The 63302-nt window shown below is 57.6% G+C and overlaps 3 protein-coding genes across 3 annotated transcripts in view; 2 read left to right on the top strand and 1 right to left on the bottom strand.

Annotated features, from left to right (window-relative positions):
- Positions 1–10123: 10123 nt before the first annotated feature.
- Positions 10124–34063, top strand: ADORA1 (adenosine A1 receptor). Its single transcript, XM_068995751.1, has 3 exons — positions 10124–10195; positions 10626–11008; positions 33114–34063. The coding sequence occupies exons 2-3, from the start codon at positions 10668–10670 to the stop codon at positions 33748–33750; spliced, it is 978 nt and encodes a 325-aa protein (XP_068851852.1). The 5' UTR covers positions 10124–10195; positions 10626–10667; the 3' UTR covers positions 33751–34063.
- Positions 34064–37306: 3243 nt separating this feature from the next.
- On the bottom strand, positions 37307–48290 carry MYBPH (myosin binding protein H). Its single transcript, XM_068995763.1, has 11 exons — positions 47868–48290; positions 47506–47640; positions 45539–45706; positions 43052–43140; positions 41904–42099; positions 41430–41569; positions 41126–41285; positions 40231–40367; positions 39623–39809; positions 37942–37983; positions 37307–37646 (listed from the first exon to the last, which is right to left on the bottom strand). Exons 1-10 carry the CDS (start codon positions 48181–48183, stop codon positions 37973–37975), a joined length of 1539 nt encoding a protein of 512 aa, XP_068851864.1. The 5' UTR covers positions 48184–48290; the 3' UTR covers positions 37307–37646; positions 37942–37972.
- Positions 48291–62414: 14124 nt separating this feature from the next.
- The window catches only part of DENND2D (DENN domain containing 2D), a 12251-nt gene continuing 11363 nt past the window's right edge, over positions 62415–63302 (top strand). The window contains exon 1 of the mRNA XM_068995835.1: positions 62415–62585. Coding sequence (XP_068851936.1) covers positions 62531–62585 — 55 coding nt within the window. The 5' untranslated portion in view covers positions 62415–62530. The remainder of the gene's footprint in view (positions 62586–63302) is intronic.

Genomic DNA, 63302 nt, shown 5'->3' with positions numbered 1-63302 from the left:
ACGCACGGGTTGCACATCCCTGCCCGGGGCATGGAGCTGCGCCGCGCCCACGCTGGACGGGCGATGGTGGCCAGCCTGCTCCCACTGGGAAGGGCAGAAAAATCTGGGTTTAGGGGCTGGTGAAGAGATTTAGGTACCCAAAGCAGCATCTACACCCCGGGGTGCCAGGAGCTTCCCACTGATGGGGAGAAGGTGGGGAAAGCTAGGGCCCAGCAGAGATCATCCCGCTGGGATTTCAGCACAGGAAAGGCTTCTCACCAAAATGCCACTTCCAGTCGGACTCACCCTCCCACCCCCACCGGGCACCCCACAGTCCCACATCCCCTCTCACTTTCCAGGCTCACCGACATCCCTTCCTGCCGCCGTGACAAGTCGTAACATATTTGGGAGCAGCTGCAGGCTGCGGGGAGATGCCTGGCCCTGTCCCCGCTCTCGGCCAAGGAATGCGGAGCAGACCTCTCCTCCGACACCCGGGATTTCCGACGTGCCTGCTCGCCGGAGATTTGGGACGGCGACAGCTGCTCGGCCGGGATGGGGCTCAGCAGAGCCTCCCCGTTCAGCCCCAGCCCGAGGCTTTGCACATCCACGTCTTGTCCTGCTGAGGGTTCGGGGTTAGTTTGGGGTGCAGCCCGTGGGGAGCGATGGGGGATAATGTCCTGCTGTCTGTGCCGGCAGGGATGGGAGCAGCAGTGACAGCACCAGCAGACAACCCCTTGCTCACCCATAAATGCCAACTCGTCCAGTCTGGGTTCCCTGGTGAGCTGGGAGGGAGGTGGGACAGGGCTGCTCCTGCAGCTCTTGTGTCCCCATGGGCCTCGACACCTTTGGTGCCCCCTCACTCCCATCCAGGTGCCCCAGTTTCCCCATCAGAAAATCAGGGATCATGATGGAGGTCTAAAATCTGTCTGGAGAACAGTTTTATTTTTGTTAACTGTCATTGCAGGTTTGACCCGGGAGGGAGGTGAGGGATCAACAGAGAGGTGCTGGTGGCTGAGCAGCCCCCAGTCCAACTGGATCCCAGTTTGGGGACAATACTGGGTGCCTGAACATACCAACCCACTGGACCCCATCTGGGAATTCTTGTGGGTGCCCTGCTGCAGTCACCCTGTGTGCTCTGACCCACCAGGATCCCCGTTTGGGGACCAAACTGGGTACCCTGACCCACAAGTCTGCTGGTTCCCAGCCCAGGGGCACACTGGGTGCCCCGACCTCCCTCCTTGCCCAACTGATGAGGGGATGCTTTGCCCCACTGCAGCACTAAACCTCCTGTGTTTCTGCCCCTCCATGGCCTCCCTTGCTCCATAACCCCATGGCCTGGACATGACCCTTCCCCTTCCACTCCCTAGCCCCAAACTACAGCTGGAGGAGGGATTCACCCAGTAGGACCCCCACTAATGAACCCCACAGTGGGGTTTCCCGTCTGGACCTCCCTCACCCCCCCATGCCAGGGGCGTCCCCAGCTGCTCCATCCCTGGTGGTGGCTCCGGCCGGGCTGTCCCCACATGTGTCACCCAGGGAGCGGGGGGGACTCGGGTTGTCAACAAGGGGTTATTTTGCCCGGAGTGGGACAGTGTGGTGGGAGTGAGCTGTAGGACAGGTGGGTGTTTGGAGGAAGACCCATGAATGTGAGGGATTCAGTAGTGACATGTGGCTGCTGTTTGACCCCGAGAGGGGACAGCTGTCCAGGCAGGAGAGGGCGTGATGCCCGGGGATGGGACCTGGGGACAGCAGTGTCCCTCAGCAGGGCCAGCAGAGTCCCTCGGCAGGGACAGCCCTGACACGGGATGCCTGGAACCAGCAGGGAGGGCTGGGAGGGACGTGGCTTGCTGCCAGCCAGGTGTCCTGGGGGGGTGACCATCAGCTTGTCCCCATGGTGGACATGTTCCACTCCCTCCATGGCCTGACTGGGGCTGATGCTGCAGGACCAGGGTCTGGTGAATAGAAGAAAAAGGAGCTTGTGATGTTCGTGTCAAGCTTTCAGGACATGAACCGGTGACTCCTGTATTTTTCTGCTCCCACCCCAAGTGACAACGAATTTTGGCACAAGGAGTTGTGACACCCACCCTCCTCTCCCTGCATGGAGGGCACCCCGTGTTAACTCAGAGAGACAGGGAGGGAGGGTTGTGACGATTTTGTGGCTTCAGCATGGGATTCCCGGGGGGACAAGGGACAGCGGACTCCCCCCCTGGACATGCCAGCAGTGATGCCGGACGCGCCGGTCCCCAGGGAGGGGCCCCCAGCCCTTCCGGAGGGGCCCCACCCTGCAAATTCCCCTGGCAGGGGCAGAGCCTTTCGGTCCCTTCCCTCCACCCCGGTTCCCCCTGTCCGAGGAGCCGAGCCCCAGCAAACCCCGACCCCCACTCGCATTCCCAGCTGTCGCCGCTCCGGCACCGCTCCAGGGGCTGGAGGAGAATCCCGGCCCGGGGCCGGGCAGAGCTGCACCCCATGGGGGTCCCCGGGCCAGCCCCGCCCGGGGATGTCCTGCTGCCAAAGAGCCGATGGAGCTGGAGCACAGGCAGGGGAGAGGAGAGCCAGGAGGATGAGGAGGGGCTGGGAAGGGTGAGAAGGCCTCGGGGGTTTTGCTGTAGGGAACGGAAAGGGGGTAGGTGTTTCTGGGGTGCTCCTGTGCCGCATTTCAGGGGGTCAAGCTCCTCCCAGCCCATCTCAGCCACTGAGGAAATGCAACCCCTGGCTGCCCGAGAGGAAAAATGCCTTAAAGGCAAATTTGTGGAGCCATGAGGTTGTGACCGAGGATAAACCCTCCATTCCTTGGTCAGATCACCCGAGGATCCCATGGGACCAGGGAGGGTCAAGGTCTCTGGCTCCGCGCAGGAGGAAGGGCAGAGGGAGGCAGGAGGGATGCAGGAGGGATGGCAGGAGGGATGGCAGGAGGGATGCAGGAGGGATGCAGGAGGGGTGCAGGAGGGATGCAGGAGGGATGCAGGAGGGGTGCAGGAGGGATGCAGGAGGGATGCAGGAGGGATGGCAGGAGGGATGCAGGAGGGATGGCAGGAGGGATGCAGGAGGCAGGAGGGATGGTAGGAGGGATGGCAGGAGGGGTCCGGGAAGGATGGCAGGAGGGATGGCAGGAGGGATGGCAGGAGGGATGGCAGGAGGGATGGCAGGAGCCATCAGCCACCGCAGCTGGACGGGAGAGGGCACCAGCAGCCCGGTTATCCACAGCCGAGTCCGGATTCGGTGACCGCGAGTCAGAGCCCAAAGTCATTTCAGACCCCTTTGAATTCCCCTTTTTTAGGGGGAATCCGCCCTTCTCCCCGCAGGATCCAGGGTGGGGCCCCAGCCCTTTGCCTGGGGGCTGACAGTGGGGATCAGGATCTGGAAACCCGTTTCCTTTGTGTCCAGCTTCAGCTCTCCAGCAGGGATGATCCCAGCCGCTTGTTTCTGACCCCCATAAGGGAGAAAATCTCGAGGTTTGTTTTTTCCCCGGTGTAATGACCCCAACAGGTGTTTTTCCTGCCCAACGGCCGAAAATAGCTCCCAGGGTTTGGCTTCCTGCGGTTCCTGCCCCAGTCCCAGTTCCCTCGTTCATCTTTTAGGCCAAAACATCCTAATCCGGGGAGGGGAGACTCCAGGGAACTGGGGAGATTTCCCGGAAACACTTTCCGTTGCGTTTTCCTGCTCATCTGGAGATGAAATTGTCCTGGAGAAGGAATTTTTGGCCTCAGCTGTAGCAGACACATTTGCCCTTAAATCTGTTTTGGGGAGCAGCCGGCTTTCATCCCATAGGGAGGGACAGGAATGTGATTTGAGACGTTCCCCTCTCTATTTCTTCTGCAGCAGAAATATAAAATAATATTAATAATATTAATAATGAACCATCGGTTATTACTTAATAATTATTCAATATAATATATAATATAACATTAATATAATATTATAATATATTAATTGTACAATATCATTTAATGTCATTATTTTTATTTCTTCTATTTATTCTCTTTCTCCTCTGTCCCTCACAGGATTCTCTTTCCCAGTGTCCATGTCCCAGCTGGTCCCTTTGGCCCCATGAATTTAATTGCTTTTGGGGAGTGTAATGGCTGGGGGAGGGGGGAACCCCTCAACCACTGGAGTTCACGTTGGTCTCTGCCTTTTCAAGAGCATTTATTTAGGCACGTGAAACTGGGAGTCCCAGTTGCCCCAGGGGATGGGCAGGTCCCTTGTCCCCAGGAGGGGACCCTGGGCTTCTTTCCCAGATTCCCAGTTTCCAGTGCCTGGGCACCTTTTAATCCCAGGGGATCCCTAGAGGTGCAACATCCGAGCTCCTGCCCCCCTACAGTATTTTGGGGAGGGTGAGCAGGTGTGAGTGTCATGGGGACACACTGGGGAGGCTCCTTCCCTGCCCCATCCCCGCGTGTCCGGCGTGGAGGAGACGGACATGGATGGCAAACGCTGCTCCAGCCAAGGCTTTTCGTGGAAAGGGCCGCTCCGGGTTGAGGAGAGGAAATTTGGGGCTACTGCCTTCACAACCCCTGTCTGGGTCTCTGCCCTTCAGCCTGGTGCTTTTCCCAGCATTTCCCAGCAAGGGAATGGGGTGCCTGCATTCCCCATCGCCCCCCACCCCCGCTCCCCCAGAGCTCGGAGACAATCTGGGGGGTGTCAGCCCCCCAAAACTGCAGCCGCCCAGCCGACACCCCCTGGCCTGTGCAGCACTGAGGGATCCCCCTTTTCCCTCCTCTCCAACCCCTGGAGCCGTGCGCGCCGCTCTGTGGCAGCAGGTCCGGGGGCATCACCGAGTCATATCCCGGGCACAGATTCCTCCGGAGCTCCGCGATGGGAGGCTGGATGACCCCACGCCAGGCCCTGCCCCCCAGATCCCCTAATCCATGGGAGGGGGGGTGCAAAGGAAGCAGGAGCCTCCGCGTCCAACGGAGCTGATGCGCCCCGAGCTCGTGGCGGGGACTTGTGGCCCCGCGTCCCCGAGGAAGGCGCCCAGCTGTGGGAACGTCTCCCCGATCGTCCCGGGGCTGCTGTGAGCCCTGCGGAATGTCACATGTCCCGCTGCAGCGTCACCGTCCCGGACAAGCCATTCCCCAGGGATCGGCCGGGACGCGGCTTTCGCCGGCGCTCGGACGGTTCCAGCGGTGTTTGTGCTGCTCTAAGGCCACGGGGGAAACGATTCCAGCTGGAAGAGGAGACGTGGAACAGGGCAGGAGGCGGATCCCCTCTGCTGATAAGGAATTTTCCACGTCTTCCATAGGAATCTGCAGGTTTAGGCATGTGGGAAGGGTTCGAACAGCTTTTCCTACAACAGAGAACCTGCCCAATGAATTGCTGTCCTGAATTAATTTCTGGATATAAAAGAATTCGCCTTAAATTGGTTGGAAGGCAATAATGAGGGCAGCAGCCAAGTGCGGGGCTCAGAGGCTGCAGGAGCTGGGTGGAAGGAGAGCTTTTGGAGGGTGGTGAGGTGGTTACAGTCTGTGAGAGTCTGAGTGGGGGGAAAAGCTCTGTTACCGAAAGCGAGAGCTGTAAGTGACAGCTGGAAGCTAAAAGCAGGGAATTTAAATATAGAAATATGGGACATAACACTAAAGTGGGAGATACGGGCTTGGGGAGCAGCAGTCATGGTTTCTTTTTTGCCACCTCTCCATCCTCACCCAGAGGCACCGATCCAGCCCAGCCCAGTCCTCCTCGGACACTTCCCTCTGTTGCTGTCACTCCTTCATCCTGGTTTTCTCCTTCACCCCAAATCCTCATTTTCCACTGCCCCTATAGTGTCCCCAGGTGTCCCCAGACCATCACAGCGCCAGGGCTGGGGCTGGCCCTGGGCTCTTCCAGCCACAACACCCTCTCAGCTCTTCATCCCCTCCCCAGTATTTCCCCAAAGATCAATTAGAAAATTACTTCAGCATCTCCGAGATCCATCAAGGGAAGCAGTTCCCCTCATTGATCCCTCGTAGCAAACCTGAACTCACATTTTTCCTTTTACATTTTCCTCTCACACAGCCATTTTTTTCCCCGTTCCTGAGCAGTCACTGTTTCACGGCAGTCTTTGCCCCAGAAGGATCTGTCATCCCTGCTGGGTGTTCCAGAGCCCTCACAGCGCCGGGCTCCCTCCTCCCTCCCCACGGCACAGCGGGGCTGGAGGAGCAGGCACCGTCCTGCCCTTCCACGGGCCACTGCAACTGAAACCGGAGGCCAAACAGCGCTGGGTTTGTTCAAGGGGTGGCCCTGGATGGGGGGCAAAGGGTTTGAACCGTCCTCTAAACTGCTTGGCGGGGTTGGAAAGGTTTAACCCCCTCCTGCTCCACAGAGCCGGCTGGAAGCGGCGGCAGGAATAGCTCCTGGCCCTCAGCCCGGCTCGATAACACTCCCGGGGCTCCCTGGGGAATGAAATAATCCCGGTGTGGTGAGGAGGAGGCAGCAGCGCGGAGGCAAAGGGCCCGGATCGGGATGTGGGGGCGGACCTCGGGACAGACCTCTGCCCTACCCCGCTGCCCTGCCAGGGACGGCGCTGCCAGAGCTCCCTGGGCTCGGGAGAGTTTTCTCTTCCACCCAGTGATGTCTCAGCAGCTCCTCCCTGACAGGGAAGCACAAAAACCTGGCAATATCCTGCTGTGCCCAGGCACCCGGCACAGTGACCCAGCTGCCTGTGGGCAGCATCTGGCTGGCATCTGGCAGGGTTCCGAGTGGGGCCTGACCCATTTGGCTACTGTGGGAATCTGTAGCATCGTGGATGTGGCATCTACCCAGGCTAGAGGGAACTGGGGCACATCCTTGTGCCAGCACAGGGCTGAGGGATCACAGGCACCTCCCGTGACTCAGTTTCTCCCTCGGCGCACGGGCAGCGCTGCCAGCCCCCTTCCCAACCTGCTCTGAGTAACAGCGGTGGGATGTGCTCAGGAGGAACAGGCAGTCCACAGGGGAACAGCCTTTCCTTCATCCACTCTCTGGGATTTGCTGGTTTAAATTATCTCCTGAGATGTTTTCTGCGCTGTGTCATTGCTGCTGAGCATCTGCTGCCAAGCCCAGATGGGGATGCACCACCCTACAGAAGTCTCCTTGCTCCCCAGACGGCTTCCCAGGGCCGTGTATCCCATTAAATGGAAGAGAAACTGAGCACAAGTCACAGAGCAGCCGTGTCCTGAGTGAGGTCCGTCCCCAGGGCTCTGTGTCACTGGCACACACAGAGCAGTGGCCCCACCACTACGGGGTGAGCATCATTCCCAGACATCTCAGCACAGCAGAGGCCTCCTTGGAAAAGCTCCGGGGTTTCCCTTTGTTTGCTGCTTCTTTCTTTGCCTTGCGCCATCCTCTGTGGACCCACCAGACTGTGGCACTCAGGGGGTCACTCGTCCTAATTAATATCTCTCAGAGCCATCAGCCCTCCAAGCACACATCCCTGTGCTGCTGGCACCAGCCACGCTCCTAATTAACTTTCCTAATTAAGAGGCCGCTTTCCATGACCAGAAGTGCTGTGGGATGGTTGCCACGATGGAAGAGGTGGAGAAATCCTCCACTTCTCCTGCCCTGAGCACCCGGAATGGCACCATGGAGCTACTCTTTGTGCAGGTAAACTGAGGCAGGAGGGGGAAACTCACACCCCAGAGAAAAGCTGAAGAAGGATGGGCAGAAATGAATTCCCCACGCCCTGACTTGTCTCCCTGGAAAAGCATATCTTGGCTGCTGCCGAGCCCTGAGGTTCAGTCAGGGTTTGGTCTCATCAGCCAGCCCAGACACGCCACAGCCTCGGGTGCATCCTGCTGGCATCGAGCCAGGCACCAACCGTCCCCTCCTGCCATGGCCACAGGCTGCTCCTGTCCCCAGCTCATGGGAGCTGGTGCAGGAAGCCACAGTATGTCCCCTGTTTGTCCCACTTCATCCCATCTCTCCCTGTGTGCCAAGGGTGGCACCAGGTATTCATCCATAGCAGCGTCATCCAACCCTTTGGGATCTTCACAACCCATTGCAGCTCTCAGGGCATTTTCTCCTTACAAACCCCAGAAAGAGCCTGGAAGACCTGAATAACTTTCTCAGTGTTTGATGCTCACCAGAAACTTCCTTTTCACGGGTTTTTAAGGAATCCCTGACACTCTTCGGACCCATCCCCAGCTTGGTGTCAGGAGAATGAATGGATGATCCCTGTCTACCAGGAATGGGCTCTGTGCAACCACCTGTATCAGTTTGGTCCTCCAGCCTCTGCAGACTTTGCCCAAGCCCTGGGACACTTTGCTTGGGCTGGTGGGAGAGCTCGGACCCCCTCTGGCAGGTTCGCAGCTAGCAGCTCCTTTTTGGTATAACATGGGGGGTTTTAGGGGTGCTGCTAAAATTGAGCATTCAGGGGCACAAATCCAGGGAGGGAGAACAAACTGCAAATCCACAAAGGAAAAGGAGTGGTTTTAATCTCTGTTTGGGAGATTTGCATACAATTAGGCCAGGCCCTGCCTGCGTTTGCTTCCGCATTGCACTCCCGTGAGGAACCTGCCGGTTTTCCTGCCCTGCTCCCAGCCAGAGGTTGATTGCAAGGACACTCACCCTGGGAAGGTGGTGGGCGAGGGGTTTTGGGCTCTCTGGGAATGCCCTTTCCACTCTCAGTAGCCCATCCTGAGCACCCCCATCCCACGCCCTGCCTCTGGATTTAGGGGCTCAGCCACAGGGGGCATCACTTTTCCCTGCAGTGGAGGAGGTGTGAGGAGATGCTGCGGGATGCGAATGCTCCATAAATAGCGCTGTGTTTACAGGAGCCCGCGAGCCTCGGTTTATTTTTCTCTCTGCAGAGCAAACTAAGCTCACCTCGCCCTGCTGCTGGCACAGCCCAGTGCCCAGAGGTGGCACAATGCCACAGTCCCCAGACAGCCCTCTGAGGCTGGGACCCCCAGCTCTTTGCTGGCCACTTGCCCAAGGGGGAGAGCAGGGACCCCATGGGACACCAGCTGATGGGAAATCAGCCCTGGGTTGGGATGGTCCCACAACTGATCCCACTCCTGCTGTGGGGTGTGCGGGCTCTGATGAGGAGAAGGATGAGGGGCAGCCCCAAGGGGCAGCCCCAAGGGCTGGGACATCTCTCACGAGGCAGAGCAGAGCAGAGGACAACTCCAGTTCCGAGTCTCAGCAGAGGAGGGAGAAAGGATGGGGAGAGGTGCAGATGCAGATTGGGAGAGTCCGCTTGCCCCACATCTGAGGTGCTGTTCCCTGCAACACTTGGATAAACCAGCCCCAATCCTGGGAAGTGATTTATGTAAGGTGAGTTTTGAGGTGCCTGGTCCACATCCGGAGGTCCCTGGAGGGACTGGCTGGTTCAACTCCGTCACTGAGATCGAGCCCCCAGACCCATTTTCTCTGTGCTGCCCGGCCCGGGGAGGGGAATTGAGGGGTGACCATATTCTCCCAAACTTCTCCTAGAACCTTAAAGAGCGTCTGGTCCAGTCTCAGCAGCAGATCGGGGCCACTCTTTCTCTACACGCCTTGTGTGGACAGACCCTTCCCCTGCCCCAGGGACACAGCCCCTCCCCAGCCCGGGGACTGCGGTTCAGAGGATGGAGAGTGCTTTGGGGGTCTCACCCCCGCCCACCCCAGCAGTGATTTTGGGTGAGGCACGGCCAGCCAGAGCCCGGGTGAGCACCGAGAGCTCCTTGGGGCTGTTCGAGTCTGACTTGGGGTCCCGACGCCGTCCTGGGGCACAGCCCCGAGCAGCGCTGCCCGTGCCGGGGATGGGCCAGGTCCTCGCCCACCCCAGCTCAGGCTCTGCCTCCGCCCTCCCCTCCCCGCCCCGATCCTCTGCTCACACCCGACCTCGAAAACAGGTTTTAGCGTTAAAACCGGAGCCCGACTCGTGTCGGCAGCGCTGGGGCTGGGACCGGCTCTGCTTCTCCCCCCCCTGCCGCCTCTCCCCGCTCCCCCCGGTCCTGCCGCCTCCGCCCGGCCCCCCCGCACCCCGGTTCTTCCCGGTGCCGGCGAGCCCCGAATCGGGTCAGTCGCTCTTTAAAGGCTGGAAGGCGGCACCATGTGATGCTCCGGCTCCGGCGGGGAGCGGGCAGCGCCTGCGGGAGCCGAGCGGTGCCGGGCACCGGGGACCGAGCGCAGCCCCGGCGGCCGCGGCCGGGCCGGTCCCCGGCGGCCGCAGCGTCCCCCCCGGCCGCCCCCAGCATGAGCCCCGCCTTGCCCTGCGGGGGGACAGCGCTGGCTCTCCGGGGGTGAGGGCACCCCAAAACAAGCCCTGGGTTTGCAGGACAAGGTGAGAGGGGTCGGGGCCGGGAGCGGGCGGGCGGCGGCTGCCGGGGCTCGGGGATCGGGCGGCTGCAGGAAGCAGCGCAGAGCAGGGAGGGGATCCAGCGAGGGGACAGCGGGGGTCCCGCTGCAGCTCCGTCGGCCCCGAAGGGCTCCGACAGAGGGCCCTGGGGCGGCCCGAGGGGCGGGGGGCTCCGCCGCTCTCCCAGGACTGGCCGGCGGCTCCCGCTCCCTCCGCAGAGCCGGGAGCGGTCGCGCTGCGGGACGGAGGTGGGTGCGGGATGAGTTCTGGGGGGAGGGGGGCGTGTGTGGGGGCCGGAGCCCCGGGGGACGGCACAGACGGGAGAGGGGTTTTTCCCACCCCCCGCACAGGCTCCATCCCGTTCGCAGCTCTGTCAGCGATGCCACTCTCTCACCGCCTCCCTGTGCGTTTGCAGGTGACCGAGGGATCCCACGGCAGCAGGGCGGACCGGAGCATCATGGCACACCCCATCTCAGCCTTCCAGGCTGCCTACATCTCCATCGAAGTGCTCATCGCTTTGGTGTCCGTGCCGGGCAATATCCTGGTCATCTGGGCCGTGAAGATGAACCAGGCACTGCGGGATGCCACCTTCTGCTTCATCGTCTCGCTGGCGGTGGCCGACGTGGCCGTGGGGGCTCTGGTCATCCCCCTGGCCATCATCATCAACATCGGACCCCAGACGGAGTTTTACACCTGCCTCATGGTGGCCTGTCCCGTCCTCATCCTCACCGAGAGCTCCATCCTGGCGCTCCTGGCCATCGCCGTGGATCGATACCTGCGGGTGAAGATCCCGGTCAGGTAGGAAAATGCATCAGAACCAGCTCTGCTGTGGAGGTTAAAAGGGAGTGAGGAAACCCGAAACTCTTGGAGAAGCACTGGGAGAAAGGACTTTCCTCCACGCTGCCGTCCCAGACACATCTGGCTGCAGCAGCAGCCGGGGCAGGCTGGGCTGGGGTGGGGGGAGGTCCTGGAGCCTCTAGCAGCTTATTTTGGGGGCTCAGGGGGTGCTTGGTGCGCAGGCAGAGATCACATTGTGGCAGCCGCCTGGCAGTGAGGGACAGTCCCTCACGGGATCCCCACGGCCAGGACAAAGTGTGTCCCCGCACAGGGGAGAGCCCCGGCCGGGTGCTCCAGGAGGAAAGAGAATGACAGGTTTGGCTTTCAGGCCAGGTTTTCACTTGCCATGGAGAGCCCAGGGGTGGCTTGCTGGGGGACACAGCTTTGGGGGTCTGAGGGACCAGAGGTGACAGCCTGGCACGTTTCATGGGGCAGCCTCACCCAGCAGAGACCCGTGCCATGGGATGCCGCACAAATAACTCCTTTCCCGGTTTTTCCCCTTCTGTATCTGTTGCCATTCGAAGCCCAGAGCAAGTACCTCGGGGCGTAAAGGAGTGGGACACTTTATATGAGCACTTTATTCGAACTCTGCCGCTCCAGGAAGAGATATTTAACCCTTTATACTCCGCTCCCTCCCCGCCGGGGCCGTGCTGGGATGGGGAAGCAGTTCTGGAGTGCCACGGTGGGGCTGGGGGCTGTGAACAGGGCTGGAGGGGGATGTGACACCCCGCCTCGGTGCCCGCGGGCACTGCCAGGCTCAGCCCCTCGCCCTGCGGGGACGCCTTTGCTGGGCTCGGCCGTGGGAGCATTGCTGTGAAACAGCCGAGCCCAGCTGAGCACTCGTGTCACCCCAGGGACCCCTTTGCAGTTCAGGCAGCTCGCTGGAGGGGTCCCCGACTCTTCATCAGCACAAGCCCCCCAAAAAAGCACCAGTCCATTTTTAACCCTTGTGTTGGTGCTGCCCAGACCCCAGCGGGTGTAGGAGCTTTCCTGGGGCAGGAATTGCCTTCCCATACAGGGAGATGGGGACAGGAGGCACCTGTGTTGGGATCACCTGACTGCTCTAGAATGCTCAGTGTTCCCAGATCCATGGGATCAGGCCAGAGATGTGTTCCTTTGGGATTTTCCCGCAGCCACCACCAGCAGACGCTGCTTGGAGAGGGAGTGTAAGACAGAGGAGGGGCGCAGGATAAACCCGCAGTTCCTGCCCACCCCGTCCCTGCCACACACGATTTCACAGACTGTTCCTGACTTCCTCCCTAGGTGTGATTTTCCCAATCCCTGTCTCCCAGCCCGCTGGTGTCACCAGAGTGATTCCCACCCTGTCGCTGCTCTTGGAGCTTTTTTGGGCTTCGCGCATCCCCTGCGCGCGGGGAAGGCTCCGGTGTGGGAGTTCTGCGGCTCCACAGAGCAGCACAGCCTGTCAGGCATTTTCCTAACAAACAAGTCCATTTTTAACTCCTTGGCTGCCTCTGAGCATCAGCTGGGCCTTTTGGGGGAGATTGCTGCCCTGATCCCAGGAGCTTTCCTGGGAGCATTTTCAATATTAGTATTATGCTGTGCAGTTTGGGTGGGTTTTTCTCATGCAATTTCCACCCTGAATTTTGTGATCCCGTTGTGTGCCCAAGCACTCAGCAGCAGATTTTCCTCTGTCTTTTCAGAGCCTACTTTAATATTGAAAGCTTTGTAACCTCATCAACTTAGTGGTTGCACTCAAGTATCTCAGAGGTCTTTCCCAACCTTAAAAATCCTACAACTCCATGAATTCCTGGCAGTTGGTACTTGTGGTGATTTTAGGGAATGTAGTGCCCTATATATAGCACACAGGACAGGAAACACCACTAAGGACTGTTCCCTGAATCTGAAATGCCTTGAGTTTCTCCCTACCTGTTGCAGGATGCTGAGGATGACAGTGACAGCATTTGTACAGTGCTGATGGCTCTTGTGGTGTCATTCCCGACTATGACACCGACCAGCAATGGCAAACTGAGAGCCTGGGCCACCTGGCAGGACTCGGGGGGCCCTGGGGGGATCCTGTGCCTGGGAGAGCTCTGGGAGAGCTCCGAGCATCCCTGGAGGGCCACAGGGAGTGACAGCAGCCAGACCTGAGCAGAGATTTGCAGGCAGGTGGGGAGGGATGTGGGGAATATCTGCCTCAGGCTCATCCCTAGGGCAGCCAGGACTCGGGCCAGGGACGTGTCCTCTGGCACAGGCGTGAACAGTGAGCTCCCTGCAGCCCTTCCTGTGCCAGCAGGATTCCTTACACAAGCCTGGCACGGGGTGGATCCTCACCAGTGTGACCCACACTAGGCTGAGGGGGTCTTGTGGGGATCCCCCACATTCCGGCCCTGCTCCCCACCCACAGGCAGCCCTGGTGCTGCCAAGGCTCAGGGAGAGCAAAATGCATTTCATAGAATCCCAGAATCCCAGAGTGGTTTGGGTGGGAAGGGACCTTGCTCTGCCCTGGGCAGGGGCACCTTCCACTGTCCCAGGGTGCTCCAAGCCCCGTCCAGCCTGGCCTTGGGCACTGCCAGGGATCCAGGGGCAGCCACAGCTGCTCTGGGCACCCTGTGCCTTCCTCACAGGGAATGGGGAACACGGTGCATGGCAGCCTGATTCCAGCCCCGGGCTCCCCATGGACACCCTGGCCCTTGGCCCGAGAGTTTGGGGAACAACCTGCAGGTCTGACCTCCCTTCCAGGAAACACATGGACCCACTGCTGGAGACCTGAGCCCTGGGGGGACACTGGGAGCTTGGTGGCCCCAGGGGTGGGTGTCTCCTGGAGGAAAGGGTGCCCTGAGACATTTGGGGTGTCTCTTCATGGCAGTGGGAGATGCCAAAGCAGCATCCAATGCCCCATCACTCCCGTGGCCACTTCCCATGGACACAGAAGCCCAGAGGGACGTGGGCCACTCCTGCAAGGTGGAGGCAGATTTTATCAGATGGAGAGGGGTCTTGTTTGACTTTGAGTTGGCACCTCCTGCTCTTCCTCCTCCATCTAGCACACACCCAGCATGGTCGAGGGGCTGGGATGTCCCACCCAACCCTCTCCCTCTGCTCCAGCCCCTGGGTATGATCCCTTCTGCCTGCTGGGGTCTGAGTGATGCTGCCTCCCCCCCCCCGAGGGGCTTTTCCTTGACTGTGGAGGGATGCAGGAGCATCTCTTGGGCTGAGCAGGCTGGAGCAAAGGGTCCCCCACTTCCCAGCCCCCACAGGAACAGCTGGAAACCACCTAAAATAGATCTTCTGGTGGAAAACACCCACTCCCCTCTCACATCCTTCCTCCCCACCCGGTAGCCAGGCAGGACCCCCGGCCTGTGAGCCCCCCCATCTGGGCACAGCGGGGTCCCCCAGCCCAGCCCAAACTTCCCTCTCACCGCCGTGCTTGGGGAAGATGAAACGAGTTCAAAGGGAGGGGAAGCAGCCGGCTGGGGGTGTCTGCCAGGAACCGGCCCCTCAGCATCCCGGTGGAGGCAGGATGCTGCAGGAGACAGGCCTGGAGGGATGTTTGGGGGGGGATGGTGTAGGAGGGATGTTTGGGGGGGGATGCAGCTCCTTCAGTGCCAGCCCCTGCTGCCTCAGGGGCCCTGTCTCTGCTCTGAGATGTGCACTGGGCCCTTTGGAAAGGGCCGTAGAAAAGGAGCTGCTGTCCTTGGGATGTGCCAAACCCCCCCTTGGCTGGGGATGCCGAATGCATGGATGCAGCCCAAGCCTATCTTGGAGTGTCCCTGGGGGTCCTCACCTTGTGACCTCACTTCAAACACTTTGAAACGTGCCAGGAAGGGAAAACCTGCAGGAATCTGCTGTTTGCAGGAGCCCTCGTACTGGGATCTCTCCGTCCACAGCCGGGACCTCCACCCTCTGTGTCAGGGCCTCAGCATTGGGGTATCCTCTCAGCCCTGCCCTTCTCACCCTACAGCATCCCAAGGAGCATCCCGCCAGGGAGAGCCGCATTTGGTGTTGCTGAAGATTTGGAATGCACACCTGTGAGGCTGCAGAGCCATGGAAGTTAGATCAGAATGGTTGGAACTCTCTAGGGAATGGGGGGCAGGAGGCTGAGTACAGCAGGGGGAGACCCCAGGGTGAGGCAGGGTTAGGGGTGGCTCTGTGGGCAGCGCTGGCTTTGTCCGGTGGTTCAGGAGTGCCCTGTCTGCAAGGTCAGGAGGTAAAAGAGCTCAGGGATGGCGGGAACATCCCTCAGTCCTGGACTGCAGTGCCCAGGAGGCAGGAAGTGAGGGGGATGTGCAGGTGACCTCTGAGCTCCTGGATGGACAGGGAGGGGAAAGGGGGAAGCTTCCCCCCTGGACTCTTGTTTTCCAGGCTCCTGCCTGAGCTCAGGCTCTTGCTGGGATTGCAGCGCTCTTTCCCCTTCTCTCCAGCCCTGCCAAGGGCCACAGGCATGGGGCCAGCTAGGGCTGGGTCATGGGAAGCCTGGGAGGTGTTGTTGCCCTCAGCCAGCTGGGTCATGGAGCAGGACACATGTCTGAGGTGGCTTTTCCCCATTCCAGGTGTCCCTGGGAAGCTGTGGCTGCCCCATCCCTGGAAGTGTCCAAGGCCAGGTTGGACAGGGCTTGGAGCAACCTGGGCTAGTGGACATGGGCATGTCCCTGCCCATGAGTGGAATGAGATGAGCTTTAAGGTCTCTTCTGACCTGAACCATTCCATGATTCTGTGATTCCTCCACCAAGAGTTCATGGAGGGTCTTGGCAGGAGAGCGATGCGCACCTGCTGCCATGGGATGGGCGAGGACGAGGACATTGGGATGGTTTGGCCCAAATTCCAGCTCCCAAAACACCTAAGGGCCCATGGGACATCTTTCCAGTGCTCCCAACACTTAGTGCCAGGAAACCCTCCTGTCCAGCCAGGCCAGTGAACAAACCGAACTGTGGCTCTTCCAAGGGCTGTTTTAAATTCAGAGGAATTTCAAAAGCATCCAGATGACTCAGAGCTCTCACCTGGGAGCTCATCTATCTTCTTTCGACCTCCATTAGTCAGTGAAAAGATGCCATCCATCCATACAGGCCCCGGCCCTGCGAAGGCACATTTCATTCCAAGGAGAGCACTCCCGTTTTCCCTAACCTGGAGGAATTTTGGGGACTGGCAGGTCTTTGCAGCCGCCTCTTTTGTTTCTTCCCTTGCTGCCCTCCTCCAGGTATATTTTTAGTGAGAGTGATCTGTGGAGACCTTCATTCCATGGAACAGGCAGTTCTGAACCAAGGATGGAGATTAAAAGGCAGGAATTACAGTCCAGGGAGGTTTCTGCAGACTTGAGGCTGTTTCCAAGCCGCAGTTTCCAGCACACTGCACCAGCTCAGCGTGTGGGTGCTACATCAGAGCCAGCATTTCCCACCGAGCTCTGCTCCAACCAGATCCGGCTGCACGGACGAGCTGTGCCAGTCCAGCACCAGGAGCTCAGTTCCAGTATCACCAAAATCCCAGAACCCTTGAGACGGGCAGGGATTTACCAGCAGGTTATGTTGGTGTGAGATCCTGGTAAAGACCTGAAAATGCCCAGGTGAGCCGGTTTTCAGCCCTACTCTCTGCTCCACAGAATAATTTTCAGCCAGGAACAGGCTAAGTCAGGGATCAAAGCCATGAGGGCTCTTCCCTCGGCGAGGGGGTGCCTGGATTAGGCTGGCTGGGAGCTCACACAGCTGCTGCAGCGGCGCCACGAGACCTTCGCCGGCAGATGCAAAATCAGGTCACTCCCAAAAGCTCCAGACGCTGCCATGTGGCTGCAGGGAGGTGAGTGGGGCTGTCAGCAGCATTCCCAGCTCCTGGAATGGCAGGGAAAACGCTGGGACTTGGGGATGTCCCCTCGGGATGCAGTGAGGGGCTGAGTGTGGAGGGAGGGTGGAGGGAAGGGGAGGAGAGCCCTGAATCCTGTGCGGGGATGCTCCAGACTTGCTGATATTTGGAGTTATTCCCAAATTCTCTGAATTAAAGGGGCAAGAGGAGCTGAATGGCCTCAAGACACCCTTTAGGGGCTTCCTGAGCAGCAGGACCCTGTCCCCTCCTGGTCCTGGTGTATCCCAGTAGGGCAAGGCGTGGTCCCCGTGCCGGGTAATCTCACTGACCCCAAAAGCAGTGTCACATCTGTCCCTCAGCAGAGCTCACGTCTGCCAGGGCTGTGCTGCAGGGCCAGGAATGAAAACCTGCTCCTTCCTGCTGCTGCACCCCAAACCCCTGCTCTGGGAACCTTTTCATTTGGCTTTTTACCCATTTCTACTGATTTTCAGAGTAAGGCCTAGACCCTTGGCAGTGTCTCACCAGTAAATCTGAGCACATGCTCCCAGCAAGGGCACATCTGCAGGCAGGGAAACTGAGGCACAGAGCTGCCATGACTGGCTCAGGGTGACCCCACGGGTGAGGGATGGAGGCTGGGGACAGGGAAGGGGTGGAAGCTGAGATTGCCAGGACAGCATGGCCTCTCTGCTCCTGCACTGGAGCCCTGCCTCGAGTGTGCCCAGGGCTCTGGAGCCAGGCTCCTCCAGGATCCAGTTCTGCCCCTGGTGATCCCTGCAGGAGTAATTCCATGCAATTAAATTTCTCTTTCACAGCCCAGGGTGCATCACAGCGTGGGTTTGCAGCCATTTGTGGTGTTAAAATAGACTGAATGTGTCTTAAAAGGGCCAGGTTGGCTCGTCTGTAGGACAGGACAAGGAGCAGTGGGTTCAAACTGAAAAAAAGGAAATTTAAGTTCGATACTGGGACAGAATTCTTCCCTGTGAGGGTGGGCAGGCCCTGGCACAGGGTGCCCAGAGCAGCTGTGGCTGCCCCTGGATCCCTGGCAGTGTCCAAGGCCAGGCTGGACAGGGCTTGGAGCACCCTGGGACAGTGGAAGGTGTCCCTGCCATGGCAGGGGTGGGACTGGATGGGCTTTGAGGTCCCTTCCCACCCAAACCATCCTGGGATTTCGGGATTCTGTGGCTCGCCATGAACTCATCCTGCAGGAAGCAGACACCAGACCAGGTGGGGATGTAACCATCCACCTGGACGGAACCCAGCAAGGCTCTGCCACCTCCATGGCCGTGGTTCAGGTGTGGTACCATCAGCCCAAGAGGATCTACTCTGCCAAGCAGGTGGGACACAGCCAGCCTGTGTTCCCTCATCCCGTGGCAGCATAGAGGGCCCACGAAGCCCCCGCTGAGCAGAAAGCGAGGAGCACCCACAGCCGTGGCTGCCCAGGCACGGTGGGACAGACAGCAGGGCCCTCACCGGGGCTGAGAGCTGCTCCTGTGTCCAGGGCACAGACCGAGGGCTGAGCTGCAGGGCCCCAGAGCCGCATGGGAGCACCCAGACAGACTGTCACACTTCCAGGACGTGGTTTTCCCTTTCCTGGAGTGACCAGGCTGTGTCCTAGGGCACTGGGTTGGTGGAGGTGACAGTGATGTCCCTCTGGGCTGGGTGTCCAAGGGCCCTGTGCAGCTGCTGGCACAGAGACGAGGAAAACAGCCCAGGAAAGAGGCTCTGACAAAGCAAAAGCTGCTGATTCAGCTATCCCGGCCCCTGCCAGCCCAGCCTGGCCCTGCGGGCTGGGTGTTGGGGTGAGTCAGGCCCAGGTCACCACGGTCTGTGCTGAGCTGGCTCAGGGCATGCAGGAGCCCTTTGATGGGGTCCCGGGTCTTCCCCCACCCCCAAGAGGTGGGAATGTGACTCTGTCCTGGGGAGGTGCCTTTAGCGAGACAGTCCCACCTCTGGTCCCACCTGCACTCCACATCAGCCAGAGCAGGTGACAGAGCAGGAGTGACTCACAGGGGGTGCAGAGGGGCTCAGACACTGCTCTGGGGTCTGGGCTGGGGTGCAGAGGGGCTCAGACACTGCTCTGGGGTCCGGGCTGGGGTGCAGAGGGGCTCAAACACTGCTCTGGGGTCTGGGCCGGGGTGCAGAGGGGCTCAGACACTGCTCTGGGGTCTGGGCCGGGGTGCAGAGGGGCTCAGACACTGCTCTGGGGTCTGGGCCGGGGTGCAGAGGGGCTCAGACACTGCTCTGGGGTCTGGGCTGGGGTGCAGAAGGGCTCAAAAGCTTCTCTTGACATGGAGCCCTTTCCAGTGAGTGGCTCTGGGGTCTGGGCTGGTCTCTGTGTCACTGCCCAGCCCTTGGCACAGGCATGTGGCCTCTTGTTGATGCGTGCCATGTGGCCACCAACAGCCAAACCACCCTCAGCTCCTCTTACTCTCCCAGATCAATCACAGAAGGGTTTTTTAGTCCATTTAGTCCACAGTGGTGTCAGAATAAGCTTAACTGTGTCTTAAAAGGACCAGATTGGCTCTGTTGACCAGGAAGGGGATTTTGGCCATGAGATTGGGGGGGAGACAGCTGGGACAAAGCCCACCAGCCTCCACTTCCAAAGTCAGACCTGGAGGGACCCCTGTGAGGCCAGACCAAATGAAGTCTGCCTGGGACACCTCGAAGCAGCTTGTACCAAGCAGAAGGGACTGTTGGGCCTGGGGATCTGCTCTGTGGGGACCTGGCTGGCTGGCCTGGGACATGCAGGTCCGTTGGTCTCCAAGGCAGAACAGGCAGGGCTGGACAAAGGGTCAGGGATGGGGACAATGGAGCTCCTGCATCCAAATGACTGCACTTGAAATCAGCCTGACAGCGGGGAATGGCTCATCCAAGGGGCCACAGAGGTGCATTGGCAGGTCTGTGTCCTGGGGTGGAGGCAGGGGGGAGAGAAAGGTCATGGCACCACAAGGAAGGATGGAAAAAAAGAGGAAAATGTGTGAGAGGTGCCACGGTGAAAGAACCTGGGAGATGAGTTTCATTGTGACACACAGCGGAGTCATTTCAGACTGGAGAGGAACTGATGGGCTGGAAGAAAACCTTTGTCTGGAAGGACAGGGAAAAGCCCTGAAGGATCTTGCCCACAGGGGTGTGAGGGAAGCCCAGACACAGCTCGGGAGGGTTGTGGTCTCTGCAGACAGCAGGACATGGAGCTTGGAGGGGACCACAGGAGTGAGAGACTCCTGGGAGGGATGGGGACAGCTCAAGAGGCTCATCCCCTTGGGGACAACAGCACCGTCTCAGCCTGGGGAAATGACAGCCAGCACAGCTGAGCTAATAGGAACAGCATTGGATTGTCCTGGAGACAAATGAATGACTTTTCACAGGGATCCTGCCAAAGCAGCAGGATGGACACAGGAGCGGCAGAGCCCAGCGCTGGGGCTGCCTGTAGGTTGGGAGGAGCATCCCGAGGAGCTGGTCCTTCTGGGACACATCTCACCCAAGGTGACCTGACCTTTCAAGGCCATGGAATGGGAAAGGTGCTGTCCCAGAGGCTGCCTGGGCTCCTGGCAGGGAGCTCCTGCTCTGGCAGCGCAGCCGCCCAGCTGCTCTTGCACAGGGTGCCCAGTGGCAAGAAAGAACAATCGATGCTCTCTAAGGCGGCCACAAAAGCCCCGGAGCCTGCGGGTGTCCTGCAGAATAGCAATGAGCTGAGCACCCGGGCCACCCCCAGGGCACCTCTGGCCCTGCAGAGACGCCCTTCCCAAGGGCGGCTGGACGGGCAGGGCAGGGGGAAGGGAAGACATCACTGGTGATGCCAGCAGTGAGAGGGGATGAAATAACCCTGGAAGGCTGAGATGGTCTCTTACAGAGTCCTGCGGGCTGAGGGCTGGTGAGCTGTGGGGGCAAATAGGGGAGGAAGGGCCGTGTTCGGTGATGTAGGGAAGAGCAGAGCAGGATCAGCCGCTGGAAAGATTTGGGGCATCTGGGTTTACCCCTCTGTGCACTGTGGACATTGCTGCCGTGGCTGTTTATCCACCTTCTCCAGGCCATTTCTCTCCCTGCAACCAGAGACGGGGATGATTTTTTGGGCCTCCTTCAAACAAGCAGAGTGCCAGCTCCTGGCACCAGGGATGTTTTCTCATTGAGCTTGGTCCATCTTGGCAGATCACAGCTCCCCTCTGCGACTCAGTCTCCCCATCTGTTCACACAGGGAGTGATGCTCTCTCTGTGACAGCAGCGAGGGGCTGATGCTGAGAAATGCTGTCTCAGACACCGCCAGAATTAGCACAGTCCTACGGATTAAATTATTCCTTTCTTTTCTGCTCTGGTAACAACGCTCAGTGCCTTTACCCGTGAACACACAAACCAAACACTCATTTCTCTCGGTGCGAGGGCTCCGTTCTCCACTAAGTGGTCCCAGCTGGGAGAGCCAAGGGCTCAGCTCGGTCCAGATGGACCCGGCAAAGCCTGAGCAGAGCCAGGGCAGCCCTGCATGGGTGCAGCTCAGGTGGGTCTGTTTTCAGGGAGCTCGTTCCCCACATTCAGCACTGCTGGGACACAGGCTCCTTATGTGCTCAGGGAGGTTTGTTTGCTCCAAGGGAGCTCAAAGTGGCCCAGTAGTAGAAGACCTGGAATCCCAGAATCCAGGAGATGCTGCAGTCAAAGTTTCTTGGGTTGAGGATGGAGCAGTCACTGAGGCCCCTTTTCTCCAGGGGATCATGGAATCCTGGAATGGTTTGGGTTGGAAGGGACCTTAAAGATCATCTCATTCCACCCCATGTGAGCCACACATGACTGAGGGGGTCTTGTGGGCATCCCCCACATTCCAGCCCTGCTCCCCACCCACAGGCGGCCCTGGCTGTGCCGAGGCTCAGGGAGAGGGAAATGCATTTCATAGAATCCCAGAATCCCAGAGTGGTTTGGGTGGGAAGGGACCTCAAAGCTCATCCTGTTCCATCCCCTGCCATGGCAGGGACACCTTCCACCAGCCCAGGTTGCTCCAAGCCCCATCCAACCTGGCCTTGGACACTTCCAGGGATCCAGGGGCAGCCCCAGCTTCTCTGGGCACCCTGTGCCAGGGCCTCCCCACCCTCACAGGGAGAATTTCTCCCCAATACCCCATCTAACCCTGCCCTCTGGCACTGGGAAGCCATTCCCCTTGTCCTGTCCTACCATCCCTTGTCCCAAGTTCCTCTCCAGCTCTCCTGGAGACCCTTTAGACCCTGAAAGGGGCTCTGAGCTCTCCCTGGAGCCTCCTCTTCTCCAGGTGAACACCTCCAGCTCTCCCAGCCTCCATGACCTCCATCCTGCCTGCTCTGTGTCCCTCATCTCCATGGCCTGAGCCAGCCAGGCTGCCTGGGCAGCCTCAGGCTGTGTCTGCCCATTGTTCCTTGCCCAGAGTTAAGACCAGAGTAATTAGGAACATGCACAGGCTGTAATTTAGGCCCAGCTGAGGCATTTCACTGCAATTCCTGGTCTTGGGTCTCCACCATCCTGATGGAAATACCGAGCTGCTTTCTCCCAGGGAACAAGGCCCCTCAGTTTTCTTCCAAGGGAATAAATAATCTTTTAATCTAAATGAGAAAACAGACTGCAAATAAACTCCAGGTTTGCTTTGCATTTGCACTTTTTATTTGCTTTCCTTGTGACAGATTCTCCGAGGTGAGGGAACATTTAATTGTGGTGTTAACTGGAGCCTTCACTTCCAATTTGGCATTTCATTTGACTGACTGAGATATGGATTCACAGTTCAGACTCATCCCACCATAAACAACTCAATGGCCTTACACACATGTGCTCTGATGGTTACTTCTTCCATCTTTCTGGTGTGTGGAGGGGGGAAGCACCCAGGTTTTGCTCAAGCTTTGTGGGGAGTTGCATTTGGACAGAAGTTGGAAGCCAACTGCAGCCCAAATTGTTACCTCCAAAATTAGTTTCACCAGTTGAAACTACATATAGCCAACTCATTAACAAAAAAACTTAAATGAATCCAGCTGCTTTTGCATTTGAAATTGATCTTTTAATCAGGGGAAATATGCATTGGACAGAAGGTGCCGGGCTGGTTGTTTTGGGTTACTGTGTCCTCTGAGGTTTAGAAACAGTAGATCTCATCAGCACTGCTAATTCTCCTCTCGGCATTGGGTGGAGAAAACAGCCTCCCTCGCTTTGGGAACCTCCAGCCAATTTTTCACTCTTGAATGTCCTGATCTTTGAACTGGGTTAAGTGTAAGAAGGGAAATGTTCCCTTTGCAGTGACAAATTGTGCTGTGAGGATCCTGATCTAATAAAAGTTGTAGCCTAAGAAACTGAGGAGTTTAGTTGTTGACTGCAAAATCAGGAGTCAGGTTAGCAAGAGAAGTGTAAAACCCAAGAAATTAAAAGGCAGCCAATGCCAATCTCTTGTTCCAGCTGTAATTTAGGATATCTCTTTTTTTCTGATGAGTCCTTCTGCATTGGAGAGATAAAGACCCACCTCAGCCCTGCTCTGAGGCTTGGTTGGTGCCTCTTAATGGAGATTCTATCTCCAGTTTCCTGCCTCCCATTTATCTGGGGAGCAGATCTCGCTGTCCTGTTGAATGCAGATATAAAAACAACAGCAGCTCTCAAGACCCCCCTCATTTCCCTTCTCCTTGGGGTCCCTGATCTGCTCCTACCTCTTTAATGGTTCTTGATGCTTTCCAGACTGCCCTGGCCGGAGGCCTCCCCTGGAGACCAAGCTGGCCTTTGCTGTAGCAGTGCGGCGGTGACCAGCAGGGAGGGGTGCTGGCACTGGGCACTTCCTCAGCTGGCACCTCCCTCCCAGCACAGCCGCTTTCCCCCCGCAGCCCAGCATTTTGTGGGATGGACTCTGAGTCACAGAGGCTCTGGGAGCCCAGTCACATCAGGTCTGTCTGTCCCATTTCCATTTCTCAGAGCCACATTTGTCACATTTGGCATTTTAAGTGGCTTTTACAGCTACTTTCTTCCTTCATTCTCCCCTCTTCCCCCTCCCTTCTAAATTTTGAGGGCTGACTGTCAGAGTCCTCATTTCAAAGAGGTTCTTTTGCATAAAGAGCCAAAATATGCAACACATAGAAAAATCAAGTGTGATACGAGCAGTAATTGAAAAACCACCGCTTTTATCCAGCCAAGCCCTGGATTTGCACTGAAGATTGGCAAAAGCTGCCTTTTATCCCTTCCCCTTTGTACCCAGGGAATACCTCGCCCTCACTTATCCAATCACACATATATGCTTCTGAGTTGGGTCTAGACAATCACCTCCTGGCTAATTGCCGTGGCAGGGAAGGGCTGGTGTGTGACACCCCTGGAGGTGGCCAAGTGCACAGGGTGATGGCCCAGTACAGCCAGGGAAGACGACCTGGCCAAGCAGGTTGATATCCTGCCACGGCAGTGTGTGAGAAACACCTCCAGCACTGCCACAGAATCATGGAATGGTTTGGGTGGGAAGGGGCCTGAAAGCTCACTCTGTTCCCTCCCCTGCCATGGGCAGGGACACCTTCCCTAGACCAGGTTGCTCCAAGCCCCGTCTGGCCTGGCCAGAGGGAGATGCACGTGGGGTTTGAGGGGCTCCTCCTGAAATTCTCTTCTGCTGGAGGTGGGGTTGCTCCCTCAGCACGGTGATGCGGTTGTGTGGGAGCCACCCTCAGACTCAGACCCCTCACCTCACACAGCAAACTCCTGGTTTTGACAACAAAACTGTTTAGACACTAAAAATGTCCAGGGGATATATTGTACAGGGGCAGCACTGGAGACAAGTCCATGGTGCTCATCGTGCTGTCCTGCAGCTTTCACAACCTCACCCCCATCTCTTGGGGACCAAGCTGTCCTTCTCCGTGTGTCCTAATTCCCAAAGTCCTGGGGCTATAAAAGAATCTCAGCTTCTGCTTCTTTTCTCTTTTAAAGCAGCATTTGTCATGCTTTGCTTTGCTCAAAATGTTGTTGCCTGAAAGCAGCAGCCAAAAGACGAGAGCATCACATTTTTTCAGAGAACATCACTGGTTTTGAGATTCTGCAGCTCGTTTGATGATTTAGCAGCCTTTGCCAATAGTGTTAAATCACTTCCCTCCTGCCTACCTCCAGTCCTGGAGGAAGAAGCCAAAGGTCCCAGAAAATCCAGGGGTCCTGGAGGGCCCTGACCACACATGATGGAGGTGGGAGGGAGCCCTGGAGCTGCCTGGGTGCAAAATTATGGCTCAGTGGGACTTGTGCCCCATTGACCAGGGCCACTGGGTGCACCCTCACACTGTCCCATGGCAGCAAGAGGGTCCAGAGCAGGGTCACTCACTCAGCACCCTTGGATGGACTCGGTGCTGCCCGTGGCATCAGGGGTCTCACAGCTCCCTTTGGGGCATGAAGGGTCTGTCTGGGGTTGAAGGGCAGTGCTCACTGATAGACACAAGTTAAATTGTCATTTCCCTCAGGCTTTAGATGGCCTGGCCATCCCCAGCTCCCTGCTTAACCTCCACACACACATTGGGGATGAGGGGCTGAGCACGGGGTGAGTGGTGCTTGCTGAGAACCTGCTTGTGCAGTGACAAAGTCCACATCAGGGTGCAGCAGTTTGCAAACAGGGTCAGTTTTCTGAGCAGAAGGGATTGATGCTGGCTGTGGGGTGAAGGATGCTGCTGGAGGATGTGAGGAAAATCCTCTCTGAGCAGAGTGGGTGACTCGCACTCCTTCACTTTCCTTGGACAGCAGCCGCATCTCCTGCGGACCAGGGCAGAGCCTGAGGGAAGGATCCTTCAGTGGGAGGTCTCTGTGCTTTCCATCCTCCCTCCCTGAGATTTCCAGCCCCCCCGTGCTCCCCCTTCCCCTGCAGCCCCTGGTCACCGGGGGAGCCCCGGGACACCCCGGGGGAGCTGTCGGGACCGGTCCGTGATGGAGCCGCCGTGGTCACTCAGCCCCCACCTCGCAGCTGAGGCCAGCTGGGCAAGTGATCCGAAAGAAGCTCTGCAGTTACTGGAAGGCTGTGGTTTGTTCCCAAAGGCTGTGATTCACTCCCAGGGCCGGGGCAGTCCAGCAGCGCAGGCACCTGGAGCGAGGCAGGGATCCAGCTCTGGCGTGGGGAGCTCAGCCAGCCTGGTGGGATGTTGTGGCTGCTCCCAGGGACCAAGGTGTGATAGGACAAGACTCCTTGGCTCTGCAGGAAAAGACTCGATCCTGTCATGGGAACCTGAAATATGGCAGGTTTAGCTCAGAGCCAGCTGGGCCTGTGGGGGTGTGCAGGATATGGGGGAGCAGGGAAACCTCCTGAGGTTCTGGGTGGTGCCCACACGGGAGGTGCCAAGCTCAAGGTGGGCTGATCTCTGGGGTGTGCTGTGCTTTGAGGTTTGGTCCCACTGGGACTGGTGGCATCAGGAGAGTGGCAGAGTTGGGGGGATGTGGCCGGGCTCTGGGTTGGTCCAGGCACTGCTGGAGCTGGGGGGTCACCTTTTCCCACACCTGTAACCACCATCTGGATGGACATCCCAGATGGACCCTCATTTTGGTACTGCCATTCTGGGCTGAAGATAACCTGGCATGGCCAGGCTGCCCCATGGAGGCATCATTCCCACTTCCAGCCATTTTAGCACATAAAGCTCTTTTCTACCTTATTTCCTTCTTGTGGGGATGTTTGTGTGCCTGGGGCTGCTTTTGGATGTGCCCACATCCCTCTGCAGTCCTCAGGAATTTCAGGGTGTCTCCAAGGTCCTGAGAGATGTGTCAGGGCAGGCTGAACCCACACCAAGGCTGAACCCACACCAGGGCAGGCTGAACCCACACCAAGGCTGAACCCACACCAAGGCAGCAGCATTTCCCCAGGCCCTGTTTGAAGCCCAGGACACCTGCAAATGCATCAGGTCCCTCCACAACCTTCTCTGACAAAGCCCAAAGCACAAACCCTCCTTTTTGTGTTATTCTCTTGTCATTTGCTGGAGCTGTGACCAGGTCCATCTTCTCCCCCCACAGAATGAAGCCCTCACCAAAGCCCTAGGGAGGCCATGTTTCAGTGTGTGGGGACCAGTCAATTTTGGCAGCAGGAATTTGTTCTCCTCAGCCTCATAATCACCCTTGCCCACATCCATTAGAGGATTAGTGGCTATTAGAGGAGATTGCAAACATCCAGAGGTCTTGCCAGATGCTTCTCCTGGCCAGAGTTGTTTGTGCTTTGCAGGCACTCGTTGCAGAGTGATTCCTACACAGAGTCACCATTTCGGGAGGGTAAAACCAAACCCTGGGCACAGATGGACCAGGGTGGATGGCAGTGGGATGCACACATCCACCCTCCCCCATACTTTCGGGGTCTCTCCTGCTGGCTTTGGGGGATGTTTGCATCAAGAAGCCTCCTGGTGTGGAACCATCTTCTCATGCTGCAGTGGAGAAGACCCAAAGGGTTTTGGGAGCAGAGATCCTCAAAGAAGAGGCTGCTCATGCCCAGGTCCTCTCTGGGGAGCCAGGAGTGGCTGCAGCTCTGGATCACCACGTGTGGGCAGAGCTGCCAGGTTAGAAAGGTGCCAGCTGCTCTCAGAGCTGGGCCAAGCTCTGAGAGCTTTTCTCCCCATATGGTGAGAAAATCCTTCCCTGTCTCTCAGTGGGGTGGTCCCAGCCCTGCTTGGATGGTCTGCAGGGCACAGTGACAGCCAAGAATGCTCCAGTGACAGCCGTGACCCCTGGAATCACAGCTCAGAGCACACAGGGACACTCCCAGGTGGGGGTGGGAGGACCCAGCAACCGTGGAGAACATCCCTCCCTGGACCCCTTCTCAGCTTTGGACCTCCTGTGCCCTCCTCTCCTCGTAGCACACGGCCCAGGGAGCACCAGGCACCCACGGCCCCCTGGGCTGAGCCAGTGCCAGCTCCGGACTGGGGCAGCTGTTGGTGATGGGAGCAGGGCAGCCCTGACCTGGGCTCAGTGGCTGCCAGAGAGGTTCCAGGGGGAGATTTGGGATGCAGCCCCACCCATGTGAGTGGTGGGTAAAAGGTGCCTGTTCCCATTGGTGCCTTTCCTGCCCTGGGAACCCTCCAAAAGTGGGACCTGTAGAAAAGCCACCATTGTCCTCACCCAACTGTCCCTCACCCCGAACAGACAGACGTGGCTGATGTACCAGGATGAGATTTTCCTCCTCAGCTCCTTTTAAATCAGGTCCTCAGGGCAGAGCCTGAGGCCAGGATTCTGTGTCATGACCATCCAGCCTGTCCCCACTCCCTCTTGTCCCAGGGATCTGCTGGAACTTCTCAGGTTTCTCCCACAGCTCAAATCTCTTGCAGATCGACCAGCCAGAGCTGCTGGGAGGGGACACACACAGGGTCCTCCAGGGCCCCTTGGAGCACTGGGAAGTGGCTCTGTGGTAGGATGCAGGTGTCAGGCTGGAAAGGCTGTGCTGATGGACACTGCTGGGCTACTTCAGTGCAGGACAGGGGCTCCAGCACCAACCAGCACCAATGTCCTGGCTGGATGTGGCTCTTCTGGCTCGCCTGAAAGACCAGACCAGTTTTTTATGCCTTTACTGGCCAGCTGGCTTTTGACAAGCAACCAGTCTGGGGTTTGGGGACTGGGACAATCCCCCATGCATCCCAAGGGGGTGCTGATAGGACCAGTCCCTCCATTCCAAGCATTTGTAGGAACAAGCTGTCATGTCCATCCAAACACCAGCTTTGACTGATGCTGGTTGACCTCTGTCCTTCCCAAGGCCACCACTCACGTGGTGACACACCTTCCAGTGGCCACAAACCCACATTTGCTCCCATTCTGTGATTCTGTGAAGAAGGAACCGACCTTTCACTTCCAGGATCAGAGGTGACAAAGGCTCGGTGATCAGGGTTCCTTCTGCAGCCCTTCCCACCTTGTGTGAGTACCCAGGGACCTCCTTGTCCCAGCCCTGAGCCGTAGCTGACCTCGCCCTCGCAGAACCCAGACACCACTTTGCATTTCTCAGGTTCTCATTTCTGAGCAGCTTTGAACACCAACAATCTGTGTTTTCCCACCCAGCAGCCTCCAGGACACTGAAAGATCTGAAGGGAAGATACAGCCAGGGGAAAGGAGCAGGAATCCAAACCCTCTGTGATCAAAGCACTTTTGTCTAGAGACTTTCAATTAGATCAGGACATGGTCTGGCTGCTTTTTCTTGCTGTGTTCATCGTGCAGATGAGCTTCATGTCAGCTTGGCCTCCTTTCCTCCTGCCACGTTGGCTCCAGCTTCTTTTCATTAGTAATGGTCTGTCTTCATTAGCGAATTAATTCCCCAGGAATTGCACTGCAATAAGCTCTCCAGAGCAAAGACCAGCAAAGCCACATCTTGGCACTGGCTGGACAACAGCAAGTGTTTTGTGGACAGAAAAACTAATCACAGAACTGCTAAAAACCTCCACATTTTATTCAAACCAGGCCTGGAGTCTTTGAAGCTTTTTCAAACAAAACAAGAGCTGTTTGGTGAGTGTTGGGTTTGGATTGACCTCTGGGCCAGGATCTTGGAAATGAGCCCTCATCTCTCTCGAGGAACAGACCCCAAGGCAAAGGTGAAATCCATGGAAGCAACGGATGCTCCGTTCTCCAGGTGCTTTCAGACATGCCCGAATATCTGAAATGGTCACAGGGGCTTTGCCCACCGGGGGCCTGACGCCTTCAGAGCAGGGCCTGGGCTGAGCTGGGCTCCCTGGGCTGCAGCAGAGAGGGTTGGGGAGGTCTGGACACATCAGGATGTGCAGAAGAAGTAGAATTTAGCCTGGGAATGAGGACCAAAGGGAAAGGAGGATGGGTAGTGTCTTCAGAGTGATGGCCAGGGGACCACTACAAAGGTCTGGAGTGACAGGACAAGGGGGAATGGCTTCCCAGTGCCAGAGGGCAGGGATAGATGGGGTATTGGGAAGAGATTCTCCCTGTGAGGGTGGTTGATGCCCTGGCACAGGGTGCCCAGAGCAGCTGTGGCTGCCTCTGGATCCCTGGAAGTGTCCAAGGCCAGGTTGGACGGGGCTTGGAGCAACCTGGGCTAGTGGAAGGTGTCCCTGTCCGTGGCAGGGGGTGGAAGGAGATGGGATTTAAGTCCCTTCCCACCCAAACCATTCTAGGATCCTATGATCTCCTTGAGAAAAGGGGCCTCAGTGTCTGCTCCATTTTCAGCCTCTCCTGCAGACAGCATCTTTCCCTGGAGAGTTGCTCCCTGTCAGCTCTGTGCAGCCCCTGGGGACAATTTGTCGGCCTCTGCCTCCACCCATCACCTCTTCCCTTCCCCTGGGGAGCAAACAGCTCTATCAATAATTGCCATTTTGCCTCTTGGCATTATCTTCCAAACCCTCAAAGGCAATTTTGTTCCACACCACAGCTCCTGCCCATCCCCTCTCATGATGAGGCTGGATGGTTTTTGGTCCTTTCTCTTGGACTTGGCACCCAGGAGGGCTTGGGTCGATGCCCGTCTCTGTGGGGAAGGGATGGTGCAAAAACCACCACTCAGGGAGGGCAGGGGGAGCATCCACCAATTATGGTCAGGCTCAAACCCCCACAGGCAGAGGAAACAAACCTGAAGTGGGTGAGGATGGGGGTGACGATTACCATGGATGTTTTAGTCACAGCTGTTAATAAAAATAATAGCAGTAATAAAATTGCAATGATGCTGGTAATTGCTCTGGTTCTGATGAGAATAATACGATTATTTATTAACTGTGAGCCATTATCAGCATTTTCTAGTGCTTCTGCCTCCCAGGCCACCCCAAACTCCAGCCCCATATTAATGCAAAATGAGACAAACGAGAGAAGATTTTCTTCTATGGCATAACCAAGGGTAACATTGGGAACAGCAAAGTCTGTCCCTGTCCCTCTGCTAACTGTCCTCCCACCGTGTGGCAGGGGGTGAGAATTAGGTGGGATCTTGTGTTTCCACCCTTTACAGAATCACAGAATCAATTAGGTTGGAAAAGCCCTCTGAGACCATCAATTCCAGCCTGTGCCCGATCCCCACCTTGTCACCCAGCCCAGAGCACTGAGTGCCATGTCCAGGCATTCTTTGGACACCTCCAAGGAAAATAAAGTGCAACAGGAATTGAAGTTGGACTTGCGGCCTTCAGAGCAGCTGAGCCCCATGAGAGCTCCGTGGTCAGACCCAGTGGATGGATGGACCTGGTGGGCTGGAGGGAGGAGGAGCTTGGAGCAATTTTATACCTTTTGTCATTGTCTGTGGGGGCTGATGGGGACAATGCACAGAGGCCCCCCAGAGCACATTTCCTGCAGCTGCCTCTGCCCTTGGCTTGTTGCTTGAAGGAGCAATGAGCTGCAAATGTTGCTGTTTTCTATGGGTCTTTTGGTTCTCCCACTTTTCCTGTGACCGTGTCGCACACAGGCTGGAGGATGATGCTTCTGCAGGTCCACCCTCAAACCTTGTGGGGAAAAGTGAAGGCAGGAGCAGGGAGAGCCAGGTCCTGCTCCCAAACAGTGTCAGGCCAGGCACTGCAGCAAGGGGTAAAGGTGGATATGGAGCATGGAGAGGGATGGGTGTGCAGTGAGGAGGGATGGACCCTGTGCCTGGGTGGTGCCTGCAAGCCCTGGGATTGTGTTTGGGGACCACGGTGACACCGGTGCTGCTCAGCATCTTTGTCTGCTGGGCAATGGCTCCCACACAGCTCTACAGGTCAGGGAGCACCTGGGGTGGGAGCATGTCCAGCAAAGTCAGTAGAAGACCCTGGAAGCCCCCAGGAGTAGAGACACGGGACACAGCGTGCAGGGGTTGCAAAGAGGGAAGGAGCTGGGGGATGGTGCTGCTGCTGTTTCTGGTGTCACCCCCAAGCTGCTCGAGCCTGGGGAGGTGGCAGTGGGGTGCCACAGCTGGAGGGCACATCAGCCCTCCCCAAGGACCTGATGTCAGACATGGGGTGCAGGGGTCAGCACACGGCCCCACGGGAGCTGCTGGCATCCCTCTGCCACCCGCTGCTCCCATGGACCCTCCTGGCCATTCCCTTCACTTGACCCCTGGTGCCGGTTCTCTCCCACCACCCCTTGCCCTCCCCGTGCCCCAGCTCTCCCTGCCCTGAGCCTTTCTCAGGGTCTCCTGCCCTCTCTCCTCCCCATGAGGAATAAATCACTCTCCAAATCCAGCCTTAGCTCTCAGCGGAAACAGCTGCCCACGTTGTCACCTCCTTCCCACGGGACCTGGCTGCCACCGGGAGGTTGTGAAGCTTTTCCCAGAGCACAGGAGCTTTGTGCAGGAAAGCAGTCAGGGACCAGTGGCTCTGGACCCTCCGGACTCAGACTGATGTCCCCTCCTCCAGCCTGTACCCATCCGAGCTCTGACCTTGATGCCTTGCCCATGAGGGGTCTTGAGAAGGGAGAGTGGGTTTGGGTCCTCAGCTCTATAAAAAAGGCCCAAAATGTTCCATTTTCATCACACGTGAAGGCTGCAGACCTGCAGCAGGGAGCTCTGAGCAGCAGGATTGAGAATCCAGGTTTGCCAGCCACCTCCCCACGGCCCCCATGGCTGGGTTAACAACACCAGCAGCACTGAGAGACCCAGCAAACAGCCAGGAAAACGTTCTTTGTTTAATTGCCTTCAGTGGAAACCAATAACTCTTGGGCTAAGAATCATCTTGGCCTCCAAGGAAAAGCTTTCTGGAGGGCCAGGGGGAAAAATCAATCCAGCAGACTGCACTTCCCGCTTGGAGAACTCTGGAGAGATGAGCCCAGCCCCAGTGGCTCCCCAGGGACATCAGGGAGGGAGCAGAGCCTGGCCAGAACACAGCTCTCCTCCTCCCCCTGCCCCTGCCCCTGGCATCAGCCCATCAAGAAAGAGGGTTTTGTCAATCTGAGCGCATTAGGAGATGAAACAGGCTGTGCCCAGGAGCTTCCCCAGGGGTCCATTAGCACCCGCAGATCCTTCCACCATCCCAGCACAGCAGCCCAGGGGATGCTTTTCCTGGCCATTTCCTCACACACAGGGCAATTGTCTGGGGCAGCGGGCTGGCAGGGTTGGTGCGTGGCAGGAGGAGAGGGAGTGCTGCTCTGGGTGCAGGTGCTTGGGTGGGAGCTGGGCCCCAGAGCACATGAACCCCCTCCACGACATGAGGGTTGGGCACTCAAGCACATTCCGGGTGCTAATGCATTCCCTGGCTTGGCATCATCCCCCAGAGCCCACGGATCGTGTCTGGGGTCTCTGCCACCCCAGGACACAGGCAGGGAAACCAGACTGTAAACACAGTTATCAGAACAGGCTGTTAGCCACTTCCAGAGGAGGGAGGGAGGGAGGGAGGAGCATCCTCTTATCTCAGCACAGGCACTGCCACCCCAGCACTGCCACTCCACCTGGGGCTACACAACCCCCAGGCAGAGCATCCCACCCATGTCTGACTCCTTCCTGTGGCTGTTGTCTCTCCCACAGGTATAAGAGTGTCGTGACACCACGGCGGGCAGCCGTGGCCATCGCCTGCTGTTGGATAGTCTCTTTTCTGGTGGGACTCACCCCCATGTTTGGCTGGAACAACCTCAACAAGATGCGGAGGACTCAGGAGCTGAACGGCAGCCACACGGAGTTTGTCATCACGTGCCAGTTTGAGACAGTCATCAGCATGGAGTACATGGTCTACTTCAACTTCTTCGTCTGGGTCCTGCCTCCCCTGCTGCTGATGCTGCTCATCTACCTGGAGGTCTTCAACCTCATCCGCAAGCAGCTCAACAAGAAGGTGTCCTCCAGCTCCAACGACCCCCAGAAGTACTACGGGAAGGAGCTGAAGATCGCCAAGTCCTTGGCGCTGGTCCTCTTTCTGTTCGCGCTCAGCTGGCTGCCTCTGCACGTCCTCAACTGCATCACCCTGTTCTGCCCGTCCTGCCAGACCCCCCACATCCTCACCTACATCGCCATCTTCCTCACCCACGGCAACTCGGCCATGAACCCCATCGTCTACGCCTTCCGCATCAAGAAGTTCCGGACAGCCTTCCTGCAGATCTGGAACCAGTACTTCTGCTGCAAAACCAACAAAAACGCCACCAGCACCACCACGGCTGAGATGGGGAACTAGGAACTGGGAGAGGGCAGAGAGGGGCACCTGTGCCCACCTGGTCCCCAGCCGGACGCTGTTCCTGCTGCCCCAGGAAGGGGTAGCTAGGACCCGAGGGCTTCTGGGCTCAGCAGCCCCTGCAGTCCCCACAGCCACCCCAGGGGTTATTTATTCACAAGCATTGTACTGTTTGGATATTGTAGCCTGCACTGTTCCTTTCTGGTTTAGGTTTATTTCTCCCGTTTGTTTTTGTTTTTCATTTTTTTAAGGGTTGCCAAGTATTTAAGGAGAAATTGTACAGACAAACAAGCAGTTTATCTTCATGCAAATAAAGTCCAGTGATCCAAACCAGCCAGGAGGTGCCATTGATGGAGACCTTTGGCTCCACGGTGTTGGTGGTGCTGGGGGCACCTCACGCTCTGGCCCCATGTCCATGGAGCCACAGGGGTACCTGGGCACTGGGACAAAGGGATGCCCCGTGGGAGTGAAGATGCTGAGAACCAGGAGGGTCCAGGGCAGTGAGATTTCTGCAGAAATTAAGTTTGAAAGCCCTTTCTTTCCTCTCTGTAACCAGAGAGAGCTGAGCTGGGCTGAGAAATGGGAAGATACAGGAAAAGGCTTCCCATGGCATTGGCAGCACCCACAGGGTGGTGAACCCACCACCCCACAGAGCAGAGGGTCAGTCCCCAGCTCTCAGCACCACCAGAGAGGTGGGCAGAGGTGGGTATTGGTAGGGAGGGTGGGTGCTGGTAGATAGAGGTGGACAGAGGTGGGTAGAGGTGGGTAGAGGTGCAACCCTTAATCACAACCCCAGAGAACTCTGCAGAAACACCCTTTGCTATCCTGATGGCTCCCCATGGGTCCCAGCAGCACCCACCACCCCTGTGAGCTGCACCCAGAGTGTGCCTTCTCCGCTTGTCTTCTCTCTCCCTTTACTCTGGTTTTGAGTCATTTTCCCTCTTTTCTCCTGGCTGTATTCTGTGAAGAGCAAATCTCTCCCAGGCTGTTCATCTCCCACCCTCCGTGCAGCCAAACTCTTTTGACCCAAACATTGTGGGTTAATGCAGCCACCTCCACAGCCCAGGGCCAGAGGGGTACCCATGCATCTCTGGGGGCAGTGGGGGACAGCTACAGGCCACCATATGGGTCCTTTGCCACCCCTGAAGTTCAGCTGGGGGTAGATTTGAGGAGGGGGCGGCTGGAGATGGAGCATCCCTCATCCAGCTCTGGTCCCTGTGGATGCTGGAAGTGCCAGTCCCTGCTCTGCAGCAAGATCTCCTCCAGGGCTGAAGCAGTGGTGGGAAGGGTTAATCTGAGTTGATTGGGATTTTTTCTTCTCAGCATCCCTTTTTCACCAGGCTCCCATTGGAAACACAGGTCCTGTGACCCTGCCCCTGCCCCAGCAGGGCCGTGCCCCTCAGAGGGGACGTCAACAATGGGCAAAGTGACTGCAGCAAGTTCCCACAGAGACTGGGGGTGCAGAGAGGAAAAGGACCTTGGATGGGTGAGATTTATGGGTGATTTTTAGCAATGTTGGGAGTGTGTAGCACAGGCACTGGGGTGGCTGGGTGTCCCTTCTCCCACCGCTGCATCCAGCTCTGTTTAGCTCAGGCTGATGAGGAGGGCAGCAAGGAAGAGAGGAGATGAAAGGCTCAGCCTCCCACATTTTGCAGCAGCCTTGATGTATTTCCAGGCTCCTGGCCCAGACCACACTGGGAAATACGGGAGCAGAGCAGAAAAACAATGGCAAGGAGAGGAGAAAATCCTTCTTTTAGTCCTCATCAGAGTGGAGGGGTCCCGAACACCCTCCCAACCTTCCCCTGGTGTGGATGGTGCTGTGCTGGTGCTGAGCCCCTGGGAACAGCAATTCCCCATGGACTTCAGCCCACACCCCCCTCCCAGGCATCACTGGGTGCCCTGGGGCCAGCACTGAACCTCTCACATGAGGGTGAGGCTTTGGCTCATCCCAGATCTGCCCGATGGCTCCTCTGCCCAGTGCAGTGATTCCCATGCCCCCACCTGGCCATGTCCTGTGCCAGCTCTGGCCAGGGCCGGCATCTCCTGGAAAGGGCAGAGGGAAGTGCCTCAGGTCTCCTGGAGCACCAGCATCAGTGGTGTCTGAGGATGCTGCAACCCCAGGTGAGTACAGAGAGGATGCCCGAGGCCAAGGCCGTGGTCCCTTGGCACAGCAGCACCCTGCCCTCAGGTTAGTGCTGCTCTTTGCCCGGCTCTGACTCCCACTTGCATCTTATTTCTGCTGCTTTCCTGGAACTGACGCTTTGGTCTGATCCTTGCTAAGGTGCCCAGGAACCTGGTGACTGGGATGCTCATAAATTAAAAGCATGGGGAATGGTTGCTCCATTAAAAATAACATTCAGTGGATTTTTCCACTCTGTGCTCTCCAGACCTTTCCCGGGGAGTCCTCACTAAAAGTGAGGTCGCCCACCTCAATCCCCTGTGGGGTTACAAACAGTCTGTGCCCTGCAGGACTGAGATAAGGGCCTGGAAAGGGCACAGTGTGCAGCATGACAGACTCCTGGAGATCAGCTCACAGCCTGCTTCCAGACCCTGGCCCTGAAAGAATCCCACTGGCCAAAGCCACATGCCCGGAACACCAAGGGGGGCAGGACACCCACAGCAGTGTCCAGGGCCAGGTGTGAGCATGCCAGGGAAAACAAGCTCGCCACGTGCCCGCTGGGACTGCAACCTCCAGCCTGTGGCATCACCACCACCCCCAACTACCTCAAGAATCCATCCCGACCAGCAGTGGGATAAAATTAATACGACAATGCCCTCTGATGGTGGAAACAACCCTGGTGGGGACGGTGCTGTGCCACTGCTGAGCCCCTGGGCTTCAGCTTGGGCTGAAGGTGCCTGGGGACAGATGGGGACAAAGCAGAGGGGCTGCAGGAGAGATGGTGCAGAGAGGGGTCTGCTTAATCACCGCCACTGCCCGGCTTTGCTCTCCGTGGCACCAAGGGTGGGATGGGCTCCAATCTGCAGATGCCAGGCTGGATTTGCATCTACACTGGCAGTGCCAGGGCCAGCCAGGACATGGGCAGGATGTGGGTCTGGCCCCATGACGGAGCTGGCACGCAGCTGGGAGAGCTCCTGCCCTTGTGCCTGCAGACCGGGGGGGGAGGCGGTGCTGGTGGAGAGGTCACCCTGTGCCGCCGAGCCCGGGTATCCAGGAGCTCCATGGGTCCCTCTGGGCTCTGGTAGCACCCAGTGTCTGCTCAGGTGATGATTCATCCTGCACATGAGCCACCAGCTCACAGGGACAAATCCCCTCCTCTAGACAGCGCATCAACATGTCCTGCAGCCACCGTGGGGAGGTGACAGCTCCTGGCTGGATCTCTGCCTCACCGGTGTGGATAAAAAACTGTGCTTCAGTAAAGAAGCATTAAGATGCCACAGCATTGATGTGGCATTTCTTTTTCCCCAGCCAGAATAATTCCCCTGCTCCAGAAGGAAATCTTTCCGCATTCTCCTTCTCCTTGTTGGGCTCCTTCTGGTTCAATAATCTCTATGTGCGTTTCATAAAGCTGGTCCTTCCTTTCCAAGCTCAAGACCCATCTCCTCCACCCTCAGTTGGGTGGGATCCTACATGACCCCACAGCAGCCCTGGCAGCTCTCCACCTCCCCCCACCCAAGCCAACCCCACAAAAAGCAGGACAGAGGGGTTTGGTGGCTTTTATTAGGACCAAAGCCCCTCAGCTGGGTTTGTTTTATTGTCACAGCTAATGACAGGTTCAGAGAGGGCCATGCCATGGCAGGCTGAGGTGCAGCCCCCAAAGCACTGCCAGGGAGGGGCTGCCCAGCAGGCAGCAGAGACCATGGCCAGGGGCATCAGCACCTGCCCCACCACTGCCCAGCAGCTGCAGGATCCACCTGGGAAAAGGAACGAGATCCGAGTCCTGCGAGGGCACCAAGAGAGCCCTGGTCAGGGATGAGTGGGAAACGTCCCTGCCACGGCTCTAACGCAGGACAAACCCAGCCACATCTACAGCCCTCCCTCCACCTCACCAAGGGACAGGTTTCCCTCAGGTTCACCATCCCACCCCATCCATGCATCTCCAGCCATGGGACAAGGAAGACCCGAGCTGGGACTCCAACAGCAGGTGACAAAGGCTAATCCAGGACACTCAGCCCACTCCAGCCCCCTGCAGTGATCCACCCTCCCTCCATCCTGGTGCCCCAGCCCAGACCTACCTTGCTCTTTGTCTTGTCCTCCAATCTGTCCTCACTTGGGCACTGCAGCAGAGCACAGAAGACAAAAGCCCCCTGAACTCCCCTTGTCTTACTCCCCTTTTGACTCCCAAAAGTGCCTGTGTGCTCACCCCAACGTGCACCTGCACACCCCATCCCTGCACACACTTGCTCCAAGCAATCCCACACACCACCATCACTGCATGCTCCAGCCAGGTCTGGGAGACTCCCAGGTGCTCTGTGTCCCCAGCACAATGCCCAGCTCATCCTTCTTGGCCAACTGGGCTGAGCCCCCAGTGTGGGCAGCAGGGGAAGGGGAATTCTGTCCCTCTGCCCCGCTCAGCTGAGACCCCCCCTGCAGAGCTGCCTCCAGCCCTGTGGTTCCAGCACGGGAAGGACCTGGAGCTGCTGCAGCGAGTCCAGGGGAGGCCACGGAGCGGCTCCAAGGCCTGGAGCTCCTCTGCTCTGGAGCCAGGCTGGGAGAGATGGGGGTGTTCACCTGGAGAAGAGGAGGCTCCAGGGAGGCCTTAGAGCCCCTTCCAAGGCCTAAAGGGGTTCCAGGAGAGCTGGAGAGGGACTTGAGACAAGGGATGGAGAGACAGGACAAGGGGGAATGGCTTCCCAGTGCCAGAGGGCAGGGATGGATGGGATATTGGGAAGGAGGGTGGGGAGGCCCTGGCACAGGGTGCCCAGAGCAGCTGTGGCTGCCCCATCCCTGGCAGTGTCCAAGGCCAGGCTGGATGGGGCTTGGAGCACCCTGGGCTGGTGGAAGGTGTCCCTGCCCGTGGCAGGGGGTGGGAATGGGATGAGCTTTGAGGTCCCTTCCCACCCAGACCATTCCATTGTTCTGTGACTCTACCGAGCCCCTGCACAGCTGCACTGGGGATGGGCCTGTGGGGCTGCAGGAGCTGGGCTGGCTGGGTCAGCGCTCCTGGAGGGTCCAGCAGCAGCTCCCACAGAGCTGAGCACTCACCCCGTGCCACATACCCTGTGCCACATACCCTGTGCCACATCAACAGCCCTGGAGCTTCCACAGGGACTGAGGTGCTAGGGCTGCCAGATTGGAACCCTGCCTGCATGGGAAGTGGGGCAGAGGGTGTCTGGGGACAAGAGTGTGCTCAGAAGCCACGGGAGGGGAAATAGAAGTGTTTAAGGACACGTGGCTGGCACAGGAACACGCAGAGGGTGTGTGGGCAGTGATCCTCCCATGGGCTGAGGAGGGGCCATGCGGAGCAACGTGGGGCAGGTCTGTGCAAGGGCTGCTCCAGATGCTCTGCTGAGACAGGGAAATGTGAGCTGGGAAGTGCAGGCAGGATCCCGAGACATAAATCAGAGCGGCCCAGGTGCAGGGGAGGAGATTGACACACACCCCCCACGCCTGGGACAGGAGCGGGGGCAGCCAGCGCTGGGCCAGGCCTCCAGCAGCTCCTCTGGCTCTGCCATTTCTGGTTTCCTCTCCCTTTTTTTCCCCATGAATAAGGAAAGGTGATTTCAAGATGCTTCAAGACCATAAACCCAAGAAGCCCAAAGTTGCAGCTCCACAGGGCTGCCTGGTGTCCTCAAACTCCCTCACAACCAAGATCAACACAAAACAGGGACAAAACAGAGCACCGGGAAAGTGGGACAAGGAAAAGACAGGGCAAGGCAAGGGCTCCTGCTCCTCCTTCCCCTCAGCCAATCTCACCTTTCACATCCAGTTTGCAGTCTACTGAGGCTTCCCCCAGGGGGTTCACAGCCTTGCAGGTGTAAACACCCCCATCGAAAGGGCCAGGTTTGCGGATTTCCAGCGAGCACACGCCCTGATCAATCAGTGCTATGTATTTGGGGTCTTCCCGGATCTCCATCTGATTTTTCAACCAGATGATTTTTGGCTGAAAGTTTAAAGCAGGGAGAGAAATGAGAAATGAGAAATCAACTGGCCCCAAAATACAGTTACCTCTCTCTGTCTTTGCCTTGCCCTGCCTGAAGCTTGTGGCCATGGTGGGATTCACAGCCAGAAGCATTTTGAAGATCCAAATCTCCCACTTGTGAGCCCTAACCACTGCTCCACCCTTCCTCCCCCAGCACAGAGGAAACAAGACATGGCTTGATTTAAGACCAGTCTCCCATCTCCATGCAGAAACAGCCTGAATGTGCTCCAGTTTGACTCAGAGGGCAGCTGCAGCCTCTTGACCTCAATCCAACCCTAATCCAACAGCAGCAACCATCTCCCAGACACCTCCAGCCTCCTTGCAAAAAACCCCACTGATGTCCCCGGGCCAGGGTGGTGCTGCCCATGGGGGAAGCACTGACCTGGGGGAAGCCCCGGACGGAGCAGAAGAGGTGAGTGCTGTAGCCCCGCGTTGTCGTTCGGTCTGTCAGGGGCTGCGTGAACTTTGGAGGCTCCATCATGTCCCGCTGGGGGATCTTCTCCGGCTGGTAAGTGGTTTCTGAGGAAATAATGAATTCTAGCTGAGGCAGAGCTCCGGCTCCTGGGCTGACCAACACAGGGATTCAGCACAAGGTACCCAAAACCACTTCTGTTCCCTCACGTAAGAGGCCAGATGTCACCTGGCCTGACCCAAGGACCTGGCCCTGAGCTCAGACAGCCCTGTTTCCTCGTGCACTCATGCCATGGTAGTGCCCTGGCCCTGTTAGGAACAGGGGGGATGCCAATCCCCAAACCCACTGTGACACATCCTGTGTGCAGCAGGTCAGACCCAGGCCAGGCACACTCTGGATCTCCCAGTCCATCCTCAAATCTCAGTGCACAGAAATAAGAGCTGGAGGGAATATCTGCAGGTGGCAGAGACCGCAGGTCACTGTGTGCTACCAGGGAGAAGGATGGAAATAGATGCAAGGAGAGCGGGGCTGGTTGGAGATTTGGCCCTGAGCTGCAGGGCCAAAGCCAGGGCTGTTCTGACCCTTCCCAGCTCCTGCTTCCATCTCGTCCCAGGGATGTCCATGCCTTGGTTCCTCCCAGGGGGCTGAGCACGGCACAAGTTTTCCCCAAAGGAGAAATGAGGTGCAGAAGGGGGGCAGGGGACCTCTGGACCTTGGGGGTGCTCAGCCTCACCCCTGCTGGTCTTGTCCTGGGGACCGGCCCAGCAGCATCAGCACAACTCTGAGGAAGCCCCACTGGCCCACTGGTCAGGACCCCTCTTGGCCACCACCCTCCCCAGCCCCTCAGCCAGGGACGTGTCCCCACTTGTCTTCTCGATGCAGGCCACCCCAGAGGCGACGGCAGCGCTGTCGCTGAGCCCGCAGATGTTCTCGGAGAACACTCGGAAGGAGTAGGTGTTGCCGATGATGAGGTCGGAGATGGTGCAGCTGGTGCGGGTGCAGCGCTCCAGCACCGTGAACCATTTCTGGGAGGGAAAAAGGAGGAAAAAAGAGAGTAGTGAGAAAAGACAGGCTGTGACAAGGATGGAGAAGGTGTGGGGGGAGGCAGGGAGTGCAGCTGCCCCTCTCCCATCAGGGCATCCCCAAGCAGCAGGAGTGGCCAGGCTCACCCCACTCTTCTTGTCTGACTTCTGCACCCTGTAGCCCTTGATCTCAGAATTCCCGTTGTCCACAGGGGGAGTCCACTCCAGGGCCACATTAAAGCCCCACACATCCACCAGCTTCAGGTTCTGGGGAGGGCCGGGTGGCTCTGCAAACACAAACGCCCTCAGGGTGACATCCCGGTTTGCTCCACCCACATTCTGTACCTTGACCATCCCTTCACCTCGCTTTTCATCTCTTCTCACCCTGGTGCAGCACACAAGGGATGAGAAGCTGCACGGGGCAAGGGCTGGCAGAAACTCTGCATCCCCAACCAGAGGGGTTCACCTGCATGATCCTGTTGAGGATCCCACTGGAACAGAGACTCCAGGGTCCCTTGCCTTGTTGCTGTCCCATCACATCCCGCCCAGAACAAGACCTACCCAGCTAAGGAGGAGAAATGAGCCCCAGAGTGACCCTGCAGGGTCCCATCCTCAGCTCACCAACCACCTGGATGTCCAGGGTAGCCTTGTCCTCGGCTCCGTTGATCTGCACGGTGAGCTCGTACTTGCCCGAGTCCCCGCGCTGGGCCTGGCGGATGTAGAAGATGGTGTCCTGAGCCGTGTTGCGGATGTTGATGCGGTTGGTGTCCAGGGGCTGCCCTCCCTTGGTCCAGCTCACCTCGGGCTGAGGCTTTCCCTGGAGAAACAGGCAGGTCAGGAGCCACTCGGGCACATGGTCCCAGCAGGTCCTGCTGGGAAGGATGGGTGGCAGAGCCACCCTGCTCCGGGCAGCAGCAGCCCGGGTGCCACCTCTCCCATCCAGCAGTCCCTGGGAAAGAAGCTGCAGCTGATTCCTGTCAGACTCACTGATGGGAAGCCCTCAGGCTCCAGGGGTGAGGCTGGAACATGCTGGCTCCCTAAGGTCCTCACGGAGCAAGCCCAGCTTTACTTGCCAGGGCAGAGCTGTGCTCTCATGGCCCAGGTGCTGAGCCCAAGATCCAGCTTAGTGGCAGGGCTTGAACTCAGCACACAGGGAAAGTTCATGCCTGGAGCATAGCCAGCACAGAGTCCCAACTGTCTGTGAGACATGGCATGGACAAGTCCCTCAGCTCAGGGGCTTCTCATGCCCCCTGCTTGGCCAACACATTTCAGAGCCAGCTGCCACAGTGGAGATGCTCTGGTGATGTCCCAGACAGGATGAGAGAGTTCAGCTGAGGAGATGACCTCCAGCCTAACCCACCAGTGTCAGCACTGCTCCCCCATCACAGCCCTGAGGCTGCCCTGCTCCAAAGGCAGCTGGTCCCCTCAAGGAACCCCAGTGCTGTGCTGTGGGGTCTCAAGGGATGTGGCCAGATCCTGGCCAGGAGCATGAGCTGAACTGGACTTCCTGGCTGAGACAGCAGCAACAGCCAGCTCATGCCCTGATGTGTTTGGGGTTGTCCCATTGCAGCATCATCAATAAAGATGTAGCAGGGGAAAAATGGGGTCTGGGCAGGAAAAGGAGAGACATTCCCACCCCATCACCTGCCCTTGGCCCACAAGACACAGGGACCAGGCCAAGTCAGAGCACAGTTGGACCCACGAGCTAACCTGCAGGAGCAACCTGGAGTGAAATGCCCAAGGGACTAAAGCCCAAATCACCCACCTACCTGAAAGGGGATCATGATGTTCACAGCATCCCCCACGTGCCTGATGTAAGTCTCCCGCAGGTGCCGAGGCATGCGGATCCTCGGGAGCTCTGGGGACCAGGAATTCACATTGTGAGAGAAGGAACTCCCATTCCCCAGCTTGCAGACCCCCCTTGATACCCACCCCTGCTTGGCCACCAAGAAAATCCACCCAAACACTGCCACCTTCTCCCTCTCATCTCCTGGACGGTGCTGCTCCCCTGCAGGGCTGTGCTAGCCTATCCCATTGCCTGTACCCCACAGTGATGCCCATGCCCGAGATCCCAGGTCACCAACCCAGGGCAGCATTCTGATGGATCATTCACCCCCTGGAGCCCATAGAGACAACATGGGCTTAACCAGAAGAGCCACAGCACAACCTGTATGGTAACAAGGCAGGGAACAGCATCTCCCAGCTGGGAAATATCTCTCCCCCCAACTTTCCAGAGGCCCAGCTTCCAGCAAGGACAAGGCTGGACCTCCACCCTCCCTGTGCACTCCAGCCCACTGAGACACAAAGGAGGTGCCTGGTCACACCACAGCTGTGGAAACCCCAGGCTCATGACAAAGGCAAACGTCCCCAAGGGAGCATAACAAAGACAAGCAAAAACCCCACTGGAGAGTGCTCATGGAGCGTGTCCCCTTCCCCGGGCGAATGGAAGCCGTGTAGCTCTGCTGGCTCAGTGCCAGCCAGGGATCCCTCTGGAGCCCCTCGTAAAGGAGCTGGGAGTCTGTGCCCGGGTTAAATGTGCACGAGCTTAACCCTGGGGAGGGGCCCGGCCAGAATAAACCGGGCCTGAGCCAAACAGCTGTGAGGGCTGGGGAGCACAGGGCCAGGCCCCTCTGACAGCTGAGACGGTCCCTGCCCTGCTCGTGCTGCGATTTCTGCAGGGATCCATCCCCCAGTGCTGCCACTTGGGCTCATCAGTCTCAGCAGGGCTGAGAAACCTGACCGTGGGGGAGGAATGGTAATTCAGGGGTGTTCTCCCCAGCTCCTCAGAGCTGAGGTCGGTGGCCCAGGTGACACGGTGCCATGGTGGGAAGGCTCTTTCCTGCCCCTGCTCCCTGCAAAGTGTGACTCCCATACTGATCCTTCATCTGGTTTCTCCTTGTCCCTCTCCACCTCCCAAGCCCACTCATCCCACCTGTTGTTAAGCTCCGTGCTGTCCGATTGCTGCTATTTAAAATCCCCTGGGGTGCTATAAATGAACTGGTGAGATGTGCAAAATGCAGGCCTGGAGAAAATGTGAAGGCCAGGAGGCAACAGATGGGGAGGGGAAGGGGAAGGGGAAGGGGAAGGGGAAGGGGAAGGGGAAGGGGAAGGGGAAGGGGAAGGGGAAGGGGAAGGGGAAGAGCAAGGGGAAGAGTAAGGGGAGGGGCAAGGGGAAGGGAGAAGGAGAAGGAGAAGGAGAAGGAGAAGGAGAAGGAGAAGGAGAAGGAGAAGGAGAAGGAGAAGGAGAAGGAGAAGGAGAAGGAGAAGGAGAAGGAGAAGGGAGGGGAAGGGGAGGGGAAGGAGGGGAAGGGGAAGGAAGGAAAACCCAGTAGATCAAGTTGTGTGTGGGTCTCTGAGCTCCTTGGGTTTTACACCTGTACATGTGGCTGGGACAAAGCTCAGGCAGCAGGGATGGGGTGTGGGAAGCATGAGCTGTGCATTTGTCATCTCATGTCAGTCCCTCACACCCCAGTTTTCCCAGTTCTATGAGGTTTGTTGGGATGGTTTTGAGGTCAGAGGTGAACAGGCCCAGCCACTACCCCTAAGCCACATCCACCTCCTCCGAGCACACTGAGAAGACCCTGCAAGACCCTTTCCACAGGCTGATATTCTCTAAGCCTTTTCCTATGAAAAGCTGGTGGTTCATGGAATAACTTTTGTTAGTATTACTATTTTTAAGCAGCTGAAAAATCTGATGTGTTGAATAACAGGAAAACTTGAGCATTAATAATTCCTTCTAAAGGCAAAATGAGTCTGTATTTGCTGTTTGCTGAGTGCAAGCTGGCCCTGCCCTCCTGCATCAGCCTCAGCAAATTGGCAGCACCCCGGGAGGAATGTGAGTCCTGCTAAGCATGGGAGCAACTCATTCATTAGCGAGTTCAGCATGATTAAAGTTCCCATGCTCCAGACAACCAGCTCTTGACTTCCCTGAGCTAAATAAACAAAGCTGTCCAATGTGTGCCATGGCATATTTGGGATGTGACACGGCCAAGGGGAGGAGAGGAGCTCAGGGGGAGGCGGATTCTGGATTCCTGCCATGAAACAGGAAAATGTGGCTCTGCCCTTTGGGTCCTTCACCCCCAAAGCTTCACCATCAGCAAGACTGGTGAGGTCAGGAAGCTTGTCCCGAGGGAATTTGACACAGTCATTGAGAATAGCATCTGTCAAAGGCTGGACTGGACCGTGAGAGGCTGCTCAGGCTGCAGGGATGGCCGGGGATTCCACCCAGGAATTCTGCCCTCAGGGGCCGTACTCACGGAGGATCTCCCTGATGAGCACTGGCTGCTCCAGAGCGGCCGGGACGCTGGCTCCGCTGGCACTGACAGCCACCACCCTCACATGGATCTTGTCCCCAGAGCTGAGGTTTGGGATTGTGTAGCGGGTGGAAAGAAAAGGCTCCTGGTTCACAGCTTTCCAGTCTGAACCTGCAACAGACGCAACACAGCACTTTGGATGTGCCACGGACAGACTGACACACCCCGAGCAGCAGGATCAGGGCCCAGGGGGTGAGATCCAGAGGCAAAGAACCTCTTCCTCGGAAAGGTGGAATGATTTTTGGGGCATCAGCAGAAAAAGGGACCTTGGAGGGGAGGTTGGCCCCCCTGCCAAGGAGTGTGGGGGATGAAGTGCTGGCAGAAGCTCAGCTCTGGAGCGTGAGGACATTTGCAAGCAAGAAAAGGCATCGGGCCAGCGAACACGTTCCTGCTGACCAGGTGCATTTCTGAAAGGAAAGATCCTTGGAGCTCCCTGCCAGCCACTCTGCTCCTCTCACGGCCCCGGGACAACACTGGGGCTCACCATGGCCCCCACAAAGTCCTCCACACTGGGCAAGGTCTGCTCAGGACCTGCCCCCAGCTGGATGGACCTCTCCAAATGTTCTTCCTGCTTGGAAGGGTCGTCTCAAACTCAACCCAGAGCCCAGCCCTCCCCCAGCCCCAGCTAACATGGCCTTGCCATGTGCCAAACCTCTCAAGGTGTTTCTCACTCAGAAAATAAACTGCCCTGGTCCCCCAAGGACTGGGTGTCCCATGTGGGCCGTGAGAGTGACCCACATGTGCCAGGGTGTGCCAAGCCCCCATGTGCACCTTCAGACCAAGATTTTCCTGTCAATGCCGTTGGAGCAGCCAAATCCCACCAGATCCTCTTTCCCTTCACCACTGGCATTGCTCTAATCAGCCCTCGCTCAAATCTCACCATATTTTAGCCAACCAGAGTCTTGTACCAGCCCAAATACAGCAGTCCCGTGGCCCCTAGATGATCACTGAGGGCCTGGAGTTCTCCCATACTCCAGCAGACCCAAAATAAGCCAGGAGAGCATCCAGACTGAGCCCTTTGGGTGGCTGTCAGACAGATCCCTCCAGGAATGGATGCATCCTTCCTTGGCCCATGCAAGGCCCTCCTCACACATCCCACCCACTTGTGGTAACCTCTCCACCCCAGCCCAGCGATGGAAGCCTCCCACAGCCAGGAATGTGTCCATCGTGTGTGCCACAAGCTAAACAGCCGAGGGTCAAGTTCCCTGAGGCCACCTGCGTCTCCCAAACCACTCCAGCCCAGCCTCCTCTTGTGGATCCCCCCAGCCATGCAGACCCTTCACTCTCACCCCAAAGCCCAGCAGGGCTTCAAGAGAGTGCCCAAAACATGAATCTTATCCACCCACTCCATTCCACCACCCAACAATGCAACTGGAGAGCCATGGACAATTGCTGGACAATTGCTGCCACCTCCCAGCCCACCTCCATCCACCACAGCCACCCTCTTTCCAGGCATCATCAAGTTGGCTGACACACGCCCAGGACCCTTTCCTTCCTCATCCTCCTTATCCCCATTCCTTCTATGCTTCATTTTGGGCAAACATGGGAGAATTGAATTTTTCCTCCTGTTTTCTTGGATTTCCATCCCAGTCCCAGGTCCCTGCAGATCTGGAGTTCATCAGAGACCAGGCCCTGAAGGTGTGTTGGTCTCTGCTCCACACTCGAGCTGGACACAGCAGTGACACTAAGCCTGCTCCAAGCCCCTGCTAAAAACATCACTGCTGTCTGAAGCCAGTGGGATGCCCTGTTTCTCCATGGATAAGAAATAACCATTCTAAATGGATCCATTTGGGCAAAGAAAGGGAATTGTCGCTGGAGGAAATGATCTGCTGGGTTCCACCCAGCTCCATCCCACCCCACAGCCGCACACCATCTCTCCATGCTTGCCAGACAGGAAAGACCAAACCTACTTCCATCTTTGCAGATCTCCACCACGTATCCATCCAGGCCTGCCCGGCCCGTCTGCTCTGGGGCTTTCCAGGTCAGCGTGAATGAGTTTTCACTCACTTCTTCCACGGCCAAAGACAAGGGGCAGCTGGGTGGCTCTGTAACAAACCCGCAGTGGTGAGGGCAGGGCTCAAGTACCAGGGCTCTTGGAGGGCAATTGCTCAACCTCCAGGTCTGTCTTCAGTCCACCCATCCTCCTAATCCCCAGCCCTTTCCCACTGCAAAAATATCCTTGATGACTTCATCCCTCCGCCCCTTCTCCCCTGCACATGCCCCCTCCAAGCCTTGCTTATCTCCCCTCCCCACTCCAGCGTTCCCCACTCACCTTCCTTTGGTTTCTCTGGTTTAGGCTCGGGGGCTGGGGGCTCAGCTGGGGGAGCTGGGGAACCTTCTGCAGGTGCTGGAGTTGCTTCTGCTCCAGCTTCTGTGGGGATGGGAGCGGCTTCATCTGTGGGGGCTGGGGGCTGCTCAGGGGCTGGGGACTCTTCAGCAGCTGGGGCTGCTTCTTTCTTTGGGGTTGCTTCTTCCTTTGGGGTTGCTTCTTCCTTCGGGGCTGCTTCTTCCTTCGGGGCTGGCGCTGCCTTTTTCTTGGCCGCTGCTGGAGCCGGTTTTTTGGCTGGAGGTGCAGTTTTGCCGGTCATCGCTGCAAAGCCTGGGGGCTGGGGAAGGGGATGTTCTGAGATCTCTGCTCCGGGGTCTCTGCTCTGTTTTGGGGTTCCTGCTCCAGACAAAAGATCTCTCCTCTGGATTTGGGGTCTGGACTCCGAGGTTGGGGTCCCTGCTCAGGACCAGGTGTCTCCACTCTGGACCGATGGTCTCTGCTCCGGGACGGCTGTGCTGGGAGGGGGGAACCAGGTCACTGAGCCAGAACAGGAGCTGGGTGACTTTTATAGGCTTTGGCTGGCACTTGTCACCTCCCTGCAAACCAATCTGCCTGCGCAGGCGGGACTGCCAGGAATAGCCACCCGGGACCTGCACATTCAGCAGCCCCCACTGCCCCCTCCTATGGGATGGCAGCACATGGGCCCGGCCCCCCAGCGGCCCCCCTGGCCTCACCCAGGACTGGGCAGGCCAGGGCCAGGTCACCTTTCTTTGGGGACATGGCTCCTGTCCCCAGCACCAGCACCCCTCTGGCTAAGGGCTTCCCCACCCCCACTGCCCCCTCCTCAGCCACTCGCTGCCTCCCAACCCCAACAGACTCTCCCTGGACCCCTCATCCCCCTTGCCTTCCTTAGCCCCGTCATTGACACCAGAGCCCCTCGCCCCAGCCCTCCCTGTTACTCCTGCATTGACCCCCCAACCCACCCACTCCCCCCCATGTCCTCCCACAGTCCCTGTGACCCCAGACCCCTCTGCTCCCTCCATCCTTCCCCAGCTCATCCTCAATCCCACAATTGCTGAGATTGGACAACAACCTCTGGGCTCATCTGGACCAACCCAGCTGCCCATAGCCCTGAGCCACATTTCTGGAGAAGACAAATCACTCACCAGCCCCATGCTGTGTTCTCCAGCCTCTGCTCTGCCCCATCAACCATCCTTGTCCATAGAGACTGGTCACCCAGAACTCATGACCAGCCACCCTACTGTTATCCCCAAACTCAGATTCACCCCAAATCCCCCCAGTAACCCAGGAAAGCCCCATTAATCCTATGGGTCATAAACCACTCACCCCCTGCTTGTTCCTGTTCCCTTACTTGCCCTCATGCTGTGCATGAGACACCACTGAAAGTGTCTCTGCATCCTTAACCTTCCTGCAATTTGGGTTGAGAGAGAGTTTTCTCCATTCCCCAGCTAACTCCCAGTCTCCAGGGATGCAGCTATGGAGCAGCCAAGCAAGCCTGGCTCTCCTGGCTGCTAGTCCACAGGCTCACAGTTCTGTGGTCCCCAGGAAACCCCTCCAGACGTGGATATCAGGGTCAAGAGGCGTCTCTGAGACAGCCAGAGCATGAGGCACGTTCTCTGCCGGGGCCAGATGATCCCAGCTTTGTTAACTGGGGGTGGTTTTCCAGGTGGGGGGAGCTGTGGTCACCCAGGAATGGGAGGGAGACAAGAAAGAACAAAGCCCCATTGGTTAGGCTGGTCCTTAAAGGGATGGTGACATCCCAAAAAAGAGCCTGAGGGGTGCACCCCAGCTGGAGCAGCACCTGCTCCAGGAGGGATATTTGTTCTCTCCTGATTATTTGGCAGCAGGACAAAGCCAGGGTACCCCGAGATTGTTGTTGGTGCCTCAGGGAGGGTCTGTTTGCCCCAAACTATGTGATAACTTGCATGTTCCTTGATTATTTCCCCAGTGAGGACAAAAATTACTAATAAAAGTTCCACCTTCCCCAAAATGCCCTTGGAATGCCTGAGGGATGAGGTCCTTGAGGCAGGAGAGGGTGATGTGGGGCACCCAGGCATTTCTGCTGCCTGCATGGACGGGTACTGCCAGTTCCTTTCCTGCCCAGAGCATCTTGGAGTGGCTCAGACTTGTCATGAACCAGAAAATTCCCTGCTGGTGCTCTGGTCAGAGAGAGGACAAGTGCTGCTGCCCAGCAGGGCGAGGAAGGGCTGCAGAGGATCATCCATCCATCCTGCTCTGCTCTCTTTGGCTCCCGGGGGCAGAACTGGAGAAGCTCTGGTTTCTCCATCCCTTGGCCCACTGGGATTTCATCCTGCCTCAAATGACCTTGGCCCCTCCTTGACTCGTCCACTTGACCCCTCCACATGGCCTGTGCCTTGATGACTCTTTCCATCAGCTCACAGGTGGCCAGTTCCAGACTCCCACAAACATCTGCTGAGGCGTCTTCCCTGTCTTTCTCAATCACGTTGTCTAATCTGAACCAAAAACCACTTCATTGCAAAAAAAGTGGGCTTGTTTTGATTACATGTTAAGAGAAGCAATTTAAAGAGCTCAGAAAGAAAAATAAATCAATACCAAAACTCCAGTTCATAGGGAAATGAGCACTCAGATTTCTTTCTGGTTTCAATTTGGGAGAGTGCAGCTGAAAATTAAACACTTTCCACAGGAAAAATAAAGAACATCAATGCAATAATTTCACCTGAAGTTCTCAATTTGAAAGAAACTTGGGTCTGTCAACCTGCTCCGTGACGTTTGGATGCTTTTGCTCTGTTGAGTCAGGGGGTGACTAATAGTTTATGAGCAAATGAATCAACATGATTTATCACCCACTCTTATCTGGGCCACGTTACTAGAGCTTATTGGCATCTTGTTTATTCACACGTTGGGCAAACACCGGGTGTTGAGCAAAGCCCAGCAGGGAAACACTGAGGAGCTGCTGCTGTCGATGGCAAAGGCACCGCGGGAGGTTGTCCCAGCTCCACATCAAAGGGCTTTCCACAGGCTCCAGACACCAGAGTCGACATTTCCTTACCCACCACGAGGGCTTCACTTGTGGAGTCACAACGGGGCCGGGAAACTGCTGCCAGGAGCTGATTTCAGTACCCAGGACAGGAGTGGGCTGTCCCAGCCCCCAGTTTTGGGTGAGGGAGCTCAAATCAGTCTGGTGATGGAAATGAAGATCACACGGAGGGGGCTGTTCCTGCAGGCAGCTGTGAGGGTTGAATATTAAAAATTTAGTGATAATTTAAATATCAGCACATTTTTGCCTGAAACTACAAGTATTTCAGGATTCAGCTGAAATACAGGTTATCCAAGTTTTCCCGTGAGAAAAGATCTCTTCCTACAAAAAGCTGGTACTTTTATAAATTGGTTTTGACCCACATTTCCAGCCCACTGAGTCACTGATACATTCCCTTACTTATTTTCCAGGTGAGTACAGGTCTAAATAAGGGAAGCATGATTTATTCCCGAAAGGAATCCTCCTCGTGCCACTGTTATTCCAACTCCCCCTGATGACCCAGCACAGTGCTGGCTCATTTTCCAGCTGTATTTATTTGACAGGATCTCATTGCAAAGAGGTAAATTCCTTCCCCCCAAACATCAGATCGGCCCATGCACCCAGACTCGCAGTTCAGGAGAGCAGAGATCTGCCAGGTGGGATGGGGGAAGCCTCGGCAACGCCTTCCCCACCACAGCAGCTGATGTGTTGGTGCAGGGAGATGGAAAATGCCTCTGACAGCTGGGCCAAATCCTGTAGGCTTCCAGAGATTAGGACCATCCCCTAAACAGCGCTCCAGGATTAGACAGGAGGTCGTGAGACCTTCCCACTTGTGCATCGTAAAGCAAAGTGGAGATGCCAAAGGCCTGGAATAAACAAGGAACTTGTGTCATCCAGGTGGGAAGGGCTCCCTGAAGCTGCCACATTCTTTGTGCTCATCTCCTCTTATCCCTGTCCCTGTGAACATCTCTGGAGGTCTTGGTGGCAGCAAGACTGTGAAAGCAGCAGGTGGATGTCGCACCAGGGCCACCGCAGGCTCTGGGCATGGCATCATCTGGTCCTTGGCACAGCCATGGGCTTGGTCAGGGCAGAGGACAGAGCTCCAGGGGACCACCATGGGTGGCAGCAAGGAGAGCCACCCACAGCCTGTATCAGGGAGAGGAAGGGAACACCCAGGACTGACAGGGTCCCCATTGCCGTCCCCAGCGGGATAAATTCAAAGTCACCCAATAGGACAGAGAAGGAAACATCCCCACCTCCCTTCGGCCACATCCAGCCCTGCAGACATCGTGTGGACTGCGAGTCCATGGGAGACATCACAGAAGGCCAGAGAAATGCCCAAACCCCCAGAAAGGAGGTGCCCAAGCTCCTTCAGGGGGGCTATTGCTGGTGGTTACTGCAGCTGATTCCTGTGTGGGTCTGTGCCCTCCCTTTAGCTGCTGCTCCTGCCCTTGCCTGTCCCCTTTCCAGGGTTAACTCAGATCTCCAGAAAACCAGGGAGCTCATCTGGGAAGCACACAGTGGTTAACCACAAACGCCAGCAGGGCTGCAGAGCCTGGGGGGCTCAGTGCCCTGCCTCCCACCTCCCACCTCCCACCTCCCACCTCCCTGCTCCTGGCTCCAGCTCCGGCTCCCAGCAGCATTTCCAGCCTCGCCGTCACCGCGATATTCGCAGAGTACTGAGTCAAGCAGCCGGGGCAGGCGGCAGGTGGGCTGGGACCAGGCGAGGTTTCCATTTGTCTGTCACACACAAGTGGACTCTTACTTCATCCCAAAGCAATGACTGCAGGCAGGGGCTCTAGGGCTGAGCTGGGACACGGCTCCAGTTCCCCTCCCAGAGCCCCCCAGGAAAGGGCCTGTCCAGGTGTCACCCTGGGACAGGAGTTTTAAGCAAGTATTGCTTTAAAATATCCTTGTCTGGTCTAGAAAACACAACCAGATAATAAAAAGACATCAACAGGAGCATCTCTGAGGTGCTGAGGGGCATCTCTTGCCTGATGGGCATCCCTTGGTGGGCACTGCTACAGGCCTTTAACAGCCACAGGCTCCAAAGTTGTCCGTGTCGCTGGGTGCACCCCAGCTCACCCCAGCAGCACTCAGCAGCACCAGTTTGATTTACTGACTCTCCAGTAACCCCTTCTTCATGGAAAGAGTTGTCCAGCCCTGGCACAAGCTGCCCAGGGCAGGGGTGAAGTCCCCAGCCCTTGAAGGATTTGGCAGCTGGGGACATGGGTTAGTGGTGGCCTTGGCAGTGCTGGGTTAAGGGTTGGACTCAATGATCTTAAGGGTCTTTTCCAACCTAATTGATTGTCTAATTCCATGATAAGTAGGGGTTCACCCACCTCCAGGTCCTCCAACATCAGCTCATGGAGCAGCAGGGTGGGCACCCAGATCTGCAGCCTCCCTGCTGGGATCAGGAGCTGCCAGATGCAGGCAGGGGATGCAAACACCCAGAACCAACTTTCGGGCTGTTACTTTGGGACCATAATGGAATCATTCTCCTGCAAGATGGGTGGATAGAAAATTAGGAAAACCCATGCAAAGATGTCCTGATTTTGCCTCGTGACTGGCTGGGAGCTGAGCCAGGGAGCTCCGTGTTCCCTCCAGCCTGCGACAGCACTGCAGTTGAAAAACCACCACAGAGAGGCATCAGCTGCTGCCCACAGCCAAAATGGTTTCCCCAAGGCCATCTGTGAGGCCACCACAATCACAGCCACAGCACGAGAGGACAGCTCAGCCTGAGCAGGAGCTGCAGGGCAGGAGCTCCAGGGCAGTGACCTGCAGCAGCTGCAGCCAGGGCCAGCTCAGCCCGAGCGTGCCCGGCCAGCAGGAACCCTCACGCACCTTGGCACCACAGCTGCCGTGTGCCCAGGAGCAATGCCAGTCCTGGGGCACTGCTCTGCCTCGGGTGGGTTTTTTCCAGCCCTGCCCTACTTCTGCAGCTGCCAGCAGGAGCTCACCTAGGACGGAGAGCCCGCAGGGACGGGGCTGTGTCAGCCCCGCGCTCCTCAGCCTGCCCCGAGTCACCTCTACCGAGGCTTGGGGACGGCAGCTGGAGATGCCAATAAGGCTCTGTCACCACCTGCCCTGGTCTCTGCAGCAGGGAGAGGCTGCAATTAGCAGCTCAGGTTTTCTTCCTCATTAAAACCAGGAGCTCAGGAAGGCTCAAATTGTTTCAAAGCCCCTTTGCTGGTTTATTCTGAACATTTGCACCCAGGGGCCACAGCCAAACCAGCTGCTTCTGTCTCCTGAGCAAGGAGCTGGGAGGCTCTGCAGGAGAAGGGGGAGGGAACAGCTCAGGCCCAGGCTCCACCAGCTCCAAGGGTGAATTTTGCTATGGATTAGGACCAGCAGGGAACTCAGTGTTTGCTCTGCACAAGGACAGGCAACACTTCTCAGAGCCTGCTTTGCTCATGTCCTCACCTGCAGTCCCAGGCAGGACCAGGCACTGCCAGACCCCAGGAGGGTGTCCAGCCCTGCCCTAAGGACTTTGAGGGACTGAAACCCCTGCCAGGGTGCACCATGACATCGCCCAGTAACAGCCCAGGCTCAGACACTCCTGCTCTCATTTGACCTCCAGCATGCCCTTCATCAGGCCCCTGGACCTCCATCAAGGACTTAAGGCCACCTCGAGTGTCTTCAAGGCCATTGCTCCTACCCAGTCCCTCCTGTAGGACCAGCACTGGTGTTTCCACTTCCCCTCCCAACTCTTCCCATATTTTCTCACATCCAACACCTCCTTTCCTTGCCTTGAATGCTTTCACTGGCACCCTCACCTGCCTCCATTCCCTGTGCTCTCCCCATCCCCTCCTCCCCCCTGCTCCCAGTCCCTGCAGGACTCTGCCAAGCTCCATCCTGGAGCAGCCCTGTTCAGCTGAGAGCAGGCAGGACCAGCAGGATGTCCTGCAGCCAGACCCACCCCAGCCCCGGGGATGCTGGTGGCACTGGGACCAGCCGAGTTTCAGGTGGGGCAGTGATATCCCAAGGAAGTCCTTGAGGCCAGTGTGGTGGTGGCCACAAGGGCTGTCTGCACCTTGCCGTGTCCAGGGGGTTTGGGAAGGGCTGTCCCTTCCCAGGATTCTCGGAAGCAAATGGGATCTGCTCCCTTGATGGGGCAGCATGTCCCGGGCCCATCCCACAACCCTCTCTAACCCAAACACCTTTATTTGAGAACTTCCCTACTCTGTCCCCCTCTCTGGAGAGTTTGCTGGGTCGGAGGGGCTATGAGAGGGGTTGGAACATCCCCAAAACCCAGTGACTTCCTCCAAGTCCCAGTAAACTGGGAATACACACCAGTTTGGGTTGTCCAACAGGGCCCAGCTGCATCCTTTCCCTGCTGCCACCAGGGAGCATCATGGGGACATTCAATCTAGCTGTCCCCGTGCTGGGGCTGGCCGAAACCCTCCAGACAGTGAAATCCTCCCAGCCAAGCTTTGGGAATGCCTGGTCCTTGGAGCTCCTGGTGTCCCCAGAGGCAGCTGGGCCCAGCCCTGTTCGAGGTGCAGGGGCTTGAGTGCCGTGGTCAGGGCACCCAGGAACCGCTCCCTGCCCTGTCCCCGTTCAGCGCAGCGTGACAGCCCCGTGCCATCCCTGGGGGAAGCATTTCCCCAAAACACCTCCAGAGCAGCTGGGCCAAGACGTGGTGCTCAGAGAACAAACGGGGGCTGATCTGTTGATCCCATAAAAGCAGCCGTGGAAGATGCTCCAATCTCATCCTCCTTGTCCATGTGCAAGTCAATGCCAAAGGGACACTTGGATAATTGGAGGGAAAGGCCAAAACCTTCAGCTGGACATGACCAAGGAAACTGAGAGCCAGGGGTGAGGCTGGAGGTGGCTTTGGCTCTTACCCATCTCCTGGGGGTTAGGAGGTGGGGGAGACCCCAAGGGATCCAGAGACGAGAGGAAGAGATGGGGGGGTCTTCTGCCTCCCAAGTGCTGACTCTTCAGAAGGAGAAATTCTCAGTCACACAAAATCTGAGCGCAGCCCTGGGAGAAGGGCTTGGGGTGTTGGTGCTCAATGTGCCCCAGCTGTGTGTGCTGGGCCTCAGAAACCCCCTGAGCCCTCAGCTGAGCCCCCAGTGTGGGCAGCAGGGGAAGGGGAATTCTGTCCCTCTGCCCTGCTCAGGTAAGACCCCCCCCTGCAGAGCTGCCCCAGCCCTGCGGTTCCAGCACGGGAAGGACCTGGAGCTGCTGCAGCGAGTCCAGGGGAGGCCACGGAGCGGCTCCAAGGCCTGGAGCTCCTCTGCTCTGGAGCCAGGCTGGGAGAGATGGGGGTGTTCACCTGGAGAAGAGGAGGCTCCAGGGAGACCTCAGAGCCCCTTCCAGGGCCTAAAGGGGCTCCAAGAGAGCTGGAGAGGGACTGGGGACAAGGGATGGAGAGACAGGACACAGGCAATGGCTTCCCAGTGCCACAGGGCAGGGATAGATGGGATATTGGAAAGGAATTCCTCCCTGGGAGAGTGGGGAGGCCCTGGCACAGGGTGCCCAGAGAAGCTGGGGCTGCCCCTGGATCCCTGGAAGTGTCCAAGGCCAGGCTGGATGGGGCTTGGAGCAATGTGGTCTAGTGGAAGGTGTCCCTGTCCATGGCAGGGGGTGGGAATGGGATGAGCTTTAAGGTCCCTTCCATCCCAAACCAGTCTGGGATTCCATGGCACAGCGAGCTGGGTGCAGGGACCCACCCTTTGCTCTGTGACACGGCCAACTCACCGAGGGAACCCATCCTGTCTGCAGGCTGGAAATGCCCCGGGATCCCACGGGGCAGTGGTGGCCAGAGGCATCATTCCTGCCCAGCACCTGTAAAGCCCTCAGGATCCCTTGGGGTGCTCAAACGTTGCAGGAATGCCAAGCGACATGCAGGGCTGTTGCCTGCCCTGGCTGGCACTGAAGGTGAGAAGCTGATTTATTTTCAAGACCTGCAAAGCCCTAGGGAGGTGGACATGGCCAGGCTGGGCAACAGGGATGGCTCTTTTCTGTCCCTGGCACTGTGGCTTCTCAGTAAAGCATTGGGACTTTCCAAAAGTTCACATCTTCCCACAAGCCAGGCCATGACCCAGTCCCACCCCACTGCCTGCACAAGGGCAAACACCCTTTATGCTCTTTGTGACCCTGGCTAGGTCTTCTTGTGGGGTGGTTCTTTTACACCCCAGCACGGCAACCAGGAGAGAGGGGGGGACAAGGAGGGAGCTGCCAGGGCCAGTTATCTGATCCCAGCAGCCCCAGTGTAAACTTAGAATGGCCTTTTGGAAAGTACTTGCTGTGGCAAAACACGCAGTAAATCAGTGCTCTGAGTGCCAACAATATTTCGAGATTAGCAAATCTTAAAGCTCACTTTGGGGTCGTGGGTTGGAGCCCTGCCAGTGTAACTGGGGGAGTCTTCCTCACCTCGCACCCTCCAGCTCCCAGGGATTGCACCAAGCTGCAAATCCTTGCTTTTTGAAGGAGATGGGACAAGGTGCAGGGTCAGCAGTGGGTGTGGGGTCCTGCAGCCCACTCCTGTGGATTCTCACCCCGTGCTCCTGAGAAGCACAACTGACCCTATGATTTCTTTGCCTTTTTCTTTCTGGACTGCCTTGGAAAATCCCTGGTTTCCTCCCATTTTTTATCAAATAAAAACCATTCCTCCCATTTTTTATCAAATAACAAACCCAGCTCCCACCAGTTGCCCTGGCCCTTTCTAGCATCATCCTGTGCTCCCCGGGACCAGTCACGGTGATGCTCCAGCACCATCATCCCACCCCTCCCTCCCCAGTGTCCCCAGTGTCCCCAGTGTCCCCAGTGTCCCCAGCACTGGGCTTTCCACTGGGCTTCAGGGTGAGAATGCCCAGGACTTAAAAGCCACCCTGGAGGTGGGACCCCGGTGCTTCCAGACATGTCACAAGTTTTCCTAGCTCAGCTGAGGGCTCATTAAACCTGTGAGACAAAGAGAAGGGAGAAGCCCTTGGAAGTGAGCTGGAAAAGGGGCATCAAATACCTGGGAGCCCCAGCCAGGTGCATCCCAATGGAAAATCACCACAGGCTCTGCATCCTGCAGGAGACTGACCCCTGAAACACCTTCCCAAGGGCAAAACATCCTGGAAATGGCATTTTAACCCAGGATAAATCACTGGGTCATCACAGGAGGCCTTAGGGAAGATCCCAGGCTACACCTGAGAGTTCTGTGGCTTGACCCTTTCCAGGCCATTTGTAGTTTGGATGCAGCTGTGTTGAGAATGGAGGAAACCACTTTATCCAGGGCAGTATTCCATCAAGGATCTGGAGGAATGTGGGACTGAAACCCTGATTGCTGCTGCTCTTACATCCGTGCTGTTTGAGTGAACACCCTGATTTATTCCAGGCTTAGACCTCCTGTCACTGAGTTCTCAAAAAGATTTGTGTTGGCCACAGAAGGTCACTCCTGTCTGTGTCAGGGAGAGCAGGAAAAGTTGCTTGTCAGAAGGACACTGTCAGTGTAGCTGAGCTCCCGCTCCTTGTGGAGCTACTACAAAATAAAAAGCTGCCAAAGTCAGGTGCAGCAGCAGCACAGGCTGATATTCAAAATAATGCTCCTGCTTATTGGCATTGTGGGATGGCTCCCACCTGTGCTGCTGCATGGACCTGACCTCAGAGTGCAGGGAAAAGAATTCAACAAAACCAGCATGGAGCTGTGCCAGGGGAGGGTCAGGCTGGAGATCAGGGAAGGGCTCTTCCCCCAGAGGGTGCTGGGCACTGCCCAGGCTCCCCAGGGAATGAATGGGCACAGCCCCGAGGCTGCCAGAGCTCCAGGAGCGTTTGGACACCGCTCTCAGGGATGCCCAGCGTGGGATTGTTGGGGTGTCTGTGCAGGGCTGGGAGTTGGACTGGATGATCCCCGAGAGCGTCTCCCAGCTCAGGGGTTCCTGTGATTCCGTGATCTGTGGTTGCCCAAATGCCAACAGCAATGCCAGCCCAGCTGGGAGCCTGTAAGCTGAGATGTCCCCAGGCCAGAAAACAGCCTCGTAGCACTTGCCCTGAACTGTACTTGCAAAGGGGCTGCAGCCCAGCATGAACCCTCCCTGTCCACCCAGCACTGCCCAGGCCCCTCTGCCCAACACCACGTTCGTGAAATCCCAAATGTGGATTGAAATACTTGGGGTTAAAACCATGAGGTGCAAGGAAAAGTGGCCAGATTGTCTTTGTTTTCCAGTCCCTGGGAGCTTTGTAGCCTCCTCTACAACCACCATACAAAAATTGGGCCCTAAATCTTTTTCCATGCAAAAATGGGCAAATTTGGGGAGTGTGACTTTGACATGGGGGTCTCTGCACCCCAGCAATTGGAACAAGGAGGGCTTTGGGGGGATAAGGGATGTGCTTGGTGTACCACGAGGGATGACATCTTTTTTCCTTGCCCGATCTGGGTCTGCTTTGCTCCTGGTCATGGCTCAGAGTGTCCCAGCTGAGGCCCCAGCAGGTCACTCTGCACCCACAGGGAAAGGGGAGCCGGCAGAGGATGTTCCATGGCACCCGTTCTGCAGTGCTGGGAGGGAGCACGGAGCACGGAAGAGGGCAGAGAGCCAAGCATCAATGGCAGGAACGGTGCAAACACCGTGTGCTGAACCCACCACACATCCTCGGCCCGAGCACGAACCTCCCGGGAGCCAGAAAACCGAAGGGAAAAGTCCCTCCAGTGGAGGTCCCCCTCTCCCGGAGAGATTTCTTTGCTCTAATGCCGCCATCCAGTGGAAGAAACTCCCTGACTTGGGAAAGGCTGGGAAAGAGGGCGTTGGGGTCCCCACCATCCTCGGGCTGCCCTCGGTGGCCTCCCTGCCGGGGCTGCTGCGACTGCACTCCATCCTCCGTTTCCAAGCCCCGATCCCAGCCTGGAGGCGACGGGCAAAGCAGGAACGGCTCACGCGGCACCCGAGCTCCTCCGGCACCCGGAGAGGGGATGGGAAAGGAGGGAAGAAGCGCCGGGGTCAGGCGAGGGCTGCAAGCCCAGAGGAGGAGGAGGAGGAGGCTGAGATGCGAGCAGGGTCCGAGCCGTGAGGACAGCCCGGTCCCGGGGCGATGCGGCCCCGCGGCCGCTCCCAGCGCTCCCCTCCCGCTCCCCCGCGGGGTGTTCGCAGTGGGAGCGCACCGCGCCTGCAGAAAGCCGAGCTCCAGCGCCTATTCAGCAGCACCGGGGCTTCCAGGAGGGAAAACCAGCCAAACACAAAACTCCCTGGGGCTGGTCAGGGAAGCGAAACGACTTTGGCAGCGGCCGCGGAGCAGCGCGACGGCGAGCGGGGGACGCGCGGTGGCCAGCGGCCCCCAGGATCCCACAATGCGCCTGTTTGTTGTCCCGGTGGGCGGCCGGATTCCCGCAGAAAGGAGCTTTCAGTGGGAATATTCAGAAGTTCAACCTCTCTCAGCAACGCAAGGTTTGCTGGATTGTGCCATGGCACAAAGGGACAGTGTTTCCTCGGGAGCGGGAGGTTTTGTGGCTGGAACACGGCGCTTTTCTTCCCGCACTGAAGCCGCCTGAGAGGAATCACGGCGTTATCGAGGCGGGATCGCACTCAGAGACTTGCCTTAAAGGGAGAAAGTAGAAAAATCCCCAGTGTTTATGGGTATGAAATCAAAGAATTTGGGGGGTTTTCTTCTATCTGAAAGCAGCAGCTGTTTTCCTAAGGTGGCGCCAGTTTCCACGGAAGCGTGCGTATTCCTGCAAAATCGAGGGGAAAACCCCTAACTTTTCCTTTCCCTTTGTGCCTAGAGGAAATTTGTTCTGGGAACAAGCCCTGTACGCAAACAAACAAGCTGTCCTCTCCTCCGGGAAGCACAAATGCTTTCCCACCCACTCAAAATCAGCCAGAAAAATGACTCCTGGACCAGCAATTCCCCGATAACCCCAATGAGGAGGCAGCATCCTGGCTGAATCAGAGGCACGTGTCCCGGTGGGGACGAAGTTTGGAAGCATCCACCACCTCTGCAAGTTGGTGAAGGCCACTTCTAGCGTCTGCAAACCCATCCTCGAGCTCCAGCCCACACTCGGGAAAGGGAGAGGGATGGGAGGTGTTGCAAAATAAAAAAGATGAGGACATTTGGTGTAGGGAATCTGCTCTACAGCTGCAAACGGCCCCACACTGGCACTGAGGCAGAGAACTGTGCACAGCTCATCACACCTGGAGTCTAATAACCGGTAGCTGTGCCCAAGGTCCCTCTGTGAGTTCAATTAGGATCATAGAAGGTATTCATGACTTCAGTTTTCGGATCAGGGAATGGTTTGGAACAGATTTAATTACTGCATAAGCACTGCCCAAAAACAGCAGAGGAAATATTGGGGGACAGGCTGAGAACGGGAAAGGGGGATTGTTCTTTTAAAGATCTCATCGGTTTTAAAGAGACTTTCCCTGTGGTGTGTGTGGAGCAGTGAAACCACCCGGCAAAGCCGAGCAGCTCCGCAGTGCCCGGGCGTGCCCGAGGCAGGGAAACCCCCGGACCGCAGCACAAGACACTGCGCTTCCTTCCTGCAGCAAAGGAGGATGGCAACCGGCCTCCAGCCCAAGAACTGGACGAAACACCTCTCAGTATCTCTAGGAGGGAGGATGCACCTCTGGCCGGTGGAGAAACGCCAGCCCGAGGTAAAGCTCAACCCGGCCAGACGAGCTCTCAGCCCACGGCACTGGGAATGAAGCACGGAGCGGGTGATGGGCTGACTGCCCATCTCACTGCAGAGCGAGAGACCCCAACACCTCTGTACCCTGGAGGGGACGGGTCAGTGTCGTCTCCGACTCCGCAGAGGCTGCGCTGGTCCTGGCACTGGTGGGGGGCCCAGGGAGAAAAGGGCTTGGACGAGGCCGGGAGGCTGGAGCAGGGTTTGGGCAATGCTGTGGCAGTGGGCAATGACTGTTTTGTCCCCTTGTTCCCACGGTCCATGCCCCAATTCCCACCCTGTGCCCCAGCCTAGGCTGTGCCGGTTGCCCACTACTGTGCCCAGCCCCGTTTGAGGGGATGCTCAGGTCCCTCTGTGTCCGGTGCTCCGGGTGTCCCCATGCCCGATTCTCCTGGATGCCCCATGCCCGGCTCCTCCTGGCATCCTTATAACTCGGGGTGTTCCCAGCTCCCCCATTCCCGCTTGTCCTCACGACCATCGTGCCCGCGTGCTCTCAGATCCCGGTGCTTCCAGTACCCCCGTGCCCCTGCTCTTCTGCAACCACGTCTTCCCTCCTCCCCCATTCCCGATGCTCCCAGAACCCCCGTACCCAGGTTCCTCCCAGGACCTCCTTGCCTGGTGCTCTCGACTCCTCCCCAGTGCTCCCAGGACTCCCATTCCCAATTCTTCCCTTACCCCCATGTCCTGTACTCCCGGATCCCCCATCCCCAGTTCCTCCTGGCATCCTCGGCTCCCTGCTCCCCTCATTCCTGATGCTCCCGGGCCCCCCATGCCCGTTTCTCCCGGTTTCCCGGGCCACCCCGTGCCCCAATGCCCCCACTTCCCGGACGAGTCCCCCGTGCCCGGCCGGTGCCAGGTGTTGCCCCGTTCCCCGCTCCTCCTCCTCCTCTCCGCCCCGTGCCGTCCCTCCTCCCCCGGGAAAGCGAAAGCAGGCGGGCGGAAGCCGAGCGCTCCCCGCCGGGCCGGGCCGGGGCCGCACCGGGACCGCACCGGGGCCGCACCGGGACCGCACCGGGGCCACTCCGCGCCGCGGCCACCATGGCTTCCATCGGCAACTTCTTCCGACGGAGCCTGCGGCGCGCCGGCCGCAGAGGTGAGGGGCGGGAGGGGCTCCGGGAGGTGCCGGTGCCGGTGCCGGTGTCGGGGTCGGTGTCGGGACAGGTCCATCCCGAGTGCCGCGGCTGCGGGAGCCGACGGCTGCCGGCGGAACGGGGACGCTCCCGAACAGACGGCAGCGGCTCGGTCCCTCCAGCCCTGCTCGTTCGCAACCCCCCCGCGGAGCCCAGCTCGGGCCGGCTGCCCCGGGACTCGCCGCATCTCTTGCTCTATTCTCGGGGGCTCAGCCCGTCCCGAAGGTTCAGCCCATCCCGAGAGCTGCACCCCACCCATCCCCCGGGAGCCCACCCCTTCCCAGCTGAGCCCACCCCAGCCCCGGGGGTGACCCCAAAGATCCCCTACCTCCCCACATCCCCACTGAATAAGGCATCGCAGGTCATGCCGGCGCATGGCATCTGGGACATCCCTGGGGGCTTCCATGGGGGGACCCACGAGGGAGATGGTGCCCCTCAAGACAGTTGGGTGTTGCAGAGCCTTCAGAAGGCAGTGCAGAAGTCGGTCCTTTGGGATTTATGAGCTTTTCCGAGATACCGAATGGATCATCGGAGTTTTCTGGCTGCCAGAACAAAGCAGTTGGAGCAATCTGTGGATCTGAGGGGCTTACTGCGCTCCCCTCCCCGTCTGGTTCTGGCTCCGTGTGTGCTCGATGTTCCCAGCTCAGCAGAAGAGGTTTGATAAAGTGAAAGCCATTTCC

The sequence above is a fragment of the Aphelocoma coerulescens genome, chromosome 26 (assembly GCF_041296385.1).
Source record: "Aphelocoma coerulescens isolate FSJ_1873_10779 chromosome 26, UR_Acoe_1.0, whole genome shotgun sequence".
Lineage (NCBI taxonomy): Eukaryota > Metazoa > Chordata > Aves > Passeriformes > Corvidae > Aphelocoma > Aphelocoma coerulescens.
This window is presented reverse-complemented; position numbering and strand designations above follow the sequence as displayed.

What these genes read in the sequence shown, in the direction of transcription:
- ADORA1 (XM_068995751.1), top strand. Translation starts at nt 10,668, where the DNA reads ATGGCACACCCCATCTCAGCCTTCCAGGCTGCCTACATCTCCATCGAA. An exon ending in CGGGTGAAGATCCCGGTCAG is followed by an intron (nt 11,009 to 33,113) that starts GTAGGAAAATGC and finishes TCTCTCCCACAG; the next exon opens with GTATAAGAGTGTCGTGACAC.
- MYBPH (XM_068995763.1), bottom strand. Translation starts at nt 48,183, where the DNA reads ATGACCGGCAAAACTGCACCTCCAGCCAAAAAACCGGCTCCAGCAGCG. An exon ending in AGTCAGACAAGAAGAGTGGG is followed by an intron (nt 41,286 to 41,429) that starts GTGAGCCTGGCC and finishes TTTCCCTCCCAG; the next exon opens with AAATGGTTCACGGTGCTGGA. An exon ending in GGCCTGCATCGAGAAGACAA is followed by an intron (nt 40,368 to 41,125) that starts GTGGGGACACGT and finishes TTATTTCCTCAG; the next exon opens with AAACCACTTACCAGCCGGAG.